This window comes from Andrographis paniculata, unplaced genomic scaffold (assembly GCF_009805555.1).
Source record: "Andrographis paniculata isolate CXL003 unplaced genomic scaffold, ASM980555v1 Contig71END, whole genome shotgun sequence".
Taxonomy (NCBI): Eukaryota; Viridiplantae; Streptophyta; class Magnoliopsida; order Lamiales; family Acanthaceae; genus Andrographis; species Andrographis paniculata.
This window is the reverse complement of record NW_026137608.1, coordinates 3,624,346-3,685,293: the sequence shown is the minus strand read 5'-3', so window position 1 is coordinate 3,685,293 and position 60,948 is coordinate 3,624,346. Positions and strand designations below refer to the sequence as shown.

Here is a 60,948-nt window from a genome sequence, read left to right as displayed (position 1 = left end):
AACATGTACTTATGTGATATACTTTAAAATTGTTTTATAGTGCCAATTTTCATTGTATTTGTTTTTGTGTTGGCAATTAGGGAGGAACAACTTCTCAAGAGAAAGGGAAGTAGCCAACAACATCTTCCAAGAGTGTGTCCTTGGCCGCGCTCCTGAAAAGTGTTTGATTTTCTAAAATACCACGCAATCGTAAGGTAGTGCCTCATAATTGAAAAATGAATTTCGTGTTTGTAGGACATGGTGCATGATCAGCTTTACTTTTGCTTTAGGATATGCGTTTTGAAATTGTTGTAATGTGGTGTTTTATATTGCACACATTGTTTTATCCTGTATTGCTTTTGGTAATTTTCTTTTGAACGTTGGTTCAATACGGCATGACGGTAGCACCGTATTACATTATTTTTTGGAATGTGCACTTCTATGAAATTTGATGTAAAGAGGTTAAAGGTCCTACATTTGGAATGTGCACTAGCTTAGTATATTTTTTGTTTGATCATATGGTAATACATTATTGTTATTAGCTTTCACGACAAGAACATCCAACGTATTCGAACATAAAGCTTCCAAATAAAGTCAATAAATGATGATAAGTGAAAGAGAATGCTTACTAGTACACCAAAAACACGCATGAACACAATGTCGACCAACATGATGTAGACCATCAACTACATCAACCCAAAATTTTTTCCTTCAACCATGACTCAATCAACACAATTTTTACCCACAAAGTAGCAACCGAAACCCCTACAAGAAACACAACACCATCTAAAACACCGGAACCCCAACGAGCAATACTACACTATCTAAAACACTTAAACCCCAACGAGCAACACTACACTGCAATTTTTCAAAATGCAATTACAATGACAACAACAAAAATAATCTAAATGTTTCTCAAAATGCGTCACACCATCTTCAAATCGGCAACGATGTGACCTTTCACCATCTTAATTTCTTTAATTTATCAATTAAACACATTAAATAGTCAACCTCAGCATCTCCATGTATTTCGTGGTTCTGGTGGCTTTTGTTGAAAATTTCTAGCCAATGGAAAAATCACAAGTCTTGATCCAACAATTGAAGAATAATTTACCTTGGGTATCTTCCATGGACCGTCATACGTATTGCAGAAAGTACACCGCATTTGCACGTTTGACATTTATACCTCAAATAAAAACTCGTTCTTTTTTGCATGAGAATTACTACTACTTGTAGACATCTGTAAGTTGGCAAATTCACTAAAAATTAGAGAAACTCGAAAAATCCACCGAATCGAATGAAAATCACCTAGTAATTAAAAAATTGATGTGTTGAGAGCATGTATGTTGGGTGAATTTGAATTAAAAAAATAAACTTTCAAACTCGATTAAAAAAATTAACTATTTCAAAGACAAATTATACCCCATGTGCGAAAAACAAATTTCAGGTACAAAGAACGTCGAGCAAAATCAAGGGTGAATTTGAATTAAAAAAATAAACTTTCAAACTCGATTAAAAAAATTAACTATTTCAAAGACAAATTATACCCCATGTGCGAAAAACAAATTTCAGGTACAAAGAACGTCGAGCAAAATCAAAGACAAATTCAAGATCGAAGAATACATGAACAAAAATGTGGGGAAAACCAAAATTCACTGAAAAGAAAAATAATTAAAATCGATCTTCTTTTGATACTACCCAATAAATCTCTACTGCAAATATGCATTTAAAAATTGGTGGGTGAACGACATCAAGAATTCTAGTTGGTTTGTCTCACTTGTACGAGGTCGATGGGGTTCCAAAGATTGGAGGTACTTATGTGGAATGGAATGATTAAATGGAGAATTTGGGTAGTTTTAATGAAATAAACATAAAGATATTCGCTTCATCTGCGCGTGTATATCATACTTCGTTAACTATTGACGTTTGGGAGGTTACGTGCAAAATTTTTAAAAACACAAGGGGTCATACACAGCTTCTAAAGTAAAAAGAAAATAATATCGAATTTCTAAACCACACGGGAGATATAGACATTTTTGCCTAATAATAATAATAAAATAAATAAAAAATAAATTTATTTAATTTATTGAATCATATAAATTATACTTCCTCTGTCCATCAAAATTACGCTAATTTTACTATTTTAGTATGTCAACAAAAAATATGTTCATAATATTTTTAGTAAAAAAATATCATTCACCTTAAAAAAAAATTACCCTTTATTTTCACATTTATTTATATTTATGTCATTACTTTTTTTACACCCAATCTATATTATATCTTTATTAACATCACAAAAGTTTTAATAATACTCTGATTTTTTTTTTCAACAAAGGTACAAAAGTAATATTAAAATACTAACCGTCCCAACTCGAAGTACTATTTTTATTATTTTTATTTTTTCCACTCAAAAATATATTTTTTCTATTTCAGTAAAACTAATCATACGGTAATATCAAAATACTTTTAAATTTTACTTAAATTACAAATATATAATTACTTTAAATATAAAATCAAAGGGCAAAAAAATTAAAATTTTTTACACATTTCTACTAACTAATAAAATAATATTATTTTTTAATTTAATACAAACTTTTTTTTCTTTTTTTTTTTTTTTTTTTTCCTCGTGTCCAAAAGTTTTGAGTACAATTTTGGTAGACGGGGAGTAGATTACATCATTTAAATGTTTTATTTATTTGCTACACACGAACATATAGCATATATAAGTAGAAGAATAAAAACAAAGCATGTATTAACCTAATATAGTTACGTACGTTGCAAAATAGTGAATAAATATCGAAGACCAATCTTATGTCCAGCGTCGTACAACATGTCCGAAAGCTTTTGTTTGCGCTGAAGAGCCTTTGCAAAAAGGGGTTCGATGATTTCACAGCCCATGTGGCTAGCGATGGTCATCTCTGTGAATGCTCTAAGATGCATTATTGCGGTCACCATGTCGATGGGAGCCTCCTTGTTCAGCCATGCATTTTGCAACTCCATTTTCACTATTCGAAAACTCCCATTATTCTCCACAAACCTTTTCATTTGCTTCATACTTGGATATACATGAGGAATGTTGAATGAGTCCACTTGATGTTGCTTCAACATTCCCTATTCAGAACAAAATAATAAATCAAAATAAACCCCTAGTCATTAATATAGGCTGCAGTTAAGGTGCTGTCCGATCAAATAAATAAATGTTGATGTGATATAGCAAATACATATAATAAAAGCGGAAAACAGTGCATATTTTTATATAGAACAACATAACGTTGTGTTATATAGAAGCATACACTATTTAATTTATATATTATGTTGTGCTGTATAAACATTTTTATTGTGTTAAGATCAATAAGATATTATGCTATGTAGAATCATATAATGTGTTATTATAATATGTCATGTATATTGTATTATTACGTACTATCAAATATGAATTATTTCCCTTATTATATGTGTTCCGAGTGAGTTAGGTGTTGATTTCACCAAATCGGCACGAAAACCAAACTGATTAATATATATACAAATATTTGTATTTGATAGGAAAGAATGTTGTCTTTATATACACATTTTTAAAATTTTGACATATTTATTAATACTAATTTTTTAAAAATAGGGTAAACTGTTTTTTTAGTCCCGTAACTGGACTCCCTTATCATTTTAGTCCTGTAAGTGGAGCCTGTCGCAAATTAGTCCCATAAGTGAAAATTTTTCGTTGTTTTAGTCCTCCGGCGCCGGAGACGCCCGCGTGGCTCGCCGGAGGTGACGTGTCCGCAGGTGTCCCGCCAGGTCAGCGACACCTGGCGGACACGTGGATTTATTTATTTTTTTCATTTATTTTTCATTTTTTTAATATTTTTTTAATTGAACCAAATAAAAAAATAAAAAAAATACAAATAAAATTAAAAATAAGTTTTAAAAAAATTTTAAAAAAATGAAAAAAAAAAAAAAATTCCACGTGTCCGCCAGCTGTCGCTGACCTGGCGGACACATCACCTCCGGCAAGCCACGCGGGCATCTCCGGCGTCGGAGGACTAAAACAGGGAAAATTTTTCACTTATGGGACTAGTTTGCGACAGACTCCACTTACGGGACTAAAAATGATAAGGGAGTCTGGGACTAAAAAAAACAGTTTACCCTTAAAAATATTATCTTAAATATTTAGTTTTCTTAAAACAATTTATTTAATATTCAACTCTTTGCTATATCTTCAATATTTTTTTTCAAAATTTTAAAATTAAGAAAAATCTATATCTAAATAAAATCATTTTTTCTTTTGTCTATTTTTTTTTACTAATATCATGAAAATTCTTGACCTTATAGTCACGAGTTCATCTCAGCCATCCCTTAAGACCAAAACTTTTTATATATCACATGATGATATTTGATTTAATTTATTTTCAATTTTTCCCTTTTTTTTTTTTTTTTTTTTTTTTATAAAAAGTAAGGAAGTCAACATGGTAGTTCACGTTCATTTCTATTTATATATACTACACGGAATCCACGTATACATGAGATTAGATAATATATATGATATTTTTCTATTTGTTACAATAATTTGTCTAAATTTAAGCATAATTTAGTTATAAAAAGGAAATGGGTAAAATATATTTTTGATCCTTTATATTTACTAATATGTCAATTTTAGTCCCTTTATTTTTTAACATAACAATTTTGATTTCATTATTCATTAAAATAATTCAATTTTAGTCCTTCGATTTTTTAAATGACAATTATGGTGTCTTATTCATTAAATTAATTCAATTTTAGTCTTCAATAATTGTTTCTTTAAAAAAATAATAAATATAATGATTATTACCTCTGTCACATAAAAATATAATTTTTTTTTTCAATTTTAACAAAAAATCATAAGTAAAAAAATTTCACACAATATTAAAATTCATTCTCAAAAGTTCTGAACCCATTTTTTATTATGGGGAGTGTATGATTTTTATCTTAAAAATATTATTCCCGTTAGTTATTTAAATTAATTTATATTATTATTTTTTTTAAAAATATTTTCTTTCAAACAAGTTTTATCAAAACAAATCTAAATAATTAATTTAAAAATTATTCATCTAAAACAACATAATTACTAGCTAGTTGCTTGCATCAATTAAATGGTTGGTAAAAGAAATTGAAATATATATATATATATATATATTTGGATAGGAGAATGATATTAAATATAATGATATATCCATATATTGTTAATAGATACTATAAGGAGAATAGATTTTGTAAAACTATTTTTAAAAATAGTCTATTGTATGACAATACATATAACTTTGTCATACAATATAACTAGTATATTTATTAAGTTTCGAGAAAATGATAACTAGAGTCTAAATTTGAACTATATTAATTGACAAATGATCGAAATTATCATTTTAAAAATTAAAGAACTAAAATTGATCGAAATATGAATAAATGGATCAAAATCATCATTTTAATAATATAGAAACTAAAATTAATACAAATGTAATTAAAAGGGACAAAAACCTATGTCCCATCCCCAAAAAAATTATATATATGTATTTTTTATTAATTTATCAAACATATAAAGAATCAATCTTAATCATTCAATAATTTTAATCAATTAAAAATAATTTAACTTATTTAATTATCAATGATTGGAATTGCTTTCACTAGTACAGAGTTTTTTGAATTTTATATATATACATTATAATTAGTAACTTTTCTGTCTATCTAATAATAGAGTGAAGCCTGCTATACACGGGTAGTTATAAATTTTATTAAATTATTAAAATTAATTGTTGTTATTAAATATATATAAAGTTTTAATATAAAAATTATTTGAATAAATTAAAATATTTTACACGATTAATTTTTTAGTATTTTAAATATTAAAAATTAATAGATTTTATCGATTAAATATATATTGCAAAAATAATGTCTATATATAATTTAGTGGTATCTATTCACATTTTTATAGGCAATTTTAAAAATTATAATTTAGTTGAAAATTATGTCGATAAAAAATTTAAGATATCTGAACAAAACAAAAGTCAAATTTCATTAAATTTTTACTGTCATTTTAATATAATAAATTATAAAATACTTTCTCAAATCAAAATAATTATGTCACATTTTTTATCCGTCAAACTTATGCATAATTTATTGATAATTAAAATTTATCCATTCACAATTTTATTATCCTTATTTAAACAAATAATAATAAAATTTGTGACAATTTTTCTACTTACTTCACTATAATATCCTCAATTTATTTTTTTAGTTATCTCATATTTTGCATTTAAAAATAATTATCTAAAAAAACGTGCAAATATATTTTAGGACAATAAAAAATGAACGGATAGAGTAACATTTAAAGACGTTTAATTAATTAAGAAAATCAAATGTAATCTAATTATATATTATACTTGTGGTAGGATTCACTACCTAAAATTTTTTAAAAAATATTATATTTGTGGTGGAACCCACCATCTAAAAATTAAAGAAAAAAAAAAATCCACATGAAGACACCTGGTGATACAAAATCAATATATATATATATTAGATTATATAGTGGTCTATTTAGTATCTTCATTTGACTTTTATAAGCTGACAAACTTTCAATCATGTATTAGTCAAAACAACCATCATTTTTAATCACTATACCAACAGCTATATCTTTATTTAAAATATTATATAAATATGTATAATATATTTAAAACAATAAATCAAGTATTTATTAAAATCAAATTAGATTATAAACCTATTTTATATTTGTTACTATTATTTTCTTTTAACAAAACCAATTTATTTTATAAAAACAAATAACCCATAGACTCTACAATTTTTAAAAATATAAAATTAATTTTGAAAATACCATATACACATACACACTAACTTCATTAAATAAAGTTATTATATTTATTTTGTACAAAGTTCTTAAAAGACTTCTTCAAATGAAACGTATAAATAACAATCTGATAAAAATAACAAAAGATTAATTTTATTAATTCTAAGAATCTTCTTCAATTAATTGCAATTAACAATTATTGAAAAATTATTAGATTGATAAAGATGAATCTCCTTTTCAATTGAATAAAATTAGCTATATAATAAGGTAGATAATATATATTATACATAATATATCATATTTATAATACACCATATGTTAGTATTATAACACAACATATAATGTATTACAACAGAATATATGATGAGGATTACGTAGAAGCATATATTATCTATTATCTATTATTATTATTATCTAATCAGCAAAAAATTCTCGACCTAATTATAAATAATTAATTAACAAAACTTGTACCTCTTTAACCATGTCCATGAGGATGGATCCAAGGAAATCAATAGATACACCAATATCATGTCTGAGAACACCGTCGCACACACCGGGCATCAACATCACGATCACTCCTCCCGGCACCATCTCCTTCGCTCGTGCCCTCAAGAACGCATCAATGTCCTTTTCATATTGCTTAGCATATGCTTTTACAACTGGCTCGGGGGCATTCGTGTAGTGAATCCTACCCTTATTCCAGGCCGGAGAATTTTCATCTTCCAACTCCTCGGGCACCCTCGACAACCAATGAAGTGAAGATGCAGAGTATGCAATGTGGATGGAGGAAGTAGGGAACAATCTATCGTAGAAAGAACCAGGAACTCCGGCTGCAAAGTAGTTTTTATCACCAGACATGGAGGCAAACAGTGTGTTGAAGTCATTGGTGTTTTGGTCATTAAATAATACTTGGAATTCAATAGTTTTTGGGTCGATCCCTTGTAAGTGGCATTTTGTGGTGACTATGTCGATTATTGTTTGCATGGCGATGTGTGTGTTCGGTCCAACAGAGCATCCTAAGTCGGCAATGGTAACTAAGTTTTTCGATCCATTTGATAAGAATGCCGAAATGTCCAAGACTTCAATGAGCGCCTCGGCCATGGCTTCTTTTGCAGTAGTTACAGCATCTCTCTACATAACAGGCAATAAAACTTATAGTTTTGATTTGAATTTTAGTTTTGATTAAAATATTATTCTAATACTCTCTCCATCCGCCTCCGAGGGTCACATTTACCTTTTGTGTCATTGTACTTAATATTAAAAATATCCTTATATTTGTATAATTTTTTGTACAAATGTCATTCTATTAGTATTATAAGATACTAATGAAAGTATTTTTGCATTTTTTTCTTAATTTGTACTACGTTTTGATATAATAATTAATATTCAAATATCAACACGCAAAAAGTAAATGAGACCCTTAGAGGCCGACGAAGGTACTGTAGTATTTTATGATAAAAATATTTTATTTTTTATTGAAAAACTTACCGTTGAAAAATGATGATAAACCCAAACACACTCTATATATGTATACCATCGTTGTCTTATTCCTTTCGTCTCAAAATGTTTCAAATCCAAAACATATACCAAAATCGATCTAAACAAACTACATACATATATGAAGCTATTTAGTGAAAATGAAATCAATATTTGTATGAAATTAATTAATTAATTAGGATGTAAATAAAATAAAATGAAATGAAATGAAAACCTGTGCAGTGGAGTTGTTAGCATAGCTGTTGGCGCCGGCGCCGCCGACCATCGCCGTTGACTGTGCCATCGGAAAATAAATTAATTAAAGATTAATGGATGGATGGATCTGTAATATATGTATATGTTCTCTTTGCTTAAAAAGACAAACTTGGTAATTGCTTTTTTATAGGAACCGCTCGCTCATGCACACAATGGGCATTAATATTAATTATATTATTCTTTAATTGGACAGTTCATCGCTACCTGTCCTAATAATTAACTCTACAAAGTCTGCGGTTTGATAGTGAGTGTTTTTTTTGTCAATAAAAAATAAAAAATAAAATCTTTTTTCAAAAAACATTAATACTGTTGTTGATGTATTTTTTCAACAAACAAAAAATAAAATCTGAAAATAGAAATTTATCTTCAAACTTGATTAATTTGTACATGAGTTTAGAAATTTCTAAATACTGTACAACAGATACATAAATAAAAATTAGAAAATAAAAGACTGGAATTTAAAGTGGTGATCCTAAATCTCTTGACTTTGATGTCATTTGAAGATGATTGAAAATAATTGAAGAAGAAAAATCTAAATCCTTATATATTCCCTGAAAAGACGTTTCAGAACCGTCGCTAGCAACCGCCGTCAACCGCCCACAATGAAACATTTTGAATCATCGTCTGGACGGTTACGGCACCCGTCCACAAGGTCTCCCTCTGTCGACACGTGTCTTCACCCATCTGGCCAACCGCATACCCAGCCGACCAATCTAGAGACTAACTGATGATCGCCAGACCAAACGACTCATTGGCCGCCCCATCAAGCAACCTCGAATCGTCAGTCTCATTCTTCTTCGCCCGACTTTAATTGGTCCGACCATGGACCAACCGACTACAAACCATCCGACTGCAAACCATCCGACTTATTGATCCGATCTGCTGACTATCCGACCTGCGGACCGTCCGACCTGTAGACCGTCCGACTCGCAGACTATCCGACCTGCGGACCTTCCGACCTGCGAACCAACCGACCAGACCAACCGACCAGACCAACCGACCGAGGACCAACCGACCTGAGCGCAAATTTTTCTCCTTTTCCACCCGACTTCGTGTCTAACTTCCTTTAAGATACTGCTATCCTTATTTTTATTATTATTATTATTATTATTATTATTATTATTATTATTATTTTTTTTTTTTTTTTGTACGTAACAAATATATTATACTCCATTCGTCCATTAATAATTTATTTATTTTTTTATTTTGGTCTGTCCCATAACAAAGTATCAATTTTTTTTAGTAATTTTATTATATATAACATTACAAATACTCTTCTAATTTACAATATATTACACAAATGTCATTACTGTCTTTTTACCTCTATTTTTACTAAATCCCAATATAATACTAATATTTCTAAAACGTCGTGCAAAAAATAAATTAATAAATAAATATGAGACTCAGGAGTATATTTTTATTATTTTAATATTATCTATATAATTTTCTATAACTTACATACAAAATATTCTTTTATACTATCTCAAAAAACAAATACAATTTTTCAAAATTTTATTTTCCCAAATATAAATATTCTATTTTTAAAAATTACAATTTTTGAAAAAAATAAAAAATAAAAGAGTTCAATAAAATTTGAGAAAATTGAGTTAAAGAGGTTGAGTTATGAATGTGCTTAGTGGAAGTAGTCAACTCAACATTATAACAAAAGTTCACTTTTAAATAGAGGATTACTCCTCGGTCCCAAAAAGTTGTCGTTGTTTTTTTATTTTTGTTCGATTCAATAATTGTCTTGTTTTCTTATTTAATAATCATAGTTCCCACTTTATAATAAAACTATTTATATATTTTCAAATTATCCCTAATTATTATTCTAACCTATTCTTTAAAATTCTTAAAAAATAAGAGCATTTTAGTCATTTACATTTTACTTTATACCCACTTTTAATTAAATATTATTATTTCTCAATTCCCGTGCCAACTCCCAATAAGACACTTCTTTTTGGGACGTTTATTATCATAATTATTAGAGTTTTATAAATCCTCAAGTCATTTTTTATTAGTTAATATCTTTTTTTAAAAAAAAAAACAAAAAAACAAAAGGGAAACAATTTACTGTTGAAATTAATTAATTAATTTTTATACAAGATATTATATCAATAAATTATTTCACCTAAAAATATTAAAATCTTTAATTCGGATACTAAACAAAACATCAAGCACTCTATAGCATTTTATTAATTTTGATAAGTTCTTTTTTTTTTTTTTTTTTCAATTAAATACATTACATGAGTACAATGTGTTGTTTAGATAATTAAGAGTGTCATATAGATTCGTACCTGTTTAAAATTAGACGTTTATACAAATTATTGATATTATTATTGATATTATTATTATTATTATTATTATTATTATTATTATTATTATTATTATTATTATTATTATTATGTGTTCATACCTTGCGGTGTGTTTCTTTTGGAGGTTTCGGGGAAATTTGGGTTTGAATTTGGTTTTTATTTGAATTTTGAGATGAGTTTGAATTTTTATGTTTCTTTTGGGTTTGAATTTAGTTGAAATTTGAGGAGTTTTGATGTGTATTGATTTGATGGATATGAATATAATAATATAAATATATAGTAATTTGTATAATTTAATTATAAATTTATATTATATTTATATATATATATTTTTAAATTTTTATTTATTTGTATTATAAAAAAATTTATGTAGCAATCGAAGTTTCACAAATACAACAAGGGTTTCTTCATAGTTTAATTTAATAGTACAATATTTGTTAATATTCAATTGCTATCATACTGTCTCCTTTTATATATATATATATATATATACTAGTCCTTACATGTGATGTAGCACATGTATCGTTTACTCTTTTTTTTTAATTATATTTTATAATTTTTATGTTATTTAATTTTATTTTTACCTTTTCTTTTGGAAATGTCATTAAAATATTGTTGGTTTTCGGCCTAAAACTTTTCGCAGAGAGGATTGGTGGGCTCTCGGATGATTCGATGTGAATCCGTGGTGATATGCGATAAATTTATGAATAAATAATACAAAAAAAATCAAAGAAAAGACGTTCAAGATCAAATTACATTATTTTAAAAAACCAAAAGACAAAAAAAGAAAACACAAAGGAAATGAAATGATAAAAACTCCCCACCTTTCTCGGCTTGCTTCTTTCATGACCAAAAGTCATCATTTGTCATTCCGTAAAGTTCGTATTCAACTCTCCGAAATGTTCACCAATTATTGTCTTCATTTAGGGCTACTATCTCCTTCTAAAATTCAAATCAAATATAGAAAAGATAGATATATATTTTTCTATTTTTCTCCATCTACCGAAAATTCAATTTTTACTAAAAATTCCAGTTGTGTCGCATTCTAACGAATTTTTCGATAATTTCGTTAACCGATTACTGGCCACTAATTTTGCCACATAATTGATCGATTAATGACCACTTACTCTTTTCATAAGATTTAAGATAATGGCCAATTAATCCATTGGGTTGAATAAAAATATCGACCAATTAATTTATCGATCAATCATTGAGCTCCATGAATAATCGATTGGGTTGGACCATGATTTTCCGCACTTGTATACATTGGTCATTAATCTAAGTTGACTTGATCCAATCAATTGACATCTTTCAACATTAGCGATCCACTATTGTCAATAGAATTTATTTTTGTGTGACAACATAATGCCCCCCTATATTTCAAAAAATATTGAATATTAGAATGAAATACATTTTGTGAAATATACATACCTAAATCGCCAAAGAAAAAAGCCGATTGAGTTGCCACAAAAGATAATAGCTTGCCGCAATAAGTTTCTATTTATTGGATTGACTTGGCAACCAACCATTCCAAAAAAATGCCTAGCTAAAGTTGGCGACAACATTCGATGCCAACTCTGTATAGCAACTAATGCTATTAGTTCCAAACTCATCATTTACTCACTTCTCAACTCCAAATTAGACATCATGGACAGCAGTATGTGCGGTCGACAATCTATTGTAATCGGCAATAAATGCTCAGCCAGCTTTCTTGTCAACTTTCCCTTGGAAGAGTAATCACAACATCGGTGAGTGAAGCCTTTTAACCGCAAGTGATTAAGATCAAAAAGTTGGGCGCAAATCCAGCTTGTTCCATCATATCGCCAAGGTTTATTTTCAGCAATGTATCTTGATCCTCGAGCGTTAGCGATATCCTCAAAGCTTGAGGAACAACTCAAGTCATCTATTTTTTCCTTGCTCGAACGACATCATTGAATCTTTGCTTGGTCTGTCCGTCGCTAAATCCACAGCCTTATTTCAAAGCCAACTGGGTTTAGAATGCATTCCACGCCAAGCTCATTATAACGCAAATTGCCAATTTCTTGTGTGACGTCCCACCTACCCGTTTATCTTTTTCCTTTATTCATTTACTACTTTCATGAATCGCCACTTCTCCAAACTTTTTGGGAGCATTAGAATGTCTAACCAAAAGTCTGGGACTGATTGGTATCGATTTTTTGATCGGCGATTGGGTTTTCAACGATCGAGCACTAATTAAAACCCATTTTTCGCATGATCGCTTTGACAACGACTCATAAACTTGATCTGCTTTCATTTTGAAAATTTGGCAAGCAAGTTGAACTTCTTTTTGCTTATGGTGACTCGTGATTTGCTCAGATCCTCTCATTGTCGCCCTTTTTTTTTTTTTTTTTTTCGCCGTAGCCCGTTTGGTGACCAAGTTGAATTCTTTTCGCCTATAGAAACTCGTGACTTGTTTAGATCCACTCGCTGCCACCAAGCGGCCCATTTGGCAAGCAGATTGTACTATTTTTCGCTCATGGCAGCTAATGACATGTTAAGATTCTCTCGCCACCACCCTTTTCTCTTGCTACAACTTGTTTTCTCACCTCCTCAGACCAAATGTTTTGGCTAATTATTTGATTTTTCTAGCATTTGTTCATTTTGAAACTTTTCCGCCAACTTTTTCCTTTGGCAGCGTCTTTTTTGCGTCCGTATCAAATATTTCGGCCCTTGAACCATCGACGCTTTAGGATTACTAACTATTCATCCGACGGTGGCATAATTGACAGTTTTCTCATTAGATGGGAGCGAATATTAACCCGATCGAAAGTGGTGATCTCATAGAATATTAACCCAATCTAATATTTTCCACATTCAATCATAAAATTTTGCATACCGAAGTATATTTTCGTAATTTTTTTGTGTACGTATGTATAATACCAAATTTTATACTTATGGAGAAACGTATATATCATATGTTAAATTAGAAACTATGATGATCATTAAAGTTATTGACAAAACATAACACCAATGACTAACTATACTAATTTGACAACCATATGCTTCAAACATCAATTTTCTCAATTCATAAATAAAAATTAACATACAAATATGATAAATGATATTAGACAGCCCCTTCAGGGTCTCATGATAAAATATTCACAATAATTTTTGCTCGACATATTTTGACATTGTCGAATTTAGTAGCTCATCTGTTAAGCGGGTAATTTTTCGTATTACATAAAACATAACTCTCAACGAACATATATAATAGTGGCTCACAATCATGGCTCTCACTTTGGTCTTGGCAATATTTAAAACAAAGACATAAGTCTACAAAAGTATATACAATACCAATTCAAGTTTAAAATATAACTATATAGGTACGTAACTTTCTTATAGAGGACGTCAATTGAAACAGAGCGCACATTATATACCATTTTTGGTAACCAAGAGAATTTAGAGGCATTGATGCACAATACTAAAAACAAAAAGAATTTTCATAAATCAACAAAATAAATACATGAAGAACTAACAATGAGATAAATATCTCAATAAACACATTCAGTACAAAAATCAATCCACATAAGAAATCAGCACAAATGGTATTTGACAAAAAATAATAAATAAATAAAATTGAACTTCACTCACCTCATATTGCAACCAATTTACTATAAAATTAAACCTAATAAGATGAAAATGATGATATTTCTATATACAAGAGGTTATTTACAATTTAAAACACATCAAAATAACCTATATTTGAAACAATTGTAGATTACGATGCTAAAGTAAGCTCGGCCAGCACCTGGGTTATACAAATCAAATAGAGACACAAGACAAAGATATTAGAGTATACCACAAATTCAAAAATACAAAACTAAAATATCGATTTTACCAAAAAGTATAACTCAATTCTTGAACTTAATAGGGGATATTCTTTGATATTTCGAGTAGATTGTGCATTTTTTTTATATTCTCTCATTATTTTTTTATTCAGAAAACTTCCAATGCAGCAGTGGTGATTATTTCAAGGATGACAGCGGAGGCGACATCAAATCCTCCCCAAAATAATTATAAAATACAACTAAATAATAATAAATCAATATTTTACAAACAATATGTAATACATAATATTATTAGAATAAATTAATATAAATAATACAAAAACTCAAAATAAAAAAATAAATAAATATAGACTATAAAATATGCCAAAATAAAAAATTATCACTCAACAATCAAATTTCGTCACAAAGATCTTACATGTAACTCATCACAGTAAACAAAATAACATGCATCAATGTATTCTAATGTTTCTACAATTAGTTTTAATTTTGGCATCTCATACTTATTTTTTTTTTAAAAAAAATCAAGTAACATGCAATTTGATTTTTACACATGGTATTTTATCAATCACAAAGAACCTATGGAGAAAAAACTAAACCAACCATATAGCATACAAATCAAGAATCCAATGGGGTTGGACTTGTGACCGTGAGGTCATGGGTTCAAACCCCCGACGCCTCAGATCACCTGCCACACATGATTCGCCTAGTGTGATAATACCTATAATGCAATTTTCAATCTCACTAAGAAAATTAAACCATGTATATCTAATTCACAAAAATTTTAACATACATTACAACAATTGGCTATAGTAAAATTTTTTACAAGGCTATCAACATAACCCAAGAAATACAATAAGAATATAATCAAGGAATAAAAAATAATCCCAAGAAATTTCATCAAGAAAAAATTAAAGAAAATAACAATCAATTCCAGAATTACTCTATTAATCACAAAAAAAAAAAAAACACATGGTCAACCAACACAAATTTTTTTTTAGCATATAATCAATCAAATTTCACCAAAAAATAATATATCGAAAATAAAGAGGGAAGGGAAACCTTTTATCACAGATCGAGTCCTACTAAACTCGAACCAAAATTCTTTCAATTTTGCAATCGGTTGATCACAATAATGTACCAAAGATAAAGATAGAAGGGATAAGTCTTTTATCACGGATCGAGTCCAGCCAAACTCGAACCAATTTTTTTTTTCAATTTTGCAATCGGTTGATCACCCGGGACTCTGATACCATTGTTGTGAATTTATATCCCGAATCAATGACTTTATTCGAATAAACCTCGTATAGAAAAATACAAAAATGAATTAGCGAAAGTAAAATTCGAATAGAACCAAAACAATATTATCGAAATAAAATGAAACCAACAATTAATATTTAGCCTTGTGGATGTACTTTTTCAACAAACAAAAAATAGAATTCAAAGATATGGAAAATATCTTTAAACTTGATTAATTAGCGTATGAGATTAGGAATCTCTAAATACTGTACGGTACATAAAAGGAAATAACTGGAAATTAAATGTTGAAAATTTAAAGTGGTGATCCCCGAATTTGACTTTGCTTTTGTTAAAGTTCATTGAAGATGTCTTCTCCAGAAAAATCCAAATCCTTAAATATTCCTTGAAAAAAACGCTTGGAACCGTCGTCTGGTCAGTTACAGCAACCGCCGTCAACCGCCCAAAAGAAACATTTTGAAACGTGGCCTGGTCAGTTACAACAACCGTCTCGCCAACTGCATAACCCAACCGACTAATCCAGCGACTAACTGGTCGCTAGACCAAAAGACTCCTTAGCCGCCCCCACCAAGCGACCAAACTACTGTTCACTTAAGTGGGCAATCAATTACCAGACCTTACTTCACCCGACCTCTGTAACAGCCGACTTTATTTGGTCCGCCCACGGACCAACCGACTGCAAACCGACTTGTTGGTCTGACCACAGACCTTCAGACTTACTGGTCCAACCACAAACCTCCCGACTTGCAGATCATCTGACTTATTGATCCGACTGCTGACCAACCGACCTGCTGACCACCCGACTTGCAGACTTTCCGACCTATGGACCATCCGACCCGCTAACCAACCGACTTGACTATCCGACCGCAGACCTTCCGACCAACCGACCTGCAGACTTTCCGACCTATGGACCATCCGACTCGCTAACCAACCGACCTGACTATCCGACCGCAGACCTTCCGACCTGCCTATCTGACCGAGGACCAACCGACCGAGTACTAACCGACCGAGGTCCAACCGACCAGACCAATCGACCTGAGCGCAAATTTTTCTCCTTTTCCACCCGACTTCATGTCTAACTTCCTTTAAAATCATGCTATCCTTATTTTTATTATTATTATTATTATTATTATTTGTGCATAACAATAAGCCTCCTCCTCAAGACTCCTAAGCGTCACTTTCAGTGATGTTTTAGGAGTTTGCAGGCCGTCATCCGAGGTCACATCAGCCTCAGATCCGACCTCCTTCTCTCAAGGCTACGTTGGACCCGACCTCCATTTATCGTAGATTGGCGGTGGCCCGCGCGTTGGTCGACCTTGCACTACCATTTCTTCAACACCTTTCCCTTGACCGAAGCCGCGATCATTCTCTTTGAAAAATGATTCTAAACTTCCTGCCTTGGATGCTAAACTAGCCAGATCTCGAACATCGTGGGCTGTCAAAGCCTCCCGAAGGTTGGTGTGCATTTTCCTGACCATCAAAGTGGTCATTTCGCTTTCTTCAATAATTGTTGGGCAACGTCCCTTCAGCAATCGCATCTGTTCTATGAACTGGGAGGCGGTCTCCTCCGGCATCTGCTCGATCTCAAAAAGGTCTGTGAGTGAGACTGTTGGAAGAAGAATAAAGAACCTTGCATGAAAGGCCGCTTCCAAACCTTCCCAGGTTTGTATTTGTCCAGGTGGTAGATCGACAAACCACGAAAAAACTGTTCTGGTAAGAGACAAACCAAATAGTTGCAGTTTATAAAAAGGGTTGTTACCGATCTCTCCTAACTGCGTTGTGAACCGACCAACATGCTCTATGGTGGAGGATCCGTCTTCTCCTGAGAAAACATGAAAGTCTGGCAGTCGATAATTCCTCAGGAGAGGATAATCGTTGATGATCCTTTCCGGAAATGGCCTCTGATACACCGGTCGGTTCACCGTTTGCGGATTCATTCCGAACTGTACCCGCAAATCTCGAGCGATGTCCTCTGGATCTACCCTGGGTGGAACAAAATCTTCCCTAGAGAAGGCTGGCTCGTCTGGGATGGGATTATAAATCTGATCTCCCAATCTTTCTTCTCTGGGGACAGTTGGCTCGGTTGGGATGAGATTATGAGCCTGTCCCCCCAACCTCTCATTCGGCTGGGTATTATCAACTCTCGGTCCCAAAGGAACATTATTTGGAAAAGTTAGAGGAGTCTTCCCCATATCTGTTTGGTTAAAAGTTGTGACCCTTGGAAACGTACTGTCAACATACGTTGGCCCTGCAAACGTTGATCCTGGAAAAGTCGCCTGAAAACGAGAAGGTGACACGGCTGGAGGCATGTTTGGATACAGGGTGAATCTGGAAAACGCCTGATCCAACATGTTCTGCATTAGATTTTGTTGTTCACGCAACATGTTCTGCATAACCAAAGTTTGTTAATTGTTCAATTGTTGAACATAAGACAACCAATCGGTAGGTGGTTGAGGAATCTCCCATGGATTTGGCATGGCGGGTGGTGAAATATTTTCTCCCACCGGTGCTGATGATGATTGAGGTTGTGAGTCTGCCATATTGATCTTTCTGATCATTCGGCCGGACCTCAGTCGTATGACATTTTCTGATGATGTAGGATCAGCAATTTTGCCTTTCTCCCACCGTGATCGCCAATTTGTTGATGTATTTTTACAACAAACAAAAAGTAAAATTCAAAGATATGAAAAATATCTTTAAACTTGATTAATTAGCGTCTGAGATTAGGAATCTCGAAACACTGACGGTACATAAAAGGAAATAACTGGAAATTAAATGCTGAAAATTTAAAGTGGTGATCCCCGAATCTGACTTTGCTTTTGTTGAAGTTGATTGAAGATGCCTTTTCTAGAAAAATCCAAATCCTTAAATATTCCTTGAAGAAAACGCTTGGAACCGTCGTTCGGTCAGTTACAGCAACCGTCGTCAACCGCCCAAAAGAAACGTTTTGAAACGTCGCATGGTCAGTTACAGCAACCGTCTCGCCAACTGCATAACCCAATCGACTAATCCAGCGACTAACTGGTCGCTAGACCAAAAGACTCCTTAGCCGCCCCCACCAAACGACCAAACTACTGTTCACTTAAGTGGGCAATCAATTACCAGACCTTACTTTACCCGACCTCCGTAGCAGCCGACTTTATTTGGTCCGCCCACGGAACAACCGACTGCAAACCGACTTGTTGGTCTGACCACAGACCTTCAAACTTACTGGTCCAACCACAAACCTCCCGACTTGCAGATCATCTGACTTATTGATCCGACTGCTGACCAACCGACCTGCCTATCCGACCTGCTGACCACCCGACTTGCAGACTTTCCGACCTATGGACCATCCGACCCGCTAACCAACCGACTTGACTATCCGACCGCAGACCTTCCGACCAACCGACCTGCAGAATTTCCGACCTATGGACCATCCGACTCGCTAACCAACCGACCTGACTATCCGACCGCAGACCTTCCGACCTGCTTATCTGACCGAGGACCAACCGATCGGACCAACCGACCGAGGACCAACCGACTAGACCAACTGACCTGACCGAAAATTTTTCTCCCTTTCCACCCGACTTCATGTCTAACTTCCTTTAAGATCCTGCTATCCTTATTTTTATTATTATTATTATTTTTTTTTTGGTGCATAACAAGCCTAATACTATCATTTTTGGAATTGAGAAAATAAAATCCAAAGAAATAGGTCTAAAGAAATCAATTCAAGATTACTCCATTGTTCATTGTCTATTTCTTAGAGAATACAGATTCAATTATGTATTTCCAAAACCATGGCCGACTTGTACCGTAAGGGATGACCTGCGAACCGGGGTTTACCCATCCTTGTCATGTGATAGAGGGAGTAGTGTATTTTTATTTATTGAAAATTATGTAAAATATAAAATAATAAAATTTTGGTATATATATTTATTATGTTAATTATTGATTAATATATTAAATTATCAAATTTATATCTTTCAATAAATTTATTCTGTTTTATTATTTTAATATAAAATTATATATAAATTTAAATTAATAATATTTATTTTTTTGTTTTAATATAATTTTTTTTAATAATTTTATATATTTCATAAATAAAATAAATTATATATATAAATTAATTACTTCAATTATTTTAAATTTATAAAAATAAAATTATAATTTAATAAGTAAACAACCATATTAAAATAATTAATAACTATTGCAATACAAAATATATTTATATGCGTGTAAAATAAATAATAATTTTTTAAAAATAAATAAGAAATAAAAAAATTTAAATAAAAAAGCTCTGACTTATATAGTTTTTTAAAAATTAATTTTTTTTTTAATCTAAAGTGTTCGGTTCGAAGGATTTTGATAAAATCTTATTATTCATCCAAAATTTTACCCCAAAAAATATCAAATCAAATACCTATTTTTTATTTTTTATATTATACTAAAAATTAATTTTACATTCAAAACATCTCATCAATACTTATTTATTTCAAATTATACAGCTATTACAGTTTAAAATTTTTACTATTCAAATCCCAACTCAAAATTCAAAATCCCAATCAAACAGCTAAGTGTAATGTATCACACACCTAAATAGCTTTTCGCCTGACGTCTGCTAATAAGTTAAAAGTTCAAAGAGTTATCTTCCCAAACAACCATATGGAGTATGGTCGTACACAAACCTGTAAATCTTATTTGTAAAAGAATAAGAAAAAGAGAGATGAAAAAGAAAAAATAAATGGTCAAATTTCCACCACAGAACAATGAAGAAGAAAAAAAAAAAAAATAGCATTGCATCAAATTTAAAATTAATTTCAATAGAATAAATTTAATAGCCACGGTCATAGTAATTTTAATAGAATACAAAAGGTAAATTGTTTTTTTTTTTTTTTTATTTTTTTTATTTTTTATCTTATCATTTTTTATTATATTAGAATTTTAAGTGTACTATATGTGAAAATGGTATTTGTAAATAAAAAATTTTCATTAAAATGATCCTATGGTGTCGAATTCGCCGGTCTGTCGTTGCTGACGTAGTGCTGACGCAACTGATATGTCATCGCAAGCCAGGTAAATGCCACAATCAGTGACACGTGAATTTTTTTTTTTTTTTTTTTTTTTTTTTTACAAAATATCTTGGTAAACTATTTTTTAATTCCGTATATGACCTTATTTATTAATTTTAGAACATTTAAATAGACTATGTCTGAAAATAGTTCTGCGACATCTATGTGGTGATAAAATATTAGCCCCGTCGGTGCCACGTCAACAACGAAACGACAGCCAACTTGGTGAATCCGACACCAGAGAACATTTTAACTAAAAAAATTTACTTACAAACTATTTTCAAACAGAATTCAATTAACTTTCTAAAAAATTAAAAAAACTAGTTTATATATATAAAAAAAAACTCTAATCAATTACCCCCAAATCAAATAGTTTCCAAAAATATCCAGTCAGCAGCGTCTACTCTTTTCTTTGTGATATTTCTTCACCCAAGATTACAGGCGTTGGGTTGCCTCTCTCCGCAATGCCTCTCCTCCAGACTGCCTCGCTGCCCTGAAATTGGAATCCGCACCAATCTCGGTGGTGGTGGTGGTGGACATGGACTTGCAACTGCAACTGCAACTACAACTGCCGCCGAAATTCATTCCGAACAAGTACCGGGGGCGCCGGAAAAGCAATTTAATGGTTGGATTTCCGAGCGACTCCTCCACAGTTAATAATGCCAAGAGATCGACTCGTTTCGTGATTTCCAATAATGCGGTTGAAAGAGGTGAGGCGGAGACTGCGTTGGTGGTCGAGAAGCCTCCGCCAGAGCGGCGTCGTTTTGAGATATTCTCCGGCCATCCTGCGCCGTTCGGTGCCACGCCGAGAGACGGTGGTGTGAATTTCTCGATTTTCTCGAGCAATTCCTCGTCGGCTACTCTCTGCTTGATCAGTCTCTCTGATTTGTCTGAGGTAACGCATCATTTTATTGTCGTTGCGTTGCGTCTGCTGTGTTGAAATAGTTTTTTTCCACCATCCTGATTTATGATTCTTCATTTTCAATCGAAGATGTTGGTCAAAAGTATGTTCTTGTTTTTGTTTGCTTTGAAGTTGTTAGCCTATGTTTTGTGTTTTAACTAAAGGTGAAGAACATTGTTTGAATGTTCCTGTGGTCTAAGTGCGCCTTTCTTTACTGTGAAATTTTTGTTGCAGAATAGAGTGACTGAACAAATTGCCCTAAACCCAGAGAACAACAAAACAGGAGACGTCTGGCATGTGTTTCTCAAAGGTGATTTTGAAGATATGGTCTATGGATACAGATTCGATGGGAGCTTCTCCCCCGAAAATGGACTTTACTTTGATTCTTCTAAAATACTAATTGACCCTTATGCAAAGGTCAGTTTGACTCTCTTAATATTGATTTACACATATTGATTTTAGTAGCTGCCATTAGAGGAAGAATTATGTGTTTGTCTTTTATGATAATATAGCCTGTTTTAATTAGATTTTCTATGGTTACAATGTAGGCTGTTTTGAGCAGAGGGGAATATGGTGCTTTAGGACCAGAGAAGGAGTGCTGGCCTCAGATGGCGTGTTTGGTGCCTTCTGCTAACGATGATGTAATTTATTAATATCATAGATGATGTGTGATCAAAATGTTTGATATTTTGTATCCTCTGCAGGCATGATGCATATCATTTATGGAGTATGAATATTATCTGTGTTAATCTGGGAAAGTGACTTTTTTTTTTTTCCCGGTTTATGCCTGTCTATGCTTGTTTTTTAGTTTGACTGGGAAGGAGATTTTCCCCTAAAGCTGCCACAAAGAGATTTGGTCATATATGAGATGCACGTTCGTGGGTTTACAAGGCATGAGTCAAGCAACTCCAAACATCCTGGCACTTACCTTGGGGTTGTGGAGAAACTTGATTACTTGATGGTAAAATTCAACTGCAGTCATGTAATTTTATTTAATTTTCTTCTTGTATTAGATTGCACATCAAACTAATTCTCTTGCAACATGCTTCACTAATTAGTTAATATTTGAATATTTGCAACTAATACTAATGAACTTGTGACTAGGCTACCTGTTTATAGAATACTTTTCTCAACACTTGCATATTTGGTTATAATCCTTGTAGCTTTTGAAGGTGCAGCTACCATGTTATCAATGACAACTTTAATTCAGGTTCCATATGATATATTTATATGCTTTTGCAGAAACTTGGTGTCAACTGCATTGAACTAATGCCATGTCATGAATTCAATGAATTGGAATATTACAGCTACAACAGTGTAATGGGCGACTACAAGTATGACGTTACTCTGTTCTATTTTTAAAGGTTTATAATTTATATTTGTACATCAATGCTCATTAATTCATCCCTTATATCTATGCTACTGGTAGAAGAAACACATGTGTGATTCATATAATTTACCATGGCTTTTGTGATCTTGCTTATTTAAACAATGTGGTGAAAAGATGTTGGAGAATTAATTTTGTTTTTCAACTTCATTATTTCATATCCAGGATGAACTTTTGGGGTTATTCCACGATCAATTTTTTTTCACCCATGGCTAGATATTCATCTGCTGGTATTGGCCATTATGGCATAGGTGCAGTGAATGAGTTTAAGTATCTTGTAAGGGAAGCTCATAAGCGTGGGGTTGAGGTAAAGTTTCCTTGACAATGTTTTGGCATATATACCATTAAATTTCGGTTTACTAAGTTCAAGTAAAACAGGTGATTCTGGATGTTGTTTTCAATCACACTGCAGAAGGAAATGAAAATGGCCCCATCTTATCATTTAGGGGTGTTGACAATAGTGTCTTTTACATGCTTGCACCTAAGGTAAACACCAATTCTTTTTTTGTTGTACCAGCTCTGGAACTCAATGATGGTCATGTTGATTTTTTTTCCTCTATTTATGATTTCCATTTTCCTGGAGAAAGTTTTGCAATATTCTCATCTATTTATCATGTTTTATCAATGATTTTTGTTCATGCTGCTTGTAAACAATTCCCTTTCTTTTATGTTTATCACTTTTCTCCAACAAATGTCTCTTAACCTTTAAATAGCTTTGTCGATCCAAGATTACATGGATACAAATCAAAGAATGTTATCCAAACCATAGCTTAAGCATGGACTCGGTCAGTGAATTAGTAAAACTCTATCAGGACTTGAATATGACACTACTATAGAACTACCATAGATTAAAAGATATAATTATGGTGAAATAAATAAAAATGAAGTGATTCCGTATTGCTGCTGTCTATCTATCTATCTACCTTCCTTATATATATATATATATGTATGTATATTTCTAACTTTAAGGGTATGTCCACTTGTGTTTTTCCCCGTTATATACTATTTAATCTCCCATTCTCCCTAAAAGACATTACATTTGACACTCAAGAGTGCATTCTTTTTGGACATCCTTTTCTTTTTTGGTGTGTTGATTTTGCTTTTTGGTTTAAACAGTAGTTGGATATGATGTTTTGTGAAAGAAAATAGTGTATTGTTACATAGAGTGGCATGGTAAAATATCTAAAAGAAAGTTCAAAGTGAACAAAGCCTGATTTTCCATTGATTTTCCATTCAAAACATCACGTAAAACAATCATTTTTACCTCAAAAAACATCAAAACCAAATACACACATACATGAAAAAAGATAATAAATACATAAAATAATAATAATCATAATAATAATAAAACATACTCTAATTTCCCAGATTTGGTTTCGTTTTATTCTCTCACCAAACTTTATAAAGAAATCAGTCGAATCAGTCCCCAGCAGTTACTGTCTTTTATTTTTATCCAATATACAGATGTGTTCATTGTTCAAAATAAGTTTCACATTCCCCTTTTGTCCTGCCACACATTCTAGGTTTAGTAATCCCTTAGGTTAGGTTAGATGTTTCAACCTGAGGCTGAGATGCTAAACTTTTTGAGTAATGATAGTTATGCTGATATCCTTATCACCGTATGGATAACATTTCTGAAAACAGGGTGAATACTACAATTATTCTGGTTGTGGCAATACCTTCAACTGCAATCACCCCATTGCACGACAGTTTATTCTGGACTGTCTAAGGTAAAATTACTTGAAAATTCATGAACTGAAATGTCCTTCTGCTGCAGTTTGTTAACTTTGATCCATATAATGGGTTTTCCATGGTTCCCCTGATAGAAATGATAAAGAGTTTTCATTAATGTTGGCGTTGCAACTGGTATTGATTTGCGTTACATACCTTGAAACATGCCAATACATTGAATTATTGTAACTGTGAATGTGTTGGAAGTCCTTTCCTTATTGATATCCCATATATCGGAAATTCTTTGCAATCCTCTTTCTTTATAAAACTATAAGAGAATTATTATGCTTAATATATGTCTTGACAAGTAAAGATGAATCATGAGACCAAATTGTTTGTGAGAAAACAGTGAATGATTTTACTCTCCAACTGAGACATTTGCCAAATTTTGTTTTGTTTTGCAATTGAATCTTACAATTTTTAAGTTCTTTCTGAAAGCAATCAAAGATTGTGTAAATTTTGCATACCCTTCTGATTTTGATCTTTTTCAAGAGCTGTTATTTTTACTTATTGTATACCTTCGTTCGAGGAAGTCAGTTTCCATGCGCTGATCAATTGATGTAAATGTATGTCAGGCACTGGTTACTGTAACAAATAAGAAATTACCATATCATGTTTTCCGTAATATTTCAACTCACATTAACACACTTTGGTATGTATTTATCTTTCTTAGTCCTGATTATCAACAGATACTGGGTAACAGAGATGCATGTAGATGGCTTTCGGTTTGATCTTGCTTCTATATTGACAAGGAGTAGCAGGTCAGCTGGTACATCAACTGCCACACTTAAAGCACAAGCATTCAGTACTAATTCTGTATTATCCTTGGCTTGGGTTTGTTCAGTCTTTGGGATGCTGTGAATGTATATGGCAATGCAATTGAAGGTGATACACTCACAACTGGAACACCTCTCAGTAGCCCACCGTTGATTGACATGATCAGCAATGACCCCATACTCCGTGGAGTAAAGGTATATAGATTTCTTTTGTTATTGCTTAATTACTTATAGCTTTACTTGACTTTCTCATAGACTAATTAGTAATAGTCAGTAATATTCAGTTGAATTTGGTAGCCGCCATGTCTTGTCATTTTTGTCATATTTCTAGTGTCGAGTGAGATAATTTTGCTTCCATCTTACAGAAAGATTAGCCTTTCTTTCTGTGATACCCCAGTGTTGAATAGTGATTAAAATGGACTAAATAGACTACTTGTGTCAGCAATGTGCACATGTGAATGGTCTTTCTTCCCCTTTTCTAACTGCAATCTCTGGGCTGTGGGCACCCATCTATTTCCTTACAGTTCACCCCTTCTCCTTCCTACTGGTTGTAGCTGCAATCTCTGTACTGGGGCATCTATTTTCCTGCCCGGTACCAGTTCTACTTCTTCACCCCTTCCTTTGTCTCTCCTCTTTCCTGTTAGTAAGTTCCCTTATCTTCTATTGTGCCCATTAGTCCTTGGTAATTTCAAAATGAGTGATCCCAGGGAAGTATATAAAGGTGCGTGAGTGAAGACATGGCACGCTAGAAGGACTCGTGTTGGCCTGTTGGGTTAGTGTAATCCCGACATGCCCTGTCTGCGTGGCTTGCGAACCAGAGTGTTACAGAGGGCCTAGCATTTGATGGATCTTTCGGATGCAACATAGAGGTTGCATTCTTAAGTCGGAAAGAATGTGATACCTCCGGTGTTGAATAGTTGTGACTAAAATGGATTGAATAGATTACTCGTGTCAATAATGTGTATGGTTTGCGAGCTCGGTGTTACACTTTCACTGGTGTCAACCCAATTGCTTTTTGCTACCTGATTTTTGGCCATCAAATTTTAGTTACTGTAATTATGAACTTGGTGCAGTGCTGTTATCATCCATATTTGTCCGTCTATATTTAGATGGAAGGTTAATCAGGTTTATATTTTCCTTAATCAGCTTATAGCTGAAGCTTGGGACTGTGGAGGCCTCTATCAGGTTGGTTCATTTCCACACTGGGGCATATGGTCAGAATGGAATGGAAAGGTAAGTAGAATATTGCTTGCTTATCTATTATTTCTTAATACGCATATGCTTGTTCAATAACTTTCTTTAAACCGCTATTCTATTTATTTAATAATTGTTTAATAAAAGAACATGCATCTAGAAAACTCTAGCATAAATTAACTCTTCTCTTCTTTCTTTCAGTGATGTATTATTAATGAAGTTTTTTTGTTGGTATAACGAGGGACAAGATAGATGCTGTTTCTAACAAAGTAGAAGTTGTTTCATGAATTTATATGCAATACCTAACTTCGTTTTTGTATATTAATTTTGGTGACAGTTGCATGACTTTAGTCAATTAACTACATTGAAACATCTTGTTCTTATGCAGCACTATATGAAGTTTTCATGTTATTCCATGGATTAATCTTCCATTCCTAAAAGTCATAATGTGGTATCATCAGCAAGCTTAGATAGTCACCATGCACCTGTAACTTTTGAAAAGTATATGAGAGGCAGTTCAAACTATTTATCTTCAATAATTATGCATCTTCAATGATTTAAATTTGAATTCACATGTATATAATGCTTTTGCTAAATGTTGACATATGTAAATGGTTGAGTTCCTTTCTCCTTTTAAATTTGTCATAACTTTGTGCGAATGCTATTTTATTTTTTTCAGTATCGTGATGTTGTAAGGCAATTTATCAAGGGCACGGATGGGTTTTCTGGGGCTTTTGCTGAATGTCTCTGTGGTAGTCCAGGTCTTTACCAGGTAATCTTGATTAGAATTGCAAAACTTGCAACATAACTGTTCTGGTGTGGTATTGATTTTAAGTATGCATTTTATTTTCTCTTTTAAATGTACTTTTGATTTGAATTGCTTTGTATCTGACCCAGGAAGGTGGAAGGAAACCTTGGAACAGTATCAATTTTGTGTGCGCTCATGATGGTTTTTCTTTGGCTGATTTAGTATCATATAATGACAAGCACAACCTGTCTAATGGTGAAGAGAACAGGGATGGGGAGAATCACAATAATAGCTGGAATTGCGGCCAGGTAATTTCTTAGTGAAATATTCTTTTGGATCTTTACTTTTTAGTGAAAAGTTGCAAGTGATCAGTGAAACTATTCCTTTGGATATGTACCTTTTACCGAAGGTGCTAAGGGCATTCGGTTGGAGATTTCTTGTCCTCTTTACTGTCCCTTCCCCTTGAATGATGTGATTTGCTCATGCTACTTATCACAAATGGATATATGTGTAGAATGCAATTGCAAAATCGATACTTCTCTGGATGCCAAAGGAATGCAAGATGCCTTGCAAGTTCACATTATTTTTTATAATTATGATTTAATTTATTTTTTTTTGCATTGATTTCGGCAGGAAATTTCATCTCGTTACCCCAACTTTATTGCAGGAGGGAGATTTTGTGGGTATTTCTGTGAAGAAATTGAGAAGACGCCAAATGAGAAATTTCTTCCTGTGTCTCATGGTTTCCCAAGTGGGTTTCTTTATGTTGTCTGTCTTCGACATCCTGCCCGGAAAAAGAGAAAAAGCAGATGATTAGTGACTCCATGATAAATATTGTATCTCATTCTGCATTTTTGGTGGTCAGGGTGTTCCGATGATCTACATGGGGGATGAGTACGGCCACACAAAAGGCGGAAACAACAACACGTACTGCCATGATAATTATGTAACAAGCGACTCTCAATTGACTGCGGATTTGATTTCAATTTTCTGCTGCGTCGCCGTCCCTTTTCATTCCTGATAATTTATCTGCAGATAAATTATTTCCGATGGGATAAGATGGAGCAGTCCTCGACGGATTTCTTCAGATTTTGCTGCCTTATGACCAAGTTTCGCCGGTAAACCCCCGCCTTAGTTCTTGTTTGTAATGCACGGTAAATGGTGCCTCCCTTACGACCTCCTTGTTTTTTTTTTTTTTTTTTATATTTCAGCGAGTGCGAGTCCCTTGGCTTAAACAACTTCCCAACAGCTGAACAGCTTCAATGGCACGGACATACTCCCGGGATGCCAGACTGGTCTGAGACAAGCCGGTTTGTGGCATTCACTGTGGTAAGCCTATTGTGTAAACAGATGCCCGACACTGAAGACACATTTTTTGTCGAGCAAACCATTAACGCATAGCATAGCTTGCCCTGGTGGTTTCTATTCTTAGGTTTTGTTTTTCTTCTTCTTAACTTGATTGTTGTTGGATCAAACTTGTGGCAGATGGACTCGGCTAAGGGGGAATTATACGTGGCCTTCAATGCGAGTCATGTAGTGGCGACTGTTGCATTGCCGGATCGAGCAGGGTACCGGTGGGAGCCATTGGTGGACACGAGCAAGGCGGCGCCGTACGACTTCCTGAGCGAGGATCTGGCGGACAGAGAGATAGCCATCAGGCAATACTCTCACTTTCTTGATAATAATTTATATCCCATGCTTAGCTATTCTTCCATCATTCTTACTCTCTCCCCTCATCACAATGATAATAATAATAATAATGCATAGAGACAATATTTTTCTTATCTAATTTATCATCTTTTAATGATTCATGTATTTTTATTTTTTTTAACTAGCAATATAACGTATTCTATTTATGCTTTAGTATTTTTATTTTATTTTTTAAAAAATTTTCAACTGAATTTTCTGTCTTTCCAAACAAAAGAACTAATTTTCAATCTCTACCAAAAATGCACTTTTAAGGAAGACCATAGTGTGTTCTTATGGAATATTTTATCGAATTTTTATTATTCATTATTTATTTTCCTAAGAAAAATTTAAATCAAATATTAATTTTTTATTTTTTATATTATATTTAAAAATAATTTTATATTTAAAATATTAAATCATATTTATTTATATTATATCAAATAATTGTTCAAATTCAAATTTTTTATTATTTAGATTCACATTCCAACAAACACATTAAAATAGTTAGAATGAAGCCTAAATTTTTAGACGTTTCGTAATCTCCATTACCCAAATAATTATTTTATGCATAATATAAAAACAAATGATTAAAAACTACCTCTAGTTCGAAATAATTTTCTCATTCCTCTTCTTCTTCTTATTTTCGTTTTCTTCTTTTACATATATATATATATATATATTTCATCACTCTTTTTATTGGCTGTCTTTCCCTTGCCGCATATCACTACAAGTATTTTTTATTTTTATTTTTTTATTTAAATATTACTCTCTCCACAATATTGCAATGCAAGGGTTTATAATTGTACTCGATTTTCCCTCAATTCTCTCTTTACATAGATATATATATATATATATATATATTCATCCACTACTGTTTTTTTTAGCAGAGATTCAATCTAAGAGTGTCTTCCTCAATTGCTCAAGGGGCATGAATAGGATATTACTATTGCTGAGTGTGTGATAGAGCGGTCTTGACTTTTGAAGGTTAATAGGCCCTTAAATATGTATAAATAACATATTTTTATTTATAATAAAATATAAATAATTAAATAAAATCTCAATATTAAAAATTAATTTTTATTCAATTAAACTACAATCCTTTATATTTGTATATGCCAAATAAATCATATATATATATATAAATTATACATATACAACATATTTCAAATCCTCAAAAAGCGGAAAAATACCGCAGGCTCGACTTTACTGAGCTTAGATTTTGCTTTGACATCATTTCTTTTTATTTTTCAAAATGAAATATATTCTATTCACTATAAAAATTACTTTTAACGCAAAATTTTAAAAATAATAATATTTTAATTATAATAATTAATTAAAAATTGTATAATTTTTTTTAATATAAAAATAATAATATGATGATAAAATAAGTGTTTATAAAAATGAATAAAATATATAGTTACTAAAAATATGTATAGCAACAAAAATATAGAAATATATACATTAGTACGGGACAAAAGAAATATATATATATTTTTCATATTTATCTCTATTTTTAAACACTCAAGCCACATTTTTGTATTTTAATAAAATTGTATAAAACGCTTCATATTTTATTTATGAATCTTGTTAAATTAAAGTTCACACAAATACCGTCTTCGTCGAAAACTAATATTTACGAGCTAAATTTTGCAAATTTACACAAGTAGGAAAAAAAAAATAAAAATCTTAATAGTTTGTTTTTTTTAAAAAAAAAATAAACAAAAGAAATAGATAAATGATAACTTCTTTATTATTATTATTATTATTATTATTATTTTATTTTTTTGTAAAAATTAATAATAATTTATTTTATACGAAGAAACGGAACCAGCGTGTTTCTTTCCCTTGCGATGATAGACCCAAACATATTTTTTATTTTATTTAATACTATTGATATTTATATTTGTTGTTTTCTTGAGCAACAACCAAATACCATTCAAATATCATTATACTTCGTAAGCTTCGCCTCTAAGGGTTACATTAACCTTCTGCGTCATTATAGTTAACATTAAAAATATTCATATATTTGTATAACTTTTTGTACAAATATATTTTTATTAATATTATAAGACACTAATGAAAGTATTTTTGCAATTTTTTCTTAATTCAAGGTACATATTTACTTTTGACTCGATGTTTAAGAAATAATAATATTTTAATTATAATGAGTAGTTAAAAGTATTATAATGACATTTTCGCCCTTAGTTTTTTGTGTAAAAGTAACGATGTTATGTAAAGTAAGAGTATTTGTGAAAAAAAAGTGAAGCATTTAATGAAATTTTTACTTTATAATTGAACGTTCCAAAATAGAAATATGTATATTTTGTATCTAGACGGAGAGAGTAATATTTAATGATAAATACATAAAAAATAAATGAGACCCTTGAAGCCGAACGAGATAGTATCATTTATTACATGATAAAGGTTAAAAAGTCAAACTGCACCAAATCTTTTCTTAAATTTCTTTTTTTTTTTTTTTTTTTTTTTTTCTTAAAGCAGAGAATTTATTATTTGAACTATGCGTTTATTTCAAATATATATATATTTTCACAAAATATTCAATCACAATTTATTTTAATAGCAAACCCAAATCAAAATTTTCAAACCAAATCAAAAGAAACACACTTTCTTTACTTTCAATTTAATTTTAGAAGTTAGATTGTGTGTAGTTTTGGAATTTATTCTAAAACAAGAATTTGATTCTATTTTGGAATGTGATGTAAAATAATGTAAAGTGACATATTTTTATAAAATAATTGTAAGAATTAAATAACATAAGCTTTGATGTGATATAAAGTTTTGGAAGAAATATGTTCTTATCGTTTATACAATGATGGCAAGGTTATAACATATACAAATCAATCTACAATAATGATCTATGATTAATTAAGGGATTCTACATAAATAAAAGAATAAAAATATATGCGATAATGGATGATTTTAAAATGACTTGGATGATTTTATATTAATTATTAATATTAATTAAGATATTTAATACTTCCTGCGTCACAACTTTTCTATTTGGACGTTCAACAACTATTATCTTTTTTTTTTTTTTAAGCACAAATTTTACATTTTTATATTTCATTCATTTATTATTTTTAATCTCTATTATACAATTAAGAGCAAATTTGTCAATTCATAACAAAAAAATAATCAAATTAGACGGAGGAAGTACTAAATATCTCAATAGTTGTTTCAACGAAAATATTACTATTATTTTTGTTCTTTTTTTTATTTTATTTTTTTTCATCTATTTTTTCATACTCATGGGGACTTGCATTATGAGCTCCTAGAAAAATGATAATATACAATATAGTCAGATGATAAAGAAAAGAAATTAATCTGAAAAATCATAATTACTTATTCTTTTTAATAAAATAAAAAATTCAATTGAAATAAATGAAATAGATAACCAATTATTATTTATTATATGTATTTATATGCAAAAAAATGCACAAATTAATAATTTAAAAAATATGCTTATTAATAATAATAAACTTTATTATTTATATATAAAACTCTTCCATCATGACAAGTGGCGTGATAACGGCTACAAACACAGATAATAAGATTTAAAGGAATAAATAATAAAATTAGTTTTTATAAGGAATGAAAATAATTTTAAATTTATATATTACCTTCGTTCCGCTCTAAATTTTTATTTACTTTTTCCGTCTTAATATTTAAATATTAATTATTATACTTTCTCATTCGACCGCTAATCTATCTATTTTGTCATTTTAGCCTGTTCATAGCAAATGTATCTATTTTCTTTTTTAAGTAAATGTATCTTCCACTAAAATATAAAATTACTCCACTCTTTATATAATATTACACAAATGTCATCAAATAACACCAGTTAATACCATAAATATTAAGGGATATAATAGTCTTTATCATATCAATTGTACAATATATCAATATAATACTAATATACTAAAATCTACGTGCAAAAAGTAAATAGATAGATAGATAGTGGACGGAGGGAGTATCAAAATTTAGTACAAATTTAAAAAAAAAATTACAAAAATAATTTATATCTTATAATACTAATAAAACGATATTCGTATAAAAAATTATACAAATATAGGATATAATTCCATCGCTTGGATGGATTGGTACAAGTGTTATTAAAAAACCTAACAACCCACACTTAAATGTTTGTCAGAACTATATTAATAATAATTATATATAGACCCAAAAAGACAATCAAATTAAAATAATATTGGAAATTATATATTATCGATCGAATGCATCATGAAACATCTCACTACCTAAAACTTAATTTACTGGTTTCAAGAAATGCTTGATTCCATTTCTATCCCAACAAAAGTCGAACAGAGAATAATTCACTCTATGTTTTTTTAATGGTGATTTCTCAAAAATAATAATAAATAATATATATATTTGCAAAAATAAAAAAAAAATAAAAGAAAAAACTTTATATACTTATTACAAAAAATAAAAAATAAAAAATTTAATTTAAAATAATATATTTTATACTTATGACACAATTATCCCCTACTATTTTATACTTATGACACAATTATCTCCTGTTAAACACCAAAAATCAATCAATCTAAAAACATCGCGATGACACGGTACCGGTATCGGGTGATCCGAACCTGAATATCGACGGACTAACTGCTATCCGTACCCGATCAAAGACATTAATTTGTTTAGAAATTGTGGGTTGATATCTAGATTATATGTACGACCTAAATTAGATTAGACCGTATTAACATATATTCTTTATTTTTTACATGTTCAACATTCATTGAAACATTCTAAAAATTAACTACTATTTCGAAGAAGTTTTCCTTCTTTTCATAGAGATTCCAACAATCGTGATTCCAATCATCTGAGAGGGTTAATATTCGAGCCCAGAATAAACCTTAAGTGAAATTTAAAAGAAGAAATCGATGATAAAATTTAAAAAGAAAAATAAGTAGATTTCACGCCATATCATCATACAATACTGTCTATCAATCTTATGTGCCTAAACTTATCACTATCGATTATTACAAGCAACTATGAAACTAAACATAACTTTGGATGTATGATACATATATAGAACTTTGGATGAGTGCAAGAAGAAGGAAAAGTAAAGGAAATTATCCTTCAAAAAACAGAAAAAAACACACCAACATGTACTTATGAATCTTAAAATGATCAAACTAACCCTTCATTTCCAGCCAAGATCAAGTACTTATCCTTCCTAGTAAGCTTAGTGCAAGTAAACCCTAGTTCTTTGGCAATGGAAGCTTGAACCAAATTAGCCATTTCATATTTTGAATTTTCTTCATCACTTCCATTGTCAATGGCCATTGCGCTGCCTCCGACGTGCGCCACTTCCAAAAAGTGAACCCATGCCGTAGGCCACGGGTTCATGAGGTTGAGCAACGGGTCGAGAACCTTTAGCCCTCGCGCGGTGGTTCCATAAAACATGGTAACATGGCAATTGATGGCGACAGGATGGACACGATCGGTTATTTTAGTGAACAAAGGGCTGAATCTCAGCAGATACGGCTCTCTACAAGTTGTGCCCTCGGGGCAAAGGGCAACATTGCCTTGACTCAACAAGTTTTGTAATAACTTGGCATCTCGATCCCTATTTCTTGTTAAGCGCACGGTCTTTATTGGTGATAAGATCTCCGAAATTCTACTCAAACTATATACCACGGCGGTTAAGGGTTTCTTGAGACAAAATGAGAGCAATAGAGGATCGATAAGCGTCCTATGGTTGCATACGTATAATGCGCCTTTCTCTTTCTTTCTATCTTGTGATGAGTCGATATTCTTGGAATTGTAAACCCTAATATGAATTCCGGTTAAGTGTAGGATGGGGAACCTTAGTGCATTGCATAGCGTCACGGTAGCTGCGATCCGGAGAATCCCGAGCGCGATTCCCATGGGAAGCCATGTGAACATTGCTAGTGTAGCAAAGAATGTTGGCCTAAAAGCTAACCTTCCATCATGAAAAATTAAGGGTTTTGGGTAACAATCTCTTGGAAGCTTATGCCATTTGCTTCTTTCTTCTTCACTCACTGAGTAAATCTCCTATTAGATCAATTGAGATTATCGAATAAGAGAAAAGTTTGCCGATCAAATATCAAGTGTAATCTTATTAATGAAAACGAAAGCTGAAATTGAAAACAATGCACCTATTGAGATTATAAGAATAAGAGAAAACAATCAAATATTAAGTGTAATCTTATTAATATAAACTAAATATTACCATAAAATATCATTTTTTTAAAGAGATTTTTTCGTCTCCAAATTTACTTTTTTCATTACTAGTGATATTAGAGATAAAATTAATGATAAAATTAGGTTAGCTACGTGAATTTTAAGAACGGAATTTCGTTACAAATATACTATTTTTCTTTGGTGAAAGTTGAAATTGAAAACAATGCATCAATTGAGATAATCGAATAAGAGAAAATTTGCAAGTCAAATATTAAGTGTAATCTTATTAATGAAAACATAAGTTGAAACTGAAAATAAACAATTAAATACTTACCAAAATAATAATAATAATAAAAAATACATTAAAAAATTTAAAATGAAATGTATGAACTTCACTAAGTTGGAAGGGTTGTTTTTCTAATTACTCATCAACATATTATTGCCAAGAGCATCTTCAATTCTTAAATTAATTCTATAAAGCTGATTTTAGTTAGGTATGTACACAAACAAGGAAATGAATGATGCTGACCTAACTTCTTAATTGCACTGGACCATCATTCATATCACTATGAAGCTTTTCTTCCAACATTAATGGATTCCAAAGCCAAAAATGATTATAATCCATAATCCAAATGGGGTCTATTAACTAATTAATCTTTTGATAACTAAGTTCTTGATTCACTTAAAATAAAATCAAATCTCCACAATTTTTCATGAGTAAGAAAGAACAAACTGATCGATTAATGTTGGATTATTAACTAATGAAATCAAACAAAGATTGTATAAAGTTACCTTGCAGTGAGAAAACCATCGACAATAATCATCAACACACAATTTCTTGGAGCCATTAACAATCCCCAAAACCTTGTTAGAGCTGTTGCTGATCAAAGCTTCAACCTCATCATTTTTGATCTGTTCTTCCATCATCACTCCCAAAAAATATCCTCGAAAAGTTTTCAATTCCCTTCCCACCACAAAGTCGATCCCCAAATAATTCCCCAAGAAAGTCTCGACCATAACCTGAGGCAAATCACTAATGGCCACAGCCATTTTCCCTTTTCGAACAACCTCGAAGCTCTCCATTGCCACATCGTCGAGAAAGAACTTTGGCAGCACAGATCTTCCCTCTACAAACCTCTCCTTTTTCAGCCCAATAAAGCTCACCATCACCATAGCCTTCAAAGCTAAATCTTCACTGCAAAGAAATATGAGAGGATAAAGAAGCAAAAGGACTAAAGCCCTTATAAGGCTTCCAGCTTCGAAAGCCACGAGCATGAAGTAAGGAAACAGCGAAGAAGAAGAAGACGAAGATCTAAGCAAAACCCTTTCACCATTAAATAAAAGAACATGATTTCCCAGGTCGGTCTTTTTCCCTAAAGACTCCAAATTTAGAAACCCTAATTGTGCTTCATTACAGACACCTTGCTTGGAACTTAATTTGGAGATCTTTAGATGGTTGTGGAAGAACATAGACGAAATGAAGATGATTTTTCTGAAAGATAATCCTGCCATAACAATAAACTGCTAATCACTACCTGTCTAAGATTGCAGTTTTCTGTTTGCATGGCAATATATATATATATGCTAATTATAGATTTATATAATAAGAACGTGGATTCGATGTCGATCTATTTGTGGCTAAGAATGATACAAGCGTCTCAGAGACAACATGGGATACAAATATATTTATATATAGATATATGTATTTATAAAATATATATTTAATCTGCTGCAGCTAGCTAGCCCCACTGGCCTTACAATAATATATGCTCATTGATCTACACTAGAAATGTTTCAGCAATAACAGGACTTGCTTTTATAGCTATATAGCTAGTAGTAGGATTAATCTGAATGCCTATAGTTTCAAACCTTCAAAAATTTTGTTACTTATTTCTTAATCTTTGATTTCAATATATAATATTCCCTTCGTTCCGTTAAAATATATAAAAACATTTATGTCTGATACAAAAATTAAAAAAATAAATAAATATTTTATTGAAAAAGTAATAAAAATAAAAAAAGATAGTTGAGAATACTTTTAGAAATTTAGTTAGAATTAAAGAAAATTGGGGGAGATAATGTAATAAATATAATGACATTTATTGTAAATAAGTGTTGAAAAAAAATAATAATTAAATATTAATTTGTTGACTTTGCCAAAATTAGTAATCGATAAATTTAATAGATAGACTAAAAAGAAAATTGAGTAAATTTGACTAATGGAGATAATATATATATATATATGAGTGGATTAATAGTAGCCGAGTTAGAGTTTGAATTAGAATATATAGAGGGCATGATTCTTTCAACTTTTTAATCTCTCATTCAATTATAAATTATATATATATATATCAACAAACGGTTTTTTTTTAGTTCCGAATTTCTTATTATTTTAAAACTATAAATGGATTTTGTATAAAAATAATTCAATAATTTTAAAATTTTGGTAGAAATAATCCTCAGATACCGGAGTCGCATGGGTGGCACTCGAATGACCTGTTGGGGTTGATGTGTGTATATACATAGTTGTGCTGCCAATGCCACGACCCCTAAGATCCTAAAATGATAAATGAAGTCATACGAGGATTTAGAATAAATTTTTTTATCAAAATACGCACCGACAATATGATTATGTGCAAACACATCAGCTCCGCCAGATCATAAGGGCCCTATGTATGAAATAACTTCGATACCATATGACTATTTCTGTCAAAACTATGTTTCTTTAACAAAATTTTTTCAAATTTTACTATTTGAAATTTTTTTTTTTTTCTCTCACAAAATATCCAATCAAACATTATTTTAATATTAAACCTAAACCAATTTTTCCCAAACTTAACGAAAAGAAACACATCCTAATTGTCTTAAAATGATAAAGAGGATGACAAAAAAATTAGTTTATGCTATAGTATAATTAGTTAAGCTAGAAAGACTGTATGTATTAATGAGAACCAGCTGTTTGATGTATGTATTTATTCCCAATTTCTCAAGTCGTCTTCTTCCTGTCGTCGTCTCTGTGTGGACCCTAAGCTCACATGTTATATACACATATATATATATATATATATCTGAGCTGTGTTGTGTTGTTTCACACCAGAAAAATGTGCATGAGCTGTGGTGATCGATATCTTCATCAAAATTCCACACAATCTAAGCTCATCATAAGCTGGATATTTCATATATATATATATATATATGGTAAAGTCCCGTAACTGGACCCTTTATCATTTTAGTCTTGTAAGTGAAGCATGTCGCAAACTAGTCCCATAAGTAAAAAATTTTCGTTGTTTTAGTCCTCCGGCACCGGAGACGCCCGCGTGGCTCGCCGGAGGTGACGTGTCAGCCAGGTGTCCCGCCAGGTTAGCGACACCCAGCGGACACGTGGATTTTTTTTCAATTTTTTATTTTTTTTTATTGAACCAAATAAAAAAATTAAAAAAAAAATACAAATAAAATTCAAAATAAATTAAAAATAAGTTTTAAAAAAATTTAAAAAATAAAAAATAAATAAAAAAATTCACGTGTCCGCCAAGTCAGCGACACTGTAATCGAAATTTAGGACCTAATACTTGTAGTTTACAACTAATCGAACACATATGAAACAAGAAACATTGAATCTTTTATATACTTTCTTAATCGAAGGAGTTCGGACTCAGTTTACCCAATATTTCAACCGACTAGCAACACTTACACACAACCTCGACCCAAACACTACCGACATCCACAGAAACGCACAATCAGCGCGATTAACAACCTAATCGAAAGAAATCTCAAGATTCTAAGCCTAAATCATCGCGGACAATCAATTACACCACGAACAGCCCATAAACATAGAATCGAGAAATCAAACCGAAGAACAGCTCTAGAACAAGCTGTAATACAACCACGGTGGATGAACTTCAAGTTCCGATGGCCAAACTCGCCGGAATGCACCAGACAGATCGATCGCGTTCGTCGGGAAAGCTAGGGCTTCAGAGAGTGAATATCGCGATGTGAAGAAGTGAGTATTCATCTGTCTAGTGAACCGGGAAGCAGTGTATATATATCAGACCCCTTGGACCGGTTTGAGGGCGGTCCAGGGCGGTTCAGGCCAACCGAACCCATCCTCCAATTCATCACTCAATCGGGTCGAACCGCAGGCACGGGATCCAGGTTTCGATAGGTCGGGTCGGGTCGAAGTGTAATATGCACAAAACATCACAAATCTCCACCTTTTTGGGCATTGGAGAAAGTGCTTCAAGGGTGTCATCCCTGTCCGAGCTCCAACGATTTAGTCTTTTAACCTGCGGACTTATTAACACGGTTAATGTTCTCAAGTTTTAAAACAACTATAAAAACAACTCAGCTTCACAACTAACAAAAAACAGCTACATGATTAAATATGTCATGCTGAAAACAGAATTTTAAACAACAAAAGATACAAACCTTCAAGTTTTAAAGATTCTCCTAATCAAAAGTATCTATATAAACTGTTTTCTTACACAAATTGAATTTTGTTATTGATAAAACTTTTGTTCCCATGTCCGCAGGATTATACTCAGAAGGTATTTTTTCTAGTTTTAAAAAACCCTTAGACACTATATCACGAATGAAATGAAACCTAACATCTATATGTTTCGTTCGATCATGAAAGACTGGGTTTTTACAAAGCTGAATTCCGGATTGACTATCTGAAAAAACTGTTACTTCATTTTTCAAGTAGCCTATTTCATTTAATAAACCTTTTAACCACATACCTTCCTTCAATGCTTCAGTTATGGCCACATATTCCGATTCTGTCGTAGAGAGGGCAACAATATGTTGTAGTTGGGATTTCCAACTAACACAAGAACCACACAAAGTAAAGATATACGACGTAGTAGACTTCCTAGAGTCTCTATCATTCGCATAATTAGAATCCACATAGCCATTCAGTTTTAACTCATTAGTGTGTTTACCAAATACTAGACCAACTTCAATAGTATCAACTAAGTATTTAAACACACACTTTAATGCACTCCAGTGTTCAACACCTGGGTTAGCCATGTATCTACTCAAACAACTAATAGAATATGCTAAATCAGGCCTAGTGCACACCATCAGGTACATAATAGAACCTACAGCACTAGTATAAGGCACATTCAGCATGTATTTCACATCAGTTTCAGATTTTGGGCATTGCTCTTTAGATAAAATGAAATTAGAAGTGAGGGGGACAGCAGAAGGTTTAGCATCAGCCATACAGAATTTATTCAAAATTTTCTTAATGTATGAAGACTGATTTAAAAACAGCATGTTATCTTTTCTTTTCCTAAGTATATTCATACCAAGAATTACCTTTGCATCTCCTAGGTATTTCATATCAAACTTCTTGCTTAAACAATCTTTTACATGATTAATTGTTTCCAAACTAGGACACATAATCAACATATCATCAACATATAATAGCAAGAATATGGGATGCTCACATGCTACTTTTAAAATACAAACAATGATCAAAATTGCTTCTATTAAATTTCAAAGATTTCATGCATTCATCAAATTTTATGTTCCATTGCCTAGGGGACTGTTTCAGTCCATAAAGGGATTTCTTTAAAAGACACACATGATTAGGATTAGTTTTATCAAAGAAGCCTTCCGGCTGTTTCATGTAAATCCTTTCATACAAATCACCATGTAAAAATGCAGTTTTTACATCTAATTGTTTCAATTCCCAATTAAAATAGGCAACCAAAGTAAGCATGAGTCTTATAGTAGAATATTTAACAACAGGAGCAAAAATTTCATTGTAATCTATTCCCTCCTTTTGTGTAAACCCCTTAGCAACTAATCTTGCTTTAAATCTAACTCCATTTTCATCTTTTTTTACTTTGTACAGCCATTTACAATCAACAACAGAACTGTTAGCTAACTTTGGCACCAAAATCCAGGTTTTATTCTCCTTTAATGACTTCATTTCTTCATTCATTGCATTAACCCACTGATTTCTTTGTTTTGATTTCATAGCTTCACTATATGACCTTGGTTCATTACCATCTAATGATTCAAACACATTATAAGCTAAGGAGATAACATCAACATCAAAATCATCTAACCTAGGGGGCTGTCTTACATTTCGCCTAACTCTATCCCTAGCAAGTTGATAATTTTCCAGATTTTGATCAATATTTTCAGCAATTCCAGATTCCATTCTCTCATTAACATCATCAGAACTGATCTCCAGGCCAGTCTCTGAATTTCCAGAATTAAAATCTGGATCAGAACTGGTTGTTCTGGTATCAGTTCTATTTGAGGCATTGTGATCAAGTAATTCAGCCTCTAAATTGGCTAAATTATAATGATTTTGCTCCACCTCATTCTGAGTATCATTAGGACCATTTACAGCAGTATTTTCATCATTTAAAGTCTGATTTTGCTTCAAACAGGGCATTTCATTCTCATTAAATGCTACATCTCGACTAACAAAAGTTTTGAAACCTGGTTTAGTGTTTAACCATAGCCTATATCCCTTAACACCCTCGGGATACCCTAGGAACACACACTTCTCAGCCCTAGGTTCAAGTTTATCATTGAAAACACGTATAAAAGCAGAACAGCCAAATACTTTCAGGTTTGAAAAATCAATTCTCTTTCCACTCCACCTAAATTCAGGACATTCACCTTTCAAAGGCACTGAAGGTGATCTGTTAATTAAATAGGCTGCTGTAAGAACAGCCTCACCCCAAAAGCTCTTGGATAAACCCGAGGAAGCAAGCAAGCTTCGAACTCTTTCTAATAGAGTTCGGTTCATCCTCTCAGCCACCCCATTTTGTTGAGGTGTATAAGGGGCTGTTTTATGTCGCTTTATTCCATTTTCAATGCAAAAGCTATCAAACCAAGTATTGCAATATTCTAAGCCATTGTCAGTTCTCAAACACTTAATCTTCTTACCCGTTTGATTTTCAATAGAAATTTTCCAATTTTTAAAAATTTCAAACACATCAGACTTTTGTTTCATTAAAAATACCCAAACTTTCCTTGAAAAATCATCAATTATAGTCAAAAAATATCTTCTACCACCATGTGTGGGTTCACTAGCTGGTCCCCACACATCTGAGTGAAGATATTCAAGGATATCTTTTGAAAAAATCCTACTTTCAGTAGGTTTTTGAGGAAAAGTAACTCTATGATGCTTTCCATATATGCAATTGTCACAAAATGGCACATTTGAGAAATTTCCAGCACCTAAACAACCAGTTTTATGCAGAATCTCCAATCCTCTATTACTTAAATGACCTAATCTCCTATGCCACAACTCAGTGCTGTCATGGACAACATTCACACAAGCATCAGATTCACAAATAGGCACAGCAAACACAATATAGAGATTATTTCTCAAATCAGCCTTGAAAACTACTAAAGAACCCTTAGTTATTTTCATAAAATCCATTCCCCATTTTCCTTCTAGTCCTAAAGAAGACAAACCAGCACAAGAAAGCAAGTTATTTGACAGATTAGGGACATGTCTCACATTGCACAGCTTTAAAACATTTCCAGATTTAAATTTCAGCACAACAGTCCCTATTCCTTTAACACTGCAAACCCTATTATCAGCCATAGTCACATTACAGTTTAAAAGAGTTTTATAATCACTGAAAAATTCCTTAAAATGAGTCATGTGATAGGTGCAAGCTGAATCTAATAACCATTCATTCTTATTAAAAGCAGTCACAGTGGAACATTCAGCAGTAACAGCAAACACTTCACCTAAGCTATCATCATGAGAAATCAAATTTACTTGTTCATTTGAAGAGGTATTAATAGTGGGTGTTCCATTTCTAAAGTTATTGTTGTTGTTATTCAAGTTTCTATTCTTCTTAGGACAATTCCTAATGAAATGTGAAGTGTCACCACAATTAAAACACCGTTTAACATACTTTGTAGGGGTTTGAGATCTATTCCTAGACTTACTCCTAGACTTCTTCTTATATTGACTATTGTAGGAGTTATTCCATTGCTTATTGTTATTTGAAAAAGAGCCATTTTTATTCGGTCTAAAGGGAGATCTCCCCCTAACATGCATCACCTCACTATGTGATTGTTTATTAGCTTTACTTAGTTTCAAATCCACTTCTTTACTTTTTAGACCATTTACCACAACATCTAGAGTAATTACATCCCTACCATATTTTATAGCTGACTTTACATCTGAATATGTACTAGGGATTGCATTTAACATAACAATAGAGCTGTAATCATCTATGTTTTTATCCCCTGTAAGTTTTATATCTTGAATTAACTTTGAAAAAACATCTAAATTTTCATCTATTGTCTTTGAAAGATCTAATTTGAAACTAAAGAATTGTTCTAACAAATGTATCCTATTTGGAAGTGAAGTTTCAGTATACATGTTATTTAATTTGTCCCACAAATCCTCAGCTGAACCATAAGTACCTATTTTTCTAATTACATGGTCAGCTAGGTTTAAAATAATGCACGAAGATGCAAGTTCATCAAGTTCAAACCTTTCTTCAAGAGAAAGGTCTGTTGCTTGATCAGGTTCAACTGCTTTTATCAATCTTTGAGTTACAAGAACACTTCTCATCTTTTGTTTCCAAATTGCAAAATCAGATTTTCCATCAAAAGGTTGTATATTAAAAAATGCTTGACTAGCCATTAATTTTAAAATGAAGAGAAAACCAATCTGTTTTAAGAAAAAGACACAAGAACAGGCCAAATTTCACAAGAAAAAACTACTGGTCCTAAGAACAGATTCACTGGATCGCTTTAAAAAAAAAACAGATTTATTGTTTATAAAATCTCAACAAAAAATATCCACCAGATAAGAATGCTCCAGAACAGAGAAAAACTGAATAGTAACTAATCCAAGGGTTAGTTTCTTGAGAAAACTAACTTAGGAGCAGTTAATATTTCATAACACACAACCAGCTTTGCACAAACTGCTCTAACTAACACTTTAACTGTCACAATAACCTCAAACAGCCACACTTATCACAGAAACAGCCACTTAGCACAAAAACAGCCACTTAACAAACTCAAATCGCCACACTTAGTCACCCCAAAACTGAAATCTCACAAAAATATGTAACAGGGTTAGGAATGTTACCCACTCCAAGCTCCGCAACTATTCTTTGACTTTCTTTTCGTAATTCAAGGCCTCCAACCTGTAAAATCCTTCCAACTGCGCACTTAATACACAAGTTAGTAAAGTTTGGATGAATCAATCAACAAGGAACTACCCAAATCAACCAAACAAGGATGATTTCAAGTCCTAATCTCCTACAGGCCTATCTTAGTCCTTAATTAAGGAGATCTAAACTTTACAGAGGTGAAAACACCATAAAAATTCAGTTTTCACTTCGACAGAACAGTAAACAACCAAGACTTCGAAAACCTTGAAATTATTTACACAAAACCTTCGGATTTTACAGAGAGAACTAGGTGTTCACTCCAGGAACTCGAAAATCACGATTCCAGTAAACTAGCAAGCCCCAAATAGCTCTGATACCACTTGTAATCGAAATTTAGGACCTAATACTTGTAGTTTACAACTAATCGAACACATATGAAACAAGAAACATCGAATCTTTTATATACTTTCTTAATCGAAGGAGTTCGGACTCAGTTTACCCAATATTTCAACCGACTAGCAACACTTACACACAACCTCGACCCAAACACTACCGACATCCACAGAAACGCACAATCAGCGCGATTAACAACTTAATCGAAAGAAATCTCAAGATTCTAAGCCTAAATCATCGCGGACAATCAATTACACCACGAACAGCCCATAAACATAGAATCGAGAAATCAAACCGAAGAACAGCTCTAGAACAAGCTGTAATACAACCACGGTGGATGAACTTCAAGTTCCGATGGCCAAACTCACCGGAATGCACCAGACAGATTGATCGCGTTCGTCGGGAAAGCTAGGGCTTCAGAGAGTGAATATCGCGATGTGAAGAAGTGAGTATTCATCTGTCTAGTGAACCGGGAAGCAGTGTATATATATCAGACCCCTTGGACCGGTTTGAGGGCGGTCCAGGGCGGTTCAGGCCAACCGAACCCATCCTCCAATTCATCACTCAATCGGGTCGAACCGCGGGCACGGGATCCGGGTTTCGATAGGTCGGGTCGGGTCGAAGTGTAATATGCACAAAACATCACAGACACCTAGCGGACACATCACCTCCGGCGAGCCACGCGGGCATCTCCGGCGCCGGAGGACTAAAACAGCAAAAAATTTTCACTTATGGTACTAATTTGCCACTTATGGGACTAAAATGATAAGGGAGTCCAATTACGGGACTAAAAAATCAGTTTACCCGTGTATATATATATATTTTAGTTGTTTCATTCATGTGTAGAACAGCGATTAGAACAACAGACAACTATAATTAGTTTCGATGTTCATCCATAAATAAAATACATACGATTCATTATTTATTCAATTTTCTTTCAAGGGCCAAGAATATATAGGAATAAATTAGCAGTTAGGGATGCAAAGTGTCATAATCTTGTCAAATATTGTTTCCTTAAAAGTGGTTTATATGTCCTAATGCAAATAAATTAGCTGTGGATAGATAATGATGATACATTATTTTCTGATTACAAATCTGTCGGTGGATCAATCAATCTGTTGTGCAATAAATGTGCTCAAAATATATATATATATGCCTTTGGGTAGCTACAACTAATTCATTTTTTATAATAAGATTGAAATTTTTTTGGGTACTGATATGATATATGCAATTAAAATTGTGTGTGTACGATATTTGCAATAAACATATGTATGCACACCAAACCAAAGTCTAAGGGCCACGTATGTATGGTTATAGGAGTTTTGTTAGCTTCTGTAGCCACACAAAAAAAATTCATTGATAATGACGGGTCGATTCTTGAGGATTTTTTTTTTTTATCAATGGGATCGAACCGAAGTTAGGTTGACTAAGCATAATTTTGTTAGTGTTAAGTTCCGTCCCATTTGAAAGGGATCCAAAGGAACTTTGTAGTAGATTAAGAGTCCGTTTAAATTGGCTTAAAAAATAAGCAGAAGCAGAAGCAGAAGCCAAAATCATTTTATGTTTGGATGAATGTTAAAATGATCAAATAGAACATAGTAATGTAAATAATATATATTTTTATTAAAATTTTCTAATTTATTTAGAATTTCGTAAATTATATATAAAAATTTTGAATTATCTAAACTAATTGAAAATATATTTATATTTTATGTATTAATTAATTTTATATAAATACTATTTTATAAATTATTTTAACTTTAAAAATATTAAATATCTACTATATAATTAAAATCTATATTTTTAAAATTTGATATGTTCAATTATATATTTTAAATTTAATTAAAATAAAAAATATATAATTTAATAATTAAAATACAAGTATATTTAAATTTTATATAAATGAATTATTTTATTTTATTTTATTTTAATTAATTAATTTAATTTTATTATTATTATGATTAAAACTATAATTTAAATTATAAAACTATTTCTACTTTTTTTTTCAAAAGCACCCCTGATGTGCTTCTCAAAAAAGTATATTCGGAGCCTAAAAGCTACTTCTGTTTTTGAGTAGAAGTCAATACAAAACATAAATAAAATATTTTTTTAGAAATAAAAGTCAAAAATACTTTCCAGAAACCATTCCAAACTAGGCCTAAGAAGTTTTGATATTTATACACTTTATGTAAAAAATAATTGTATGTGTAGTCTAATAATATGTTTATAATTTAAATAAAAATTATAAGTATTTTAGTATTATAGTATTAATGTATGATTATTTTTGCTAAAAATTAAATAGATATTTTTGAGTGGGACGAATAAAAATAGTACAAAAAGATACTTTAAATTTGGACGAATGAACTAAAAGATTAATTAGATTAACGGAAACCTAAAATTTGATGATTTTTTTAGGTTTGATGATTGAAATGGAGAAGGGTGATGAGTTAATTTAGAGGTTAGTGAGATTGGCGAACATTAACAAAATCGTCAAAGAAGATGAAGGTTATATAAAATTTTGTACTTGTCAAGGTGTGTTTGTTTGGAGGTTTGGATTTTAAGTTAGATTTCAATAGTAAAAATATTGAATTTGAATAGTTGTATGATATGATATAAATAGGTATTGATGTGATGTTTTGAATATAAAATTGATTTTTAGTATAATATATTTAAAAATAAAAAATAAATATTTGATTTGGTATTTTTGAAGAAAAAAAAAATAGAATAAATAATGTATTTAAAAAGATTTTCTCGAACAATTATGAAAGGAGGATTATGAGTGCAATAATGGGGAGGTTTAATGCAAGACTTATGAAGTCATTTTGCATAAGAGAGGTGAGCATTCATGTGAAAACTTCTAGGGAATTCATGGTGTGTTTGTTTGAAGAATTTGTGTGAATTTCTGCTATTAACACAAATTTCCCCCCTCCCTCCCCCTTAAAAAAAACCTTAAATTAAACACCTATTTTTTATTTTTTATATTATACTAAAAATCAATTTTACATTTAAAACATCACATCAATACGTATTTATATCACATCATACAACTATTCAAATTCAAATTTTTTATGTTCAAATCCCAATCCAAAATCCAAACTCCCAAACAAACATACTATTAGTTTATCTTTTATTTTTCCTTTTCAATTTTAATAGTTTCTTCTTCGATTAATTAATATTTTTTTTTTCGCACTGAAAATTTGCATCGAGTCGCTCGAGAATCTACCGATAATTCCGGAAAACATTTTTAGGCTGGAAATATCGAATCTTCAAGCCAAAAACCTCATTGAAAATTTCGGCACTCTACCAATTCTTTACTATTTTTAAATTTTTTAAAACTCAAAACACCTCTATATAAATGTTACCGTTGCCGCCATCATGTTACATCAAGTGATCAAGGACTTTGTGTGGAGGCTTTTCTTTAACCCAACGAGAGTAAACATAACCCTTTGAGGCGAACAGCGGAAATATGATATAAATAAATATTTATATAATATTTTAAATAAAAATATAAATAATACTTCATTCGTCCTATAACAAAATATTTATTTTTCCATTTTAGTCCATCTCATAACAAAGTATTCATTTCCTTTTTTATTATATATACTATCTACCTAACATTACAAATACCCTTACAACTTATTATTACACAAATGTTATTACTTTTATATCACACATACTAACAAGGTTATTTTAGTCATTTCAACTGTATTCCTGCTATATCCCAATATAATACTAATATTTATAAAACTACATGCAAAAAGCAAATAGATATTTTTTTGGGATGGAGGGAGTATATAAAATGTTTGGAAGAAAAAAAAGGTTGTAGAGACGCATGTGTTTGTTTGAAGAATTTTGGTGGATTTTTATTATTCACACAAACTTTTTCCTCTGAAAACATCAAATCACACACTTATTTTTTATTTTTTTATATTATATTAAAAATTAATTTTACATTTAAAATATCGCATCAATCCATATTTATATCACATCATGCAACTTTTCTAATTCAATTTTTTACTATTTAAATCTCAATCCAAAATCCGAACCCCCAACAAACACAAATAATCTTGATAACACAAGCAAATTAATATGCACGATGATGATGTGTGCAAATGATAACGTGGGAACAGAAAAACCACATGCGTGTGTGTTTATATATAAATGAATGAAAGCAATTAATAGAATTCATGACACATCTAATTCACATGGAGGAGGGCTCACATACATCAAAGATATATATATATATATATATATACTCCTTCCGTCCCACGAAATCAGTCCATTTCTTCTTTTTTAGTCGTCCCACAAAATTAGTCTACTTTTTTATTATAGTAATAATTAATAACTAATAGTCCCTCTGTCATGCAAATATGTGTTCATTTGATCAAACATGGATTTTAATAAAAGTGAATAGTAGTAGTTACTTTTTCCTTTTACAATAAAAAAAAAATAAAAAAATAATAATATTTTACTTAAAAAGAAAACGAGAATATTTTTCAATGACAACCCAAAAAGAAAAGTGAGTATAGATTTGGATGGCGGACGGAGTATTTCTAATTAAAAAAAAAATTTAACTATATTTTATTAACTTATTAATATCTTTAGTTTTATTATTTGTTAATAGTAAATTTAGAAGTTTGGCTAAAATTTCGAATAATAAAAATAATAAATATTTAATATTATATAAATAAATATCCATTTAATTTTAAAATTAAATTTAAATGTAATATATAATAAAAATTTGATGTTTGATTTGAAAATTTATGACTGAAAAATTAATTAAAAATAAATTTGATATTGATTTTTTTTTCTTTGTTAAAAAAAATAAAAAATAGAACTTATTTATAATGCAAAATTATAAACTTATTTTTAATTTTGGTAGTTGATTTAAAATATTATATTCTAATACTGTATATACAATTCAGTTAAAGATGGTTTGAGATAGTATACCGAAAATATCGAAATATATTGTATACCGTACCAAATTTTTTAATTTATTAAAAAAAGATATCGATATTATATAAAATAATCAGTATATACAAAAATACCAATTTTTTTTTTTAATTATCTATAGATACTGGGCTAAATTTTACTGAACTAAGAAGAGATTCATCAAAGTTAGTAAAACGAGCGTCTCTAAGTATGGCAAGGATTGAAGCATCAAGACCTTCTTTTGTCGGTGATTTTATACCAACTTGGACTAACCCAATATGTATGTATTTATAACCTTTAGAAGAGTATTTATCTAAAGAATTTTGTGAAAGTAAGGTGATTGTTTCAAAGGGTTTTGATAATTGAATATCTCTTTCTTCAGTTTTAATAGCTAAGTCAGTAGACCAAAAGAGGAATCCAGAGGTTTCATATATTTCATTTTTTGAGATCCTTGGTATGGTCAATCATCGATAAATTTGTTAAAGTTTTCAATGATAGTTTCTTTAGAAGAGACTAATTTCTTAGAACTAGATGAGCTATTTGTGAACATGGTAGAGACAGATCGTTGGAAAAAGGAATCCATAAGAGTTTAAATGTATATTTCAAGAAAAAACTTACAATCCTAAAGGTGTAAAGGACATCAGGCGTACCTGGATTGTCCTGGTTTCCCTTCGGCAAATACCAAATTTTTTATAATTATCTATATATACTGAAAATATCTTATTGTATATCGTTAACATACAAAAAAAATCATATTGTATCGAAATTTTGAAATTTTTTCGGTATTTTTTTTACGAGTGTACATGTTATTTTCGTAATTCAGTATTTTTTACTCGCAAATTCGGTATACTAAAATATTTGTATGGTACGGTGACATATCATACCAAAAATTTTGTACCGTACGTATGTAATGTTGTATTAAATTTGGTATGTCATAACAAACTATCTCTAACAATCACCAAATTCGAAAAATTTTATGTATTGTTTATATAATTTTTTTATTACATTTTTGTATTGTATAAATTACATTTAAGTTATTAAAATTATTTTTATTTAAATCTAAATGCATGTATTGATTTACAATAAATACAATTATTGTTATTATTTTTAAATAATATCAGAAAATAAAAAATTCAATATTTTAAAATTAAAATAAAAAATATTTTAACTTTTAATTTAATATCTTATCAAATAAAAAATATTTAATATAATACTTTATTAAATTCATTAATCAAATTAATTAACTACCTAACACAATATTTTTTAAATTGCGTGCCCTGGACTAATTTCATGGGACGGGCACTACATAAAAATATCAATTTTGTAACAAAATTTTTTCATTGTAAAATCCACTTTTTTCGTTACTAATGATATTAGAGACGGAATTAGAGATGAAATTACGTTAGCTACGTGAACTTTAGGAACGGAATTCCGTTACAGATATACTTTTTTTTTTTTTGTAGTGGGGGGAGTAGTTTATGTATTTTTTGATGTAAAAATAATAAAATTATATATTTTACAGTAATTTGTTCTTCATAATTTTTTTATTTTATAATGTAAAAAATTATAAAAAAAATTTATCAGTTGATTTATATATTTAGTCTTTAAATTTTAATTTTTTAGTAAAAAAAATATTAAATTTTATGTGATTTTGTTGAAACTTTTTTTAAAATATTTAAAAATTTTCCATTTTTTTTTTTGGTAAGAGTGTACTATAAATAAAAAACAACAACATTGAATCGATAAAAAAAAAATGTCGATTCTGCCCCGAATTTTTACTGCTATTCCGTCACTATTTATATGTATATATTATTTGTGTCTAACTGATAAGCAACTACATTTCAAGCCAATCCTACTTTTAAACTCATTTATTGCATTCCCCCACTTTTATATTTAATTACAACAAGGTCCCAACTTAGATTTGCATTTTATTTTGAGATATATGTATGTTTCTATATTTGTACGTACATTCATATAATGTTCTAAAAATTGTTACAATAAAAAGACTTGATTGAGCATGTATAAGACGACCACCTATGACCTACTCATCCAATAAGCTAAAGCCCACATAGTTGCCTTCTCTCCCGGGAATATTATTTTTATATTATAGTCTCGTCATTTTTTTTTTTTTTTTTTTTGTGTTTTAATAAATTTATCAATTTTAAATACATTTAAATTTCTAACTTTTTATAGGATCCACTCAAAACATATTTATTTCTATATCTCTCTTCGACTAATAAATATTTTTATTTATTTTTAAAATTTTTTATTTTTTATAAAGCTAATTTATGATAGTGATAAAAAAATAAATATAATTTTTTATTTATTTGTATTATATAAAATTTTATTTTTTACAAAATGATATTCATATTATATATTTTTTTATTCAAATATAATATTAAAAATATTTAAATATATATTTTAAATTTTTTAAAATTATTAAATAACTAATTTATACTATATAAATTATCGTACACAAATAAAATGCTTCATATTTGCAGGAACGGAGAGAGTATTATATTTAATGTGGGATAAATTTGTAAGGCCACTAAACACAGTGATGATGATGATGCAGAAATTTCTTACAAATGCTATTATTTCCTTACTAACATCGTTTTACAGTTGGAAGTCAAATAAAAAAGAGAGAATACTTGTGGTTTGAAATAATTAGATAATTAGATAACCATTTGAATTTCAATTTTGTTAAAAATTTTAAAGGAAAAATAATGAGATTATCTTATTATCGTTAAAATAAGGAGCTTATATATAGGCCATACAAAACAGACTTGATAGACTCAAATCTAAGTAATCTAATCTACGAATATGATCAAATCTAGATATAAATCTATTAAATCTAAAACTGAATATCTAAAATATCTCAACATCCCCTCAAACTCTTCTCAACATCCCCTCAAACTTAAGTGGTATAACAGAAACCAACTTGAGTTTGATAAAAAAATTTGAATATAAACTTAAAAACAAAAACATAAATAAAAATAATAGTTGACTCTCCATTGGAACCGGAAACGAGATGACTTTCTACCCGGAGCAAAAAATGAGATAACTCCACCGGAGCGGAAAATGAGATGACTCTCCACCGGAGCAAAAAACGAGATGACTTTCCACCTGAGTCGAAAACGAGATGACTCCACCGGAGCCGAAAATGAGATGACTCCATCGGAACCGAAAAACGAGATGGCCGAAAACGAGATGACTCCACTGGAGCCAAAAACGACATGACTCCACTGAAGCCGAAAACAACATGACTCCATCGGAGTCGAAAACGACATGATTCCACCGGAGCCGAAAATCACATGACTCCACCGGAGCCGAAAACGAGATGACTCTACCGGAGCCGAAAACGACATGACTCCACTGGAGCCGAAAACAACAAGATGACTCCACAGGAGCCGAAAACAAGATGACTCCATCGCAGCCTAAAACAACATGACTCCACCGGAGACAAAAACGACATGACTTCACTGGAGCCGAAAAAGAGATGACTCCACCGGAGCCGAAAAACAAGATGACACTCCACCGGAACCGAAAACGAGATGACTCTCCACCGGAGTCAAGACCACATGACCACCGGAGCCGAAAACAGACAAATCGCAAACATCGGACAAATCAGATCGCACCCAGGCAACAGACAAGCAGTAGACAGATGGCAGATCGTAGACAGATTTTCGGCAACAAACAAGCAACAAAAGATGACAGATCGTACGCAGGCAACAGACAGGCAACGACAGATGACAGATCGCACGCAAGCAACAGGCAGTGGACATATGGTAGATATCAGAGATATCGCAGATAGATTTCATATGCAGATTGCGGATAAATTTCAGATTGCATGCACGACCAAACAGGCAGCGGACAGATGAAAGATCACAAACGAGAAAAATTTGCAAAAAGACAAACTTGCAAATGCATGATCTCAAAATCACAAGACCTCCAGGTACAATCCAGGTTGAATGTACCCGGAGAAACACGGGTTGGTAGATTATATCTACGGCATGAGAAAAATAGGCTCTGATACCATGTTAAAAATTTTTGGGGAAAATAATGAGATTGTGTTATTGATCATTAAAATAAGAAAGCCTATATATATATATAGGCAATACAAAACAGACTCGATAGACTCAAATCTAAGTAATCTAATCTATGAATAAGATCAAATCTAGATATAAATCTACTAAATCTAGATCTGAATATCTAAAATATCTCAACAAATTTATATAATATTTTGATAGAATGTTAATAAAAATAAATAGTACTCCCTCCGTCCCAGAAAAAATGTCTCGTTGGGAGTTGGCACGGGAATTAAGGAATAATAATATTTAATTAAAAGTGGGTATAAAGTATAATGTAAAAGACTATAATGCCCTTGCTTTTTGAAGAATTTTAAAAAATAGATTAGAGTAATAATTAGGTGTAGTTTGGAAAAGTAGGAATAATTTTGTTATAAAGTGGGAACCACAGTTACTAAATAAGGAAACAAGACAATTCTTTTGGGACGAACGAAAATGGAAAAATAAGACAATTCTTTTGGAACAGAGGGAGTATATTTTTATTAAAAATCGTATCAAATGAATAAATTTGATTTCAATTAAAAATTATAAAAGAACAAACTTTAGCTGCAATTAAAAATATTTTAATAAATTATACAATCAATAAATTAATTAATGTAATATTTATTTTGTTTGATAAAATATTAATAAAATTATAAATATTATGTTTATTTTATTTAATTAATATGATAAAAAAAATTATTATAAAAGATATCCTCTATAATTTTATTATAAATTATAGTCCTTATGTTTGGCTGAAAATATTACATTTAATTAGCTTTTGCGTTAATGTATTTAACATTAAAAATATGTTTATATTTGTATATTTTTTATACAAATGTTATTATATTTGTATTATAAGATACTGATAGAAATATTGTTATTATTATTATTTTTTATTTGTATTACATTTTGACATATTAATTAATATTCAAATATCAACGGAGAAAAATAAAGATAAATATAACTCTTTTAGCCGGACCGAGGAAGTATAATTAAGTTTATAATTTTTTCTTCTAATATATAACAAAATATTACTCCCTCCAGCTTATTCCAAATGGGCATTTGAGGTTTATAATAAATTAAGAAATAATAATATTTTATTATTTAATGGAAGTGTGTAAGAGATTTTAACATTTTTGTCTTTTGATTTTATGTATAAAATAATTGTACGTGTAATGAAATGTTTATAATTTTGGTAAAAATTAAAAGTATTTTGATATTAATGTATAATTACGTTTTACTAAAATAGTAAATAGATATTTTAGAGTGGGATAAACGAAAATTAGTAAAAAGTGTACTTTTGGCTTAGGATGGAGGAATAAAATTCGATTGTGATATTATCATGATACATCTATAATTTAATATAGTTTTTATTTATTTATTTATTATATATATTCAATTTTTTTTTCTCAAAATTCTAAATTATCTTTTAGGAATATATTGCTTAATTGATCCAAAAAATTTATTATCATTTTTCTTTTTAGTCTGTCTGCTGAATTTATTCAATTACTAATATTGACAAAATTAACAAATCAACATTAATTATTATATTTCATTCAACATTTATATACAACAAATACTACTACTATCTTTATTATATTTTCTCTCTTCATTTATTTTAATTTTTAATTAAATTTTCAAAAATACCAACAATTATATTTTTACTTTTATCACATTTTCAACAAAATATTCATTTTTTTTAATCTCTGTGCTGGACCCAAATAGACTAATTTTAATGTCCGGAATAAGTATATTTTATTTTTATCACTTTTTCTTTTTTTATGTAGAAATTAAAATAAAATCTCCAATTTGTATATATCAATGAGAAACTGAGGGTACTATGTACAAAAATACCAAATAAAAGAAGTTGGCCCGATTAGAAATTAAACCTACACTACTAAAACAATATATACTAAAAGCAAACCAACCATACAAGACTAATTAATCTATTTGTTTGGGTCGAGTATGGAATGCATTTCTCATGTATACAAAGGCGAAGTTGCAGAAACTACGTGCTGAATATAAGATGATTGTATTTAAGGAAGACAAAGATCCGGAAGATTTTGCACTTTGCTTGAGCAATTTGGTTGGACAACTTGAGAAGTATGGCGAGCCCATCAACGAGCAAATGGTTGTTGAGAAATACCTCCACGTCACCCCACCTAGGTTCAGCCATGTCGTCTACACCATATAGATCCTTGACCTTTCCATCTTGTCTATCAAGGAAGTCACCGGTCATCTAAAAGATGATGATAATTGATGTCTCTCACATCTGGCGACACCAACCACAACAATAAAAGATAAACTTTTACTAACTGAAGAGGAATGATTGGCTTGTCATAGGAAAAAATGGAGCACCTATCGAATATCAAGCAATAATGATTGTCATATTTGATGTGGCAGAAGAGGCGGCCAGCAACCACCTAAGAACAATGTTGGTTACCACAATAGACGTGAGCGCGATATTAGTAAAGACAAGTGCTCAACTGTGAGAAATTGAGACATTGGCATATCCATCTTTCAATAATGATTCATTGAGACGATTATACCATATGCGATTAGATTGCTTGAGCCCATATAAATACTTTTGTAATTTAATAAAATAACATTCATTTGGCTTTGTTTTGTATGCTTCAGGCATACTGAATATGTCAGAGATTTTTATATAAATATCATTATTCAATGAGTCATATAAATAAACAGCTACAACGTTCATCAGACGCATATCCAAATTTCCACATACTGCCAAACTAACAAGATATCGAAATGTTATTCAATCAATTATTGGAGAATATGTTTCATTAAAATCAATTTCAGGTCTTTGTGAAAAACCTTGGACAACAAGCCTCGCTTTATATCTGAAAATTTCATTATTCTCATTTCATTTTTTAACAAATACCCATTTATAACCAACATGCTTAACATCTTTAGGTATTTGTACAATAAGTCGAAAACCTTTTGTTTTGTCAGTGAATTCAATTCAGATTGGATCACATCTTTCTAGTTTGACCAATTTTTTCTTTTTCGAAATTCATTAACTGATCTAAGTTCAGATTCCTCGTAATTTTCCATTAAATCAAGTGCTATATTATATAAAGCTGCATTCAAACATTATTTGCACAAGAAAATCACACATTATTGTCATATGTTTTCAGCAACTATTCTTTTAGAAGTAGAAAATAAAAAACTTACAGATAGAATTGTATAAATTTCTATCCAAATAAGATAAACATACCTATCTAACTAATTAAAAAAACTATCTAAACAACTTAAGGAGACATTAATAAAAACAATACATCTAAACAAATGATTATATACAAATTAATGAACAAATACAATGCAAACTTAACCAAAGAGGTGAAGTTCTATTTATACTCGTGAAAATAAATAGGTAGGTAAATGTGAATGTGAGTGAGTAAATGTGAATGTGGGTAAGAGAATTATGATTGTGGAGTGAAAAATTAGATTAGTGGAAAGTTTTTTAGTCAAAGTTATTGTAGTTTTTATATTTTCATATTTATTATAAGATATTTGTTTTTATTTTGATTATATTTTAATTTAATTTTTTTTATTATAGATAAATAGATTTAATTGAAAAATAATTATAATGTTAATAAAAATTATTGATTATACTTCCGTTGACAATGATTGAAAGATAAATATTTTAGTGACTTATTTAAGGATAATTCATATATTCGAAATATTTTTTTACGATTTATTTCGAGACAATTCAAACTTTCAAAATATTTTATGTTATTTATTTTAAGATAATTTCTTCTCTTGAAATATATTTCATGACTTGCTTTTGAGATAATTCAAAATCTCAAAATATTTTTTTACTTATTTTAAGATAATTTTTACTTTCGAACTATTTTTTTAGATTTATTTTGAGACAATTTATGATCTCGGAATATTTATCGTGACTTGTTTTTAATTCATGCTTTCGAAATATTTTTTGTGATTTATTTTGAGACAATTTTTACTCTCAGTGGTGTTTCAAGACAAATATGCAACAATAAATTGTCACGAAACAAATTTTGAGATTATGATTGAGAGAAATCATCGCGGTAATGTCTCAAATCATAGTTGAGACACTAATTTGTCTCGAACAAAGGTTTCATGACATAAGATTGTCTCATAATTTTTTCCCGAGACAATTTTTCGAGATAAATGAGCACTTATGTGGTAGTGTGAATGTACCAGGAGCAACGAAATTTAGTAGGCTATGTCTATAAAAAAAAAAAAAAAAAGCTCTGATACCATGTTAAAATATTTTACGGAAACTCTAAAGTTTGCATTAATTGATAATCAAAATAAGGGGCTTATATATAGACAACCTAAAACAGACTCGATAGACTCAAATCTATATAACGTAATCTAATGGATATGACCAAATCTAAATCTAAATGTAACAAATCTAAATCTAAATATCGAAAATCTCTCGACAGTAATGATATATCATTTTATTAGTAGCAAAAAAATTAATATTTAATAGTATAAAATATTATTTTTTATATTCGTTATACATTTTTTGTACCCATACAAAAATACTTCCTCCGTCCTAGGTATTTTGAACTTATTACTGTAGATACAAGAATTTAGGTAAAATATAATTAGTAGGTAATTAAAAAGTGTATTATTAAAAATAATTATTCCCTCCGTCCAATATCTATATATCCATTTGTTTTTTGCATGGAATTTTAGAAATATTAGTATTATATTGGGATAAAGTAGAAATAAAGGTAAAAAAACTAAATTAACCCTATTAGTATTGTATGATATAAAGATAATGACACTTGTGTAATATATTGTAATTGGAAGAGTATTTGTAATGTTAGGTAGATAGTACAATTACTAAAAAATGAAATAGATACTATGGGACGAACCAAAATAGAAAAATGGATAGATTGTTAAGGGAATGAGGGACTGTAATTTAATAAAAATAATTATAGATTAAGATTAAGATAACTAAATAGTTTAATAAAAATTAAGAAAATTATAAAGTTTAAAATTTAAAATTTAAAATTTAAAATGTGATTAAAATATATAATTATATTTTTGAAAATAGAAAGAACAAGTTACGTGGGACGGTGAAAAAATAAAAAATAGAGACAAATTATGTGATAAAAAATAGAGACAGATGGACGAAGAGAGTATATTTTAAACTAAAATACTATACAAAAGTACATCTCTGTGTATATATGTGTATATATGTGTATATATATATATATGTATATGTATATATACAATATTTTGAATTTAAAATTAGTTTAAATTTTAATTATACCAATTCAAATGAATTTAAATATACAAATTAAATTTTAAATTACAATTTAATTCTATTAAATATTCAAATTTATTTCACCCCTATAATTTAGAGCAGAATAGAGTAGAGTAGCCCATTTAGATTGCAATTGCAAGCCTATCCCGCACGAGCACAAAATTGAACAGCCCAAATCTCAGCCTGAAATTGAAATTGCGCCTTTGAACAGGTCGTCGTCGTCGTCGTCGTACGCCATTCTGACGTCGACGGGGGACTGCAGGCTGACGGGCAGCAAAATTCAGCCGACAACGGAACGATTTCACCCGTTTCACCGCTGCTCAATCGAGAACCGCCATTTCCGCCGCTAAACATACTTGAATCTCCTTCTCCTTGGAAGAAAATAGCTGGCTGCTCATGTTCCCCTCCCCTCGCCTACATATTAAGAATTGTTTGATCGTGTCTACTATGTTATGGAATTCTTTCTCTAATGCGTCCCTGATATATATTTCGACATCTTTACAGGGTATTTCGCACGCTAAGACGTTTGCATCCCGGAATTTCGTTTAGCGGCATTGAAACCCTTTACTACAAACATGCGCCTGCGTCTTTGATGTTTTTTTATTGATTCATTCTGAATTAATGCTGCGTGCAGTTATGTTAGTTGAGCATTGGACGTCAAACTACCGTGGGCTCAGGATTTACTGCTTTCAAGAAATTTGAAGATAAGCACTCAAACAGTTTTATTTCTTTATCTCAGGACATTATGACATTATTTCAGACATTACCATTTACTTAGTTATTATGCGTTGCTCCTTGTAACTAGTGTTTTGAGTGCAAAGTTTCTTAGCCATTACATCCTTCTTGGTCTTTATTTAAATATCAGAAATTCACCTGTTTACCTAGTAAGAAATAAGGTTGGTGAGCTCATCAATGATATATATGTGGACAACTAAGCTACATGGATCGGAGCAAATATATTCTGCATTTGAAGGACTGAGTTCAATTGAACCTATTTGATCATTAGTAGTAGTATTAATCGATGAGGAAATTCCAAGACAAATTAATGAATGGCGGGGAACAAACCAATAATGATCAATCCACCTTACACAATCATTATATTTATCTTCTATTGAAAAGTCTCTTCGTTTCAACATACTAATAGAAGATCAATGCTAATGAATTCTACAAGTAGGAACACATTTGTGGGATATGTCAAGATCATTGAATTATTTTGGACAGAAGCATGTGAACAATTCGATACAACAGTCAAAGTTACATAGAATTTACTCATTGTATTAACAATTAGTTACTTTTTGAAGTGTTGCAAATCGGTGTACTTCTGATCTGGACTATGCTCTTAGATTTTTGGATTGAGTTTTGAGTGTTTGCAGAATATGAAAAAGGAAAGCAATGTACTATAATTTTCTTCAATATTTTGGAAAATATGTGTGCCGTGAAAGGAAAGGAGGAGGTTAATGGGTAAAAGAACAATCATCAGGAAAGAAGGGTCATTACATGAAAGACCAGCTTCTTCCAATCATGATTACCATGGATTTGAATAATGTTATGAAGT

General features: G+C 30.9%; 4 protein-coding genes across 6 annotated transcripts in view; 2 read left to right on the top strand and 2 right to left on the bottom strand.

Annotated features, from left to right (window-relative positions):
- Positions 1–2,642: 2,642 nt before the first annotated feature.
- On the bottom strand, positions 2,643–8,636 carry LOC127264992 (loganic acid O-methyltransferase-like). Its single transcript, XM_051294622.1, has 3 exons — positions 8,517–8,636; positions 7,277–7,936; positions 2,643–3,090 (listed from the first exon to the last, which is right to left on the bottom strand). Exons 1-3 carry the CDS (start codon positions 8,583–8,585, stop codon positions 2,746–2,748), a joined length of 1,074 nt encoding a protein of 357 aa, XP_051150579.1. The 5' UTR covers positions 8,586–8,636; the 3' UTR covers positions 2,643–2,745.
- A 12,750-nt stretch (positions 8,637–21,386) lies between these two features.
- Positions 21,387–29,535, top strand: LOC127265020 (isoamylase 1, chloroplastic). Of its 2 annotated transcripts, none has more exons than XM_051294663.1 (18): positions 21,387–21,884; positions 22,125–22,307; positions 22,439–22,531; positions 22,699–22,851; positions 23,133–23,224; positions 23,443–23,584; positions 23,656–23,763; positions 24,922–25,007; positions 25,698–25,769; positions 25,853–25,979; positions 26,931–27,017; positions 27,658–27,750; positions 27,876–28,034; positions 28,394–28,477; positions 28,592–28,672; positions 28,762–28,844; positions 28,938–29,055; positions 29,212–29,535. In XM_051294663.1, the coding sequence occupies exons 1-18, from the start codon at positions 21,528–21,530 to the stop codon at positions 29,491–29,493; spliced, it is 2,400 nt and encodes a 799-aa protein (XP_051150620.1). In that variant the 5' UTR covers positions 21,387–21,527; the 3' UTR covers positions 29,494–29,535. The 2 variants fall into 2 exon arrangements, with proteins under 2 accessions (XP_051150620.1, XP_051150621.1); XM_051294664.1 differs by having other exon boundaries at positions 21,764–21,884; positions 22,130–22,307.
- Positions 29,536–34,341: 4,806 nt separating this feature from the next.
- On the bottom strand, positions 34,342–37,245 carry LOC127265081 (probable glycerol-3-phosphate acyltransferase 3). The gene is made up of 2 exons (XM_051294762.1): positions 36,400–37,245; positions 34,342–35,478 (listed from the first exon to the last, which is right to left on the bottom strand). Exons 1-2 carry the CDS (start codon positions 37,117–37,119, stop codon positions 34,591–34,593), a joined length of 1,608 nt encoding a protein of 535 aa, XP_051150719.1. The 5' UTR covers positions 37,120–37,245; the 3' UTR covers positions 34,342–34,590.
- Positions 37,246–59,532: 22,287 nt separating this feature from the next.
- The window catches only part of LOC127264786 (putative F-box/FBD/LRR-repeat protein At1g78760), a 13,164-nt gene continuing 11,748 nt past the window's right edge, over positions 59,533–60,948 (top strand). For both annotated transcript variants that reach the window (XM_051294318.1, XM_051294319.1), the window contains exon 1: positions 59,533–60,948. This exon is cut by the window's right edge. The gene's annotated coding sequence lies outside the window, so the exon portion shown is untranslated.

What these genes read in the sequence shown, in the direction of transcription:
- LOC127264992 (XM_051294622.1), bottom strand. Translation starts at nt 8,585, where the DNA reads ATGGCACAGTCAACGGCGATGGTCGGCGGCGCCGGCGCCAACAGCTAT. An exon ending in CTAACAACTCCACTGCACAG is followed by an intron (nt 7,937 to 8,516) that starts GTTTTCATTTCA and finishes CCTGTTATGTAG; the next exon opens with AGAGATGCTGTAACTACTGC. An exon ending in TCATGGACATGGTTAAAGAG is followed by an intron (nt 3,091 to 7,276) that starts GTACAAGTTTTG and finishes TGTTCTGAATAG; the next exon opens with GGAATGTTGAAGCAACATCA.
- LOC127265020 (XM_051294663.1), top strand. Translation starts at nt 21,528, where the DNA reads ATGGACTTGCAACTGCAACTGCAACTACAACTGCCGCCGAAATTCATT. An exon ending in AGTGTAATGGGCGACTACAA is followed by an intron (nt 23,225 to 23,442) that starts GTATGACGTTAC and finishes TTTCATATCCAG; the next exon opens with GATGAACTTTTGGGGTTATT. An exon ending in ATAGCTGGAATTGCGGCCAG is followed by an intron (nt 28,035 to 28,393) that starts GTAATTTCTTAG and finishes ACTTTATTGCAG; the next exon opens with GAGGGAGATTTTGTGGGTAT.
- LOC127265081 (XM_051294762.1), bottom strand. Translation starts at nt 37,119, where the DNA reads ATGGCAGGATTATCTTTCAGAAAAATCATCTTCATTTCGTCTATGTTC. An exon ending in GATGGTTTTCTCACTGCAAG is followed by an intron (nt 35,479 to 36,399) that starts GTAACTTTATAC and finishes TTGATCTAATAG; the next exon opens with GAGATTTACTCAGTGAGTGA.